At 55.5% G+C, this 70,500-nt stretch overlaps 1 long non-coding RNA gene across 1 annotated transcript; it reads right to left on the reverse strand.

The window, feature by feature from the left end:
- Positions 1-15,275: 15,275 nt before the first annotated feature.
- Positions 15,276-45,596, reverse strand: LOC135330653 (uncharacterized). Its single transcript, XR_010392626.1, has 2 exons — positions 45,188-45,596; positions 15,276-16,205 (listed from the first exon to the last, which is right to left on the reverse strand). It is a non-coding gene; the product is annotated as an uncharacterized LOC135330653 (long non-coding RNA).
- Between the last annotated feature and the right edge of the window lie 24,904 nt (positions 45,597-70,500).

The following is a 70,500-nucleotide window of genomic DNA, read 5'->3' on the forward strand; positions in this document are numbered from 1 at the left end:
GTGAGGGGGGGTCATGGGCTTGCAGTCCATCAGTTGTTTTCCTATCAGTCCCTAAGCTATATTAACTGTTGGTGTCTCCTTCGGCAAGACAACACATGCACTGTTCCTCCCCTACCTCTGATGGTAACTTCTTACCGTAACCTTTTCTCCAAACTACACACCACATAATCTGCCCTTGACCTGTCCTTGTACAGCATTTGAGCTCTTGCCTGGAGTTAGCCTTCTCTCTATGTCCTTCAAGGATTACATCCAACCCCACACAGATCTGCAGCATTTTACCCAATACATCTCGGAGAAAAGACCCTATATGCAGTACTGGGCTCTTAGCTAGCATCTCTATCAACAGTACGTACAAGAATGTTAGTTTCTACAAAATGAAGGTTTCATCTTATTCCTCCTTTGATGCCCATGACACTCGACAGACCTCAGGTTATATGTGATGCCCCATCTGCAGCCCCTGCCTCCCTACAGAAACACTGCCAGTTACCTGCAGGGTCAGGACTCACAGCTCTCCCCTCCACCACTGACAGCACAAACTCTTGCCCTGTTCCTCCTCAGCCTGCAAGTCATGTCTCACCAAAGTCTGCCAGTCCTGCCATGGCTGCCAGGAAAATCAGGGCCATGTCAAGCTCTCCTCTTCACGGGCTGACCAGGGGCCTTCCAGAATGAGCAAGCTGAAGCTTGCAGGTGCCTGCCTTCTCCTCCCTCTGCCACCTCAAAGCAGCCTCCAAACCTCAGCACAAGGGTGGAGCAAAGCTCCCACACTGCTGCTTCAGACAGACCTCCTGGAGACCCACACCTCTACTGCCAGAAGGCTCTCTAGACAGATGGTGGGCTAGTGCTGAGAGCACTCAGCAAAGCAGACAAACTGCAGGGATCCTTGCTGGGATCCAGGCTCCTGAAGTCCAGGGCCATGGGCTTTTTCAGCATGGGAAGTTTTGTACCTGCACAGTCAAGCCATGGGTGGGCGGCATTTGCTTCCTCTGAAGCCCAGGCTGCATTGCCCAAGGGGCTCTAGGAACCTAACGGACAGTTAAGGCAGGCTGTGGTCAGGTGAAAGGGACACAAAGGAGGCTACTGGCACCTTCCTTCTCTTTTGGCTCTCCTGAAGACTGCTACCTGCCCAACCATCCTACAGCAAGGGACAAGCAGCCCTGATGATCTCCTGCCATCCAGCACCCAGACAGACAGAAGGACCTCCAGCCAGGTCTAGAAAGGATGGAAAAGGAACCCCTGCATGCACCCCTGTCCACCCTGTCCCAGGGACAGTCTGGATGGAGATAGAACCATGCACAGACAAAAGCACCTGGACCAGGTGTGTGACACTCTTTCCCCCACCACAGCGTTTTTCTCTTCCTTCTCCCTCGGCCACAGAGGGGGGTCCTCAAGAAGACATCTTTGAAAAGAGTACCTGCTGCAATAATCACCCATGCAGAGACAGGCACACTACCTGAGTCTGGTAGGACACACTCCCGGAATCCAGTAGGGGGAGGACACCCCACTATAACCCTCTCCTTTACAAGTGGTGCCTCTCTACCCTGCAGCCAAACCTTCCCAGGGCACCGCCAGCACAGGGGCAATGTCTGTCCACATCGTGGTTTGGAGAAGCGGGGATCGCAGCGGGGGGTAAGGGGTGGGAGGAGCTGCTTGCCTGCTCGGCAGCTAGGAGCCATTTCGGGGGGTCCTCCGCCACCGAGGCCCCGGCCCAGCAGGACTGGCAAACGGGCAGGCCCGGCACGGTGCTCCGCGGAACGGCACAGTGCGGCGCGGCGCAAGATGGCCCCGGTGCGTGGAGCGGCAGCGCCCCCCAGCGGGCCCGGGCGAAGTGCTCCCAGCCCCCGTCCCCACCCCACCCCGCCCCACCCTGCCTGCGGTGGTTCATGCCCGGCCGCAGCCCCGAACTGTGCCGCCGGGTCTTCCACAGCGCAGTAATACACCGCCGCGTCCCGCCAGAGGGGCCGGGCGAGATGCAGGGCACTGGAGCGGCGGTCTTCAGCCACCAGCAGGGTCCCTGGTGGATCCCACACCTCTCTGGACCCTTTAAGAGCATTTGTGATGAATGCAAGACCTCGTCCCGGGAGCTGCCGATACCAGTAGATGTACTCGTAGGACCGTATGTTGGGATGCGAGCAGGTGATGTTAATGCCAGTGCCCTCGGTGGTCTCTGCCGACGGCTCCTGCTGCACCTGAGCCCTGCCCACAGCCACTGCCGAGAAAGAAGACAAACATGCCGAAAATCACTTGGTGCCCGTGATGTGCTGTCTCCGATAGCCGGTTCGGCGGAAGAATCCTGGAGAAAGGGTCGGGCAGAAGGAAAGTCGCAGCGAGACAGAGGCGGTCGGGACGGATGGGGAATGCGGCGAGTGCCTGACACAGAGAATGATCTCTGCATCGGTGTGTGGAGAGACTGGAGGAGGCTTAGAGGTTTGGTGTGGATGCATGAAGGGATGGGTTGAAAGTCAGACCGGTGGATGGACGGATGAAGGCAGGAAAAGTAGACAGGGGAGCCGAGGTGTGACGGTGAAGGAAGGACGGCTGATTTCAGGGCAAGAACAAATGCTGAAGGCACAGGGGAATGAATGGATGAATGGAGAGATGGAGCAGCACAGGAAAGTCAACTGGTACTTATGAGAAGGATGAAGAAGACTGAGAAAAGGAGGTGAGGGGGGAGCCAGAGAGCTGCAAGAGGAGAAAGGGAGATGGGAGATGAGGGGGGGAGGCAGAAAGAGCGACTTAAAAGCCGAGAAACAAGTGAGGGCGCTGGCCCCCCACCCCGCCGCCGCCGCCAGCCCCGCGCACCCAGGAGCACCGTGGCCAGCGCCGCCAGTCCTGCGCCCCGGCACCGCCGCATCGCACCGCACCGCGCCGCTCGGCCGCCCGCGCCTCGCTGCCCCCCGCCAGCGGCGACTCTCTGCTGCGGCGCCGGCGCCTCCTCTCCGACGCCCCTCGCGCGGTCGCTAGCTCCGCCCCGGGGCTGCGCCCTGTCCCGGCGCCGGCCCCGCTCTCCGCCTCGCCCGCGCCCGCGCCCGCGCCGGGGCGGCGGCGTCGGGGAGGCGATAGCGGCGAAAGCGGGGCGCTCGGCGGGGCTGCGGCACACGCAGGCGGCCGCTCCGCGCCGTGCACGGCGCTCCCGAGCCCGCGACTGCAGCAGCGGCCGGGCAGCGCGGCGGGGACGAGCCTTCCTGCCGCCGCCACAAAGCGGAGCGCGACGAGCCGCGGTGGCGGCGGGAGCCGGCGGTGCCGGAGCTCCTCAAGCCCGGCCGCAGGAAGGGCTCCTGAGCTGCTGCGCGGGAATAGCGCACCCCGAAAGGACACCACACCCCCCCTCCAAGGTGCCGCAGGCTGCTGCTGCCCGCGCAGCTGCTGCCGCCGGTCGGTTGTTCGGTGAAAGCCCGGCAACAGCGGCCCCGGGAAAGGCGGCTGCGAGCGGGAGCGAGACGGCGCCGCCGCTCAGCCGCGGGGTCTCAGCGCGGAGACGCCCGCAGCGACCCTCGGTGTGCGGGAGTGCGGGCAGGGGCTGCTGCCAGCACGGGCACCTTGGCCACGGGCACCCTGGCTGCGCTGAAAGTAGCGATGCGGGGTGTGGCAGAGCAAAGCTGAGTGGCTGGAACCTTTGAACGTTAAATGCATTATATATTATGTACATGTTTACATTTTCTACTTTTCTTTTTGGAAATGCAGTAAATATGAGGTGCTTCCTGGGAGATACAGAGTCTCTGGATTCTCCTTCTCACTTACATTTCCATATAATGCAGAGAGTCAGCTGTTAGAGGCAGGCTGCAGCCGATGCAGAGGAAACGGCAGTTGTCCTGGAAAAATGCAGGAAGGAGCTGATGCTGAAGAGCTAGTACTGGGAGAAGGTAAAAACAAGAAAAGGCTGTAAATTACAGGAATTAAAAGTAATTTTAATTTTACAATGTGGTAGAAACTGCAGGAATGGGAGATGTGGCTCAGCAGATTGTGAAGCTGTCAGTACAGAAGAAGCAGTTCAGGTGAGAGAGAGAAAAGTAAGACCCCCCCCCTCCCCCCCCAAGCAAATCAAGGAAGTCTGGCAGTGTTTTGCAGAGAAGCCTGTCGTTTCTCTGATCACACAGCATGGGGTGCAGCTTTGCCCCGTGGGGCAGGTGAAGGCGGCATGTGCAGGCAGGGTGCTGTGGGGATATTTGAGAGCAGCTCTGCAGGCACTGAGGGTGCGGGGCTGGGTAGGACAGAGCTGCCAAGCAAAGCTGGGCTCCCTCGAGGTTGAGGCCCACAAACGCTCCTCAGCGCACTCCCCTGCTGGGGTTTTCTGCCCCTGCTCAGAGCCCTGAGCCTGGTGCTGCGCTGTGCACCTAGTGGTGATCACGATATGGAGCTGCCTCCCTGCTGTGTGCCAAACTCACCTGCTGCCCGGAGAGGCCTTGCTTGTCATGGGAGCCTGGAGTGCACCTCTGCCCTGACAGCACTACGGCAAGGGCTGCCTGGGCTTTTCTTGCCCTGACACTGCCCCGAGCACAGGCAGGGCACTAACCCCCCTCCCCTGGAAATGGTGAGTCCTGGACAATATCCCTTTCTGCACCCAGAGCTCTCCATGTGAGGGCATTTGTAGCCCCTCTGCTGCTGGCTGCATCATCCTGCCCGCACCTGGGACAGGTTTACCCAGGTTGGATCAGGATGCAGGTGCCCGGGAACAGGACAAGGAGTACCCAGGGTCAGGGCAAGGAGCACCAGCCGCTGCTCCCAGCAACATCATTTATGTTGCTCTGGGCACATGACACAAGAGAGCGCAAAGCAGCCCAGCACAGAGATTTCCAGGCTTCTCAGTGCGGCTCCTCAGGAGGAGGAGGTGGGGCAGGTGCCTGTCTGGGCTTGCTCCTTGCACTTCACAAGAGCTGCCTGGAGAATTTCAGGGCTCTGCATGGGCAGCTGCTAGCTCAAATCCTGTGATGGAAGGCACATTGCATTGTTGTGGGTTGAGCTGTGCTAGCCAGCCTAGGCTCCCTGCCCCGGTTAAGCCAGCCTCCGTCCAAGGGGAACAGGCAGGGAAAGGGGAGAAGTTTGCACAACAGGTATCACAGCACTGAACACACCCCAGCAGCTCTCTGCAGCACTGATGGCCTCCAGACTATTGAAATACTGCCGAGTTTTCAAGGCAATGAATCAGAGAAGGCCTCACCCAAAAGACATGCAGCAGGCTGATTTGCCGAGCAAGGGGGAGCAGCATTACCAGAGCCTGCTTTGAGGCAGCCTGAACAGATACAGCCCCCACACGGGAGGAGGAGAAGCACTGTCTATCTGTGCGCCTCTCTCAGGACCTGATACAGAAGAAGTTCCTCTCCTAGCCAGCAGGAGCATCTCCCACATTCCCTGAGCTCTGAGCACTACAGAAGGGGCTCTGTTCTCCAGTCTCCCCTTTTCCCAAGGGGTGGCTGGAGTGCAGCTCCTCCTGCAGCCACAGAAGCCAAGGGGCCACAACCACAGGTCCTGAGAACAGCCAGCATGTGCTCAGCAGGAGTCAGTGGGACAGAGCCCACCTCTCTCCTGTCTTGCTTTGAGCTCCATCTCAAGCCTTGTAGAGATCCGTTCATCCCAGAATTTTTTAAGCTTCTTTTTTCCCACACACACCTTAGCTGGGCATTTCCTCCCCAAGCTCAGAGCACAGCTGGGCAGGCAACCTTGCCAGGGCACTCCAGTCCTAAGCCAGTCGCCTGGCACCCAAAAGTGGCAGTCAGATATGGCACTCCAGACGAGTGTAGCCTGTGCAATGCAGCACTCTGAACAGCAAGCCACAAACATTGATGGCAACATACACATCAGCTGCAGAGGGGCCAAGCTTGGTAACCTAGGATTTGTGGCAGCACCTGCAGAGCCTATGGGCCACTGATGGAAATGCCCGATCCACACCTGCTTTGCAAAACCAGGGTGCACATGTCCTGTGGCACCCCTGTAGCTAATGACCTTCAAACCTCTCCAACTTGGCAAATCTGGCAGTGCTGGCAGGATCTGAGTTGCCTTCTTGCAGCGCCTTGCCTAAGGCTGCCCAGAGGGGCTGAGGGCTGGCCCCACCGGTCCTGCCTCTCAGCAGTGCTTGTGTGTTGATGCTTCTGTGTGTTCCCATCTGGCAGCATCCATGTGCATAGTCACACCTGCATGACTGTATTTGTGTGTGTGTTTGTGCAGTAGCGCATGTGCAAGTGCGAGTGTGTGCAAATGTGAGTGTGTGTGGGCAAGTACATTTGTGTTTGTATGTATGTGCATGGTTGTGCACATGCGTGTATCTTTAAAGACATGTATGTGTGTGCATGCTTCTGAGTGCTCATAGCTCTCTGTGCATATTAGCATACATGTGTATGTAGTCTGGAGTATGGGGTCATGAATGGTCTTGCACATGTCTTTGGGGGTGTGTGTAATCCCCTGCACGCCCTCAGCGGGTCAATGAGTGAGATGAGCATGAGCTGAAGGGGCCAACAGGGAACTACAGTGAAACTCTAGTCGGACTGTGGCATGCTATTGAGGGCAAGTTGTGGTGACTGCCCAGGTTCCCCTCAACTGCTGCACTGTCCCTGCCAGATGTCATTTAGGGAGGGGAAAAAAAAAAGAACACAAGTTTTTTTTGCAGTCTTGTTTGCTACGAGAGTCTCTTTCTTGGCAGCAGTGTGACCCTTGGGAACTGGACACTCCCCTTCCTCTGGCGCAGCCCAGGGCACAGGAGGATAGAAAGGAGAGGTAGGAAAAGGCTGAGACCCCTCCTTCATCAGAGAAGTGAGAAGAAAGCATCAGCCCAGCTGGAGAGTGCCCAGCAAGCATGCACAGCGCCAGCCCCAGCCTGGGACAGCTGAGTGGCCTGAGCCAAGCAGCTCCCTGAAGTGTTTCAGATCTACCCTCCTGAAGTCCCGAGTCCAAATTCTGCTGTTCAGCTTGCTCCCTCCTCTGAGGATCTCAAGCTCCACAGGCTCAGGGTCCCGGCAGCCAAGGCTGCCCTTGACCTTTACATCATCCCCCAGTAGTAGGAGTACCAGGATCCAGTATCGTGAGGCTTTGCCTGCTGCCTAAAGAAAGCTTCCGCTGTCTCCTCTTCTTGATCAGGAGGTCTGCAGCAGACATTGACTTCAGTATCACCTCTGCTGGTTTGCCCTCTAATCTTCATCCACCAGCTCTCTTAACTGTTGCACCCGTGCCCCGAGGCCAACCCCCATGCATTTGAGCCACGCTTTCCCACAGATCACAACCCCTCCTCTACCCATGCCCACCCTATCTTTCCCAAAAGTGCCTCTTTCCCTCCACTGAAGCACTGCAGCCACAAGAGTTATCCCAGCAGGTCTCCAAAACCCCAGACAGGTCACAGCTCTGCACCTGTGCATGGACTTCTAAGGTCTCCTGCCTTTTCCCCATGCTATGTGCCTCCCATACGGGCCTTTGAGGTGGCCCCCAGCTGGTGCTGCTTTTACGGGGGAAGTGGCAGAGCCTCCCCTCTCATGCTGTCTGCCACACAATTCTGCTCTGCCCCTTGCGCCCTCACTTCTCTTCAGGTGAAGGTGAGTGTCCCCACCCCATCCCGACATCAAAGTCTCCTCGCCAGGTTAGCAAGCCTGTTTACAGAGGCAGCTGTCCTCCACTTTGTCAAGTATATCCCATCCCTGAGCAGTGGTGACAGAAGCCAAAGCCCTGCCTCCAACACCAGCCATGCAGCCTGGTGTTGGTATGTGGGAGGAATCCACTTCTACTCAAGCCTTTGAGGAGAACACCACCTGGGGCCCCACGGCCTTCACCTCACCCTCAGAATGCTGTTGTCACTCTTGATGTGCTTATGGTTAGCCATGACAGGATCACTGGCATCCACAAGGAAGAGCAGCATGAGGGAATAGTGCAAGGGCCACACAACCCTTAGGGGTTCCTGTGCGACATTCGAGCTCCTTGCCCTTGGCAAGCAAATGGCCCCCCAAGACAACAGGTCAGGTCAGCCGTTCAGTGCCTCTGGACCCTGCAGGAGGGAGTGTATTCAGACTATCACAAGCCTTTCCTCCACACAGACAAAAGCTTTGTGGTCAGCTCCTTCCAATGAAGCCCTGGTGGGTCTTGTTTGTCCTCACTGGTGCCCAGGCCACTACACCCCTTCTGAAGTTATAGGCCTGCAGGTAAAGCAGGAGGCTACGTCCTGTTTCCAGGAGTCACCATCTTTCAGCATTCCCCATCTTGACTGCCTCCCTCTACTGCCTCTTTGACCATGGTCTCCATCTCTCCTTGCTTTGTGTGGCTCAGGCTCTGGTCTCTGCGTGGCAAAGTCTGATGTCAATCCGGGCAGAGGAGTGAGCAAGACAGGGCCAGGATCAGGGCTGCTGGAGCTAATCAGGCTATGGCACAGCCCCGTGATTGCTGCGCAAGTCCATAGTGATGAGGCAGTCCGAGGGCAAGACGGGAAGTCCTCCACATGTCAGAATCTGACTCCAGATCAGCAGGCTCCATGGCCACTCACCAGGCATGGCTGTGAAGCAGCTGGAGCTGCAGCTCAGCTGGGGGCCCAGCACTAGAGCCTCAGCTTCAAGCTGCTGCCATGAGAAGGGTTGGTCAGCCCTGGCTGAGGCCTGCCAGCAGAGCTGCCTGGCAGTGATCTGTCTCTCCAAGGCCCTTCGAGGAAAGGCGGGCAGCCCTCAGCTGTGCCATGTGTAAGCTGGACCTGAGTCCAGTTAGCCCAGCCTCCATGAGGGCACATGCACTGAGTTAGCTTACACACTGCAAGCAGCCCTTGTTGGAAAGAGAGTCTTTCCTTGAGTCTCCTTGTGAGACAGCAGCAGGCTTTAGGGGTGTGCGGCATCCATTCCCTCTCAGGGCAGCTGCTGGTCACTTAGACTCAGATTTCAATGAGGGACAGGAAGGGCCTGATGGCTGAGCACCAAGGGGTCATAAGCTGTTTGTGCATCCCTGTGCATCGCAGGGGCTCTGTCCTTCCTTTCACAGCACAGTGACATGAGGACCCACATCCCTAAGCTTCAAAACCCTGTTCAGCCTCAGGTCTGCCTGACACAGCACCAGGTTGGTGAGCTGCAAGGGTGCCCTTGGCATTGGCCAGCCATGAGGAACCTGCGTCCGATCCCATACACCACCATTGGCAGCAGATCCACTCAGGGATGGCGAGCACAAGGCAGGCAGGATTTCTCAGCCTTTCTCAGCCTGTACGTAAAGCTAAGCTTATCCTTCTGAACTCTCTAGCACTGGGCAGAGGAGATGTGTCCTGGCCTGGAGAAGCAGAGGGTGGGGCCTAACAGCCATGCCAAGGCCCTCCAAGTATTGTTACCTGTAACAAAACCAAGGTTCCCAGCTGGCTCAAAAGTGTCCTTGCTGGGGCCTGAAAGAGGCAGTAGCAGATGTGTGAGCTTTAGAGAGACAAGGAAAGGAGGGCTCGGGAGACAGGGTCTGCATCCCTGTGCCTGTGCCCTGGGCAGCTCTCTGATGGGACTGTGCCATAACCATTCAGCTGCAGTCAAGCTCCTTCTGGCCCAGGGAGCCTGCTGCTCTGTGGTGTTTGTGGAAAGAGCAGTGGAAGGTGCCCCTGCCTGGAGCAGCACATTCCCTCATAGGGAGGGAGCAAGTATGTGCAAGTACAGAGAGACATGCACCTGCTCACACACACCTGTGTGGAATCATGCACAAATCTGTGCACCCACATGCACTCACCCAAATCCAGCATGCCCACAAGCACACACAAGAAAAGAAGATGTGTCTAAGCATGAGCACCTGGGGACTCAGCTGAGGAAATGCTGGTAGCCACCCTGGATGGGCAGGGCTGGAGCACCCTGGGGAAGGACTAGGCCCCAAACATGCTAATGGTGTTGTTTGGGGACTCTCTCAGAGACTCCACAGACAGGTTCTGTGACAAAACAGGCCAACCAAATGTCCTGGTCAGTGGTGGTATGCAGCATAGGGTCAAAAGCTTGCAGCACAGCCCACCCACAGAGGGAGGGGACAAGAAGTGACCAGTGGAGTGAGTTGGGAGGGAGGGAGAGAGAAGGATGTGGCACAGCCTCCTGCATGCGAGCCCTTGGGCATCCAGCTGAGGATTGCAGGAGCTGGGCTCCTTGTGGCAAATGGGGCCACAAGCAGCCCCACAGGAGTGACCCAGGTCTACATCACCTGCCTGCGCTGGACCCCTCTGGCACTTGAGCAGAGTCTCATGGCAGAAACGGAGAAATGAAAAGGCAGCAACACAGGAAAGGAAAGCACAGCCCATCTCATTAGCTGGGATGTTTTGCATTGGACAGGAGCTTGCCAGAAAATTGTCTCCTCTGCAAAGCATGCCCCTGGGCCGGGGCAGGGCAGGACCAGGATAAAAGCCAGACGGACTCCTCACTCTCTCACTCTCCCGCTTCTCCCCCATCCTCCTCCTTGGAAACCAGGTGAGTCAGAAGCCCTTATCTCTCCTCCTCCTCCTCCTCTAAAACAACGTCTCACCTCGGTGGATGTCTTAGCTGATATAGGGCCTGTTCCCTGTTGAGGCTCGGAGCTCCTTGTCATGGGAGAGGGAAGGGAAGAGAAGGTCTTGCTCAGAGAGAGGTTGGGGCTTGGCTGAGGTGGCTCCTGGGTCATGGGCAAGGCAGGAGCCTCCCTGGGCCTGGCTGCTCTTTGCAGGGCCCTGGCAAGACGAGACAAAGAAGCCTGTGTGCCTCCCTGCATGGCCTGCAAACTCAAGCCCAGCAGATGCCTTGGCTTTCACAGGGCAGGGTCATAGGTTGCTGCTCATGCACTTGTGTTCTCTGCTCCCTCCCTGCCCTCTCTCCCAGGTGCACCTCCAGCCCCTAGACATGTCCTGCTGCCACCAGTGCCTGCCATGCCAGCCCTGAGGCCCCACCCCACTGGCCAACAGCTGCAACAAGCCTTGTGTCAGGCAGTGTCAGGCCTCCACCGCTGTCACTGAGCCCCCTCCCGGGGTGGTTGTCCTGTCCAGATCCATCCTCATCTCCTTCCCACAGAATACCACAGTGGGATCCTCCACCTCTGCTGCCGTTGGCAGCATCCTCAGCTGTGAGGGAGTCCCCATCCCCTCTGGGTGCTGCGACCTCTCCAGCATTTCCAGCCGCTACTGTGGCACAAGGTGCCCCCCCCCACGAAAGCCACTGACCACACACCCAGAGAAGCACCCCCAGGAACTCAGAACACGGAACTGGACACGCAACGCTGTGTCAGGCCATCCTTTTCAGAACACGTGACTGTCCTTGCCTCCTCTGGAAATGGCTAGCTGGAAAGGGCTGCCTTGGCTCCCTAAAAACATGACCAAGACCTAACTTCCCCCTTCTTCCACTCACTCCTCTCTCTGCCTTTTCTTTGTTGCCTTCTGCTCCCCTGGGCCATGTGCCACTCCCAAAGCCACGCTGCGGGGATCTTCTGGCTGCTCTCCCACTGAGCGGCAGGCAATTGGCAACCTGTGGGATCTCTAGCGTGTTCACGGGGTGCAGACTCTCAGCTGCCCCTGGTGCTGCCTGCACAAGGGGACTCTGCTCAGAGCAACTACCTTCCCCTCTTCTGACTCAGTAAAGCAATGCTGCATCCCAGCCTGAGCCTCTGTGTGGTCTTTGCCTCTGTGCACCCTCTCCCAAACTGTCCGTGCAGAAAGGCATTGGTCAGGGCAGGGGATAAGGTGTGAGCACAAAGGGACCTTTCTTCACTCCCAGAGGAATGGGAGGGAGGGAATCCTTGCAGTGGATCCTCTTTTGGACACCGTCCCTTGCAGCTGAGGGAGATGTTCCTGACTACTCCAGAGCCAGGGGCCATCAGTCCTTGCCTTGCCGCTTCTCTGCCGAAAAAGTGCTCGCTTGGCCCTGCAAGGCCAGCAGCCGCAAGGGCTGTTGAGAAAGGGAGCTGTGCTGGGGGAGGAGACTTGGACAGAAGACATCTGTGAGGATGGACAGAAGTGGGGATAGCGGGAATAGCCTTTGTGAGACCTGTGGGCTCACCACCCTCATGTGCCTGGGCAGCCCCAGGAAAACAACTGGTTCCCAAATCACCACATCTGCTCCATGGGGCCTTGTCTCTTCCAAGCACAGAGCAGCTTGCCCGGTGCCCAGATCCTCTGAGACCCCACCAGTGACAGAATCCAGCTCTGCTCCAGAACAGCTCTGTGTGAGAACTGATCCCCCCACCTCCACTGTGAAGGGGCAGTGACAGTGGGACATGCCTCTGCCCTTAGCAGCATCTGTGAGCTGGCTCTGGTGAGTGCCTCTCAGTTCAGGAGGGCCACTCTGGCTCTGGCTGATGCTCTTGGGCATTGGCTGGACCAAAAGCCTCAGCAACCAGAGACCTTCTCACCTGCTCATGGTCTTCCCTGAGTTTGTTCTAGGGACACCTGGCTTCACAATTAATGCTCTTCCACTATTCTTTTCTGTGATACTTTACAATTTCTTGTTGGCCCTTCACCCTTAGCTTAAGGTAGTAGTTAAAAGGCTGGCACCCCTCAAGCATCCATGGTCCACTGGGTGCAAAGGAGGAACTCTTGAATGCAATGTTGTGCTCAAATTAGGACTCAGGCATCCAGGGCCTAGGGCAGCAGGCAAAGGTCCCTTCATGATCCTCCTTCCTGTGCTTCAGGGAATAGTCCCCATCTCTAGTCACATTGCTCCAAGCATCATTGCTCCAGGCACTGGGTATCTTCTTGCAGTTCCCAGAAGCCGAGGCCTCACCTTTTCTCCCACCAAGAGCCTGCAACCTCAGCATGGGGGTGAGTTGCCCATGCCCAGCCAGCTGCCCACGTCCCTCAGGATCTCCCTCTCTCCACTTGTCCCACAGAAGCCCCCAACCTAATCTAGAGCAAAGGGATTAACCTCTTGTTTGCTTAGTCTCTTCTTCTTCTTCTTCTTCTTCTTCTTCTTCTTCTTCTTCTGCTTCTTCTTTAAAGAGTTTGTAAAAATAAAGCTTGTTTCTCATAGTGAACACTGTTTCTCAAGGCAAAACACTGTGTGGTTTGGAATAGCTTTGCCATGTCCAAAAGGAATCAGCAGCCCGGACAAGAGTGGGGAATCAAAGGTGTGGTGGGTTACATGCTTTGTCTCTGTTGGTGTCAGAGGGACAAAATCAGCCTCTGTGTTCTCTTCCAGGTGAAAGTGGGCCCTGCCTGGGCTGAGGAGCAGGTGGTAGGTCACAGCAAAGAATACCAGGCAGAGCTTGGACAAGTACTTCTATTTCGTTAGAACTGACCGTTACCATGTGATGGCTGCCTCCCCTTGCCACTCTTTGCATGCCTGGTAATGCCTGGGTGCATTGGTTTCTCAGTCACCCCATCCTTAATCGCCCAGTTCAAATGCCCAAGGTGCCTGCTAGCTGTAATGGGAGCCCCTGGGTGGAGGGGGGTTGGTGGGAAAGGTGCTACTCCCCCCCTCACTTGCAGGGACCATCTCAATCTCCACAGGTAATGCTGGCCCAGGGGAGCATGAGTAAGTGAGGATGGTTATCAGGGTGAGGCCGTTCCGCAGCAAGATGAGCACAGAGATGAAAAGGGAGGGGAGGAAGATGAAGGAAAGAATCTCCACAGTGTCTGGGAGGGGACAAACAGAGTCTGCATCTGGCTGAAGTAAAGGGGATTTGGAGGGCAGAACTAGGCTTAGGAGTCAGCACAAGCTGAAAGGGTGACACGGCTTATGGGCTGAGGGTGGGTGTCTTAGGAAAAGCCTGGTAGTGGCATGGCTGCAGGATCCAAAAGTGCAGCTAGTACCAAGTGCTGCCAGGAAAGGAGGCAAGTCTAGGAACATACTTCCTGTTCTGGGAGTGTATTTTTGAAATAAGGTATCCTGCCTGCCTTAAGGAAAAGGAGCAGGCTCATATTGCAGAGTTGATGGGACACCCCCTTGTAGGACGGGTTGACCTGTCCCCTTTGGGCCTGCTGCTCTCTAAGCACTTGGCAAAGTGGTGCCCAGCACAGTAAAAGTCTTGCATCAGGAATCTCCATACCAGCATCCTGCTGTGGTTGTTTCCTTCTTCCACTTCTCTCCTGGGGGTGGACCTCCGCCACCCAGAACTGCCGCTTTCCCTGATGACACAGCTGAATCTGCATCAACTTGCAAGCCTCCTGAGGACAACCTGTGGGATGGGGCTGTGTGGATGAGTGGTCTAACCACACGCAGACGGAGCATACCAGAGCAGAGCCTGTGACAGACCTATCAAGGCCAGAGCTCTGGGACCTGGATCTCAAGATGTCTCCAGAGGGCAAGGAGATGCAGGAATCATGGGAGGCTGTGGCTCTGAGGCCAGGGGATGCCTTAAGCCCCCAAGCAGCAAAGCCTCCTTCAGGGAAGGCTGGGTCCTGCCACTGGGCATGAGGGGCACAGGGACATTGCATGCAGCTGTGGCAGCAAATGAAACAGCTCCACAAAGCCTATCTGAGGGAAAGGTTCTTCCGCATGCTGCAAACAGCCTTGCACAAGCCTGCAAGACTACTCACATCATCACACCATGCAACTGATGGGCCTCAGTCTTTTTCTGGGAGCCTCAAAAGTGAATGCAGGTGTTTGTGCACCCAGTCATACCACAGCCTGCTTTTTCCCTGCCCCCACCAACCATGTTCAGGGATGGGAAACAAGGGAAGCAGACCTGCGTCCCTGGGCCTGCTGCATGCTGGTCCCCATCCGGCTGTCCTAACTCCAGCCCCAATCATGCTCCAGAGCTCCACCACCATGCTTCTGCTGGGGCAGCACTAGGACCCAGGAGTCCTCCTCCACTAAAGACAATCACTGCTGGCATTTAGGCTTGTGTTGGCACCTGAGGGAGCATCAACAACTAAACCAGACATACTACATACAAAATAGTCAGGAATGGAAAAACAGGCACAGCAAATGGCAACTACCTTCCAGGGTGAGGTTATGGCTGTTAGGTGGGAAGGCCATTCTCGGAAAGACAATGTTCCTGATCACTCTGTGGGGCCTGGGGCATACCCAGAGGCTGCTTTGGGCATGCAGACACAGCCTTTGGCAGTGATGTTCTCCTGGCAGGGGATGCAGACCTGATGCCTCTCTTGGGGCTTCTCTCCACAGACTCCTGGTATCCCCATCTGGAGGCATGTGAACAGTGTCTTGGAAGCACTGGAGAGTACAGAAATGGCATACTCCTTTGACTTAGAGGTGTGGCATCTCTGAAATGGATTAGTAGGTAAAGAGCCCAACTAACTTCTACTTAGAATGTACATAGATGGTAGTTGTGCTCGGAAAGAACAGGCTAATTATGTTTGAGAGAAACAGTAGGCTGGTGGGAGGAGAGAAATTACCTGCCCAGGTCACATTGCCAAAGACTTAGTTAGGGATGGATGCAAGGACAATCTCTTCCCAGATGGGGTCTTTGTTCACGTTCACAGGAAAGCTTGCTTCAATAAAGGACCCCTCAGACTCTGGTGGTTGCTCCCCCCTCTAAGGGTCCCCTCTAACATCAACCATACTGTCAAAATTATACGAACCCGATCACCATGCCCAGCTGTGAGAAAACAAGGGACCTGCGCATGTGGGAATTCACTCCCCTTTTTTGAATGCAGAGTCGTGATTTCTCGGTCCTTCATTGGGAAAGGGGTCTATCGAGCTCCACTTAAAGGGGTTGGATTTCCCTGTGTCCAGCACCTGGAGAAGACACCTGGCCCAGTGGGCAGAGCTTGAAAGTGAAGGTGGCTCCCCAGCTGTCTCCCCCATGCTGGGGACAAGGAGCAGTGCCCTGCACTAGGAGCAAACACCAGCACATTTCCTCCCTCAGGGAGGAAACACCACCTAATGCTTCTCTGCAGCCACCATGGCTGATTTGCCAGCAGTAGTCACACCTGCTCTCCAGGGCCAGCTCTTTGTTCCACCAGTCAGACCTGGCATGCAAAAAGCACTACATGCAGAGGGACAAACTAGTTCCCAGAAATGGGGTGACCTCCCCAAAGCAGACCACAAGTCTTCCTGTGCAATGCTTCACAGTAGTGCATACATTGGCATGGGCTCAGAGCACAGACACAGCACTGTCCTGGAGCTCGGCATCCTGCACTTAGAGAAGCACCTGGGAGCTCTCAGCACACAGCACACAGCAGAACCTCCCTGAATCCACATGAGATCTGGATCTGTCCACAAGCAGCATCTCAGGGGACTGGGTCAGGCACTGCTGGTACCAGAAAATGCAGGCATAAGGGTCGCTGGTGGAGAAATTGCAGTGCAGTGTTGCACCGTGTCCTGCCTGGACAGTCGTTTCTGGTGGGAACTGGAGCACAGCATCCTTTTGTGCGTGACCTGTAAAGCCAGGAAGACATTTTAACTTTATTCGTCTATGTATCCATCTATTGATCACTTCATCAGCCTTCTTGCTATGCCCATTCTCCATCTAACTTCTCCTATGGTGCAAAATGCTGAGCTGTTTGTCCATGCATGCTTCAACTTACAGGTTCTTGTCACTCCTCACACCTCAGCTGTGAGGGGGGGTCATGGGCTTGGAGTCCATCAGTTGTCTTCCTATCAGTCCTTGAGCCATATTAACTGTTGGTCTCTCCTCTGGCAAGACAACACATGCACTGTTCCTCCCCTACCTCTGATGGTAACTTCTTACCGTAACCTTTTCTCCAAACTACACACCACATAATCTGCCCTTGACCTGTCCTTGTACAGCATTTGAGCTCTTGCCTGGAGTTAGCCTTCTCTCTATGTCCTTCAAGGATTACATCCAACCCCACACAGATCTGCAGCATTTTACCCAATACGTCTCGGAGAAAAGACCCTATATGCAGTACTCGGCTCTTATCTAGCATCTCTCTCTATCAGCAATGTATGCAAGAATGTTAGTTTCTACAAAATGAAGGTTTCATTTATTCCTCCTTTGATGCCCATGACACTCGACAGACCTCAGGTTATATGTGATGCCCCATCTGCAGCCCCTGCCTCCCTACAGAAACACTGCCAGTTACCTGCCGGGTCAGGACTCACAGCTCTCCCCTCCACCACTGACAAGCACAAACTCTTGCCCTGTTCCTCCTCAGCCTGCAAGTCATGTCTCACCAAAGTCTGCCAGTCCTGCCACGGCTGCCAGGAAAATCAGGGCCATGTCAAGCTCTCCTCTTCACGGGCTGACCAGGGGCCTTCCAGAATGAGCGAGCTGAAGCTTGCAGGTGCCTGCCTTCTCCTCCCTCTGCCACCTCAAAGCAGCCTCCAAACCTCAGCACAGAGGGTGGAGCCCTTCTCAGGGCAGCAGCGGCACTCAAGTCGCTGACCCACCACTGCGTGGGGAGTGTCTGTCCTCGTTGCGGTTTGGACGAGCGGGGGCAGCAGTGGCGCGGATGGGGGGGGCGAGGGGTGGGAGGAGCTGCTTGCCCACTCGGCAGCTTGGGAACCATTTCGGGGGGCCGCCCCGCCGCCGAGGCCCCCGCACAGCAGCACCCGCCGAAGCGGCACCAGTCGAGGGGCAGGTCCGGCGCAGCGCGGCGCGGGGAGAGGCGGCCCCGGTGGGCGGAGCAGCAAGGAACCCCAGCGGCCCAGTGCGGCAGCGCCCCCCAGCCCCCGCCACCGCCCCACCCCGCCCCGCCCCGCCCGCGGCAGTTCGTGCCCGGCCGCAGCCCCAGCCTGTGCCGCCGGGTCTCCCACAGTGCAGTAATACACCGCCGCGTCCCGCCAGCGGGGCCGGGCGAGATGCAGGACGCTGGAGCGGCGGTCTTCAGCCACAAACAGGGTTCCCGGCGGGTCCTGCACCTCTTTGGACCCTTTGATGGTGCTCGTGATGGACACAGGACCTCGTCCTGAGAGCTGCTGGTACCAGCGGATGAAGTCGCTGGTCTGTATGCTGGGGTGTGAGCAGGTGATGTTAATGCCAGTGCCCTCGGTGGCCTCTGCCGACGGCTCCTGCTGCACCTGGGCCCTGCCCACAGCCACTGCTGAGAAAGAAGACAAACATGCCGAAAATCACTGGATGCTGGTGATATGTCGTCTCCGACAGCCGGTTCCGAGGGAGAATCCTGGAGAAAGGGTCAGGCAGAGGGAAAGCGGCAGCGAGACGGAGGCGGTGGGGACGGATAGGGACATGCGGCCAGTGCCTGGCGTGGAGAATGACCTCTGCATCGGTGTGTGGAGAGACTGGAGGAGGCTTAGAGGTTTGGTGTGGATGCATGAAGGGATGGGTTGAAAGTCAGGCGGGTGGATGGACGGATGAAGGCAGGAAAAGTAGACAGGAGAGCCGAGAAAGGGAGATGGGAGATGAGGGAGGGAGGCAGAAAGAGCGACTTGAAAGCCGAGAAACAAGTGAGGTCGCTGGCCCCGTGTACAGTGCCCCCTGGTCCAGCCCCGGGCCCCCACCCCGCCGCCGCCGCCGCCACCAGCCCCGCGCACCCAGGAGCACCGCGGCCAGCGCCGCCAGCCCTGCGCCCCGGCACCGCCACATCGCGCCGCACCGCTCGGCCGCCCGCGCCTCGCTGCCCCCCGCCATCAGCGACTCTCTGCTGCGGCGCCGGTGCCTCCTCTCGGAAGCCACTGCTGTGCTGCGCCCTGCCCCGGCGCCGGCCCCGCTCTCCGCCTCGCCAGCGGCGGGAGCGGGGCGCTCGGCGGAGCTGCGGCAAGCGCAGGCGGCGGCTCCGCGCCGTGCACGGCGCTTCCGAGACCGCGGCTGCAGCAGGGGCCGGGCAGCGCGGCGGGGACGAGCCTTCCTGCCGCCGCGGTCGCCAACTCCGCCCCGGGGCTGTGCCCTGCCCCGGCGCCGGCCCCGCTCTCCGACTCGCCCGCGCCCGCGCCGGGGCGGCGGCGTTGGGGAGGCGATAGCGGCGGGAGCGGGGCGCTCGGCGGGGCTGCGGCACACGCAGGCGGGGACGAGCCTTCCTGCCGCCGCCACAAAGCGGAGCGCGACGAGCCGCGGTGGTGGCGGCGGGAGCCGGCGGTGCCGGAGCTCCTCAAGCCCGGCCGCAGGAAGGGCTCCTGAGCTGCTGCGCGGGAATAGCGCACCCCGAAAGGACACCAACCCCCCCAGGTGACACAGGCTGCTGCTGCCCGCGCAGCTGCTGCTGCCGGTCGGTTGTTCGGTGAGAGCCCGGCAACAGCGGCCCCGGGAAAGGCGGCTGCGAGCGGGAGCGAGACGGCGACGCCGCTCAGCCGCGGGGCCTCAAGGGGGACACGCGTGAGAGTCCCACGGGAGCGAAATCTGCTTGCAGCGCTCGTGGGTGTTCAGGAGAGCGGGCAGGGACTGTCCCTGGCACGGGCATCTTGCTCACAGGGATCTACAGCTCCCCTGGAAATATCAAAAGGGGAAAGGGTGAGAGTAGAGCAAAAGGAAATGGCAGGAGTTTTGTAAATGTGATTGTATTTGTATATCTACAGAAATGTCAATTTTTTAAATGTCTGTTTGGAAATACAGTAAATATTGCTGTTGATCAGGAGAGGGAGAGGCCCCTGATTCTCCCACTCACTAACGCTTAGGTGCATATAGTGTAGCAACTTAGCCATTAGTTTTATGCTGTAGCGGATACAATACCAGCTGCCAACACTCATGAATAAATTCAGGAAGAATCACACTCGAAGGAATGTTTACTGCAGAGGAAACAAAAAGGTTCTCGAATTTGAACTGGTGTCCCGATCCAATATCGGGAGGATTTCGTTATGATCCCAAGGACGAGATTAAGACGCTAAACCCGGTCAAATATCGTAAAACCTTTTAACTTTATTTTCCACGAAGTGGGGGGGGGGAGGGGGATGGTGGGGAAAGGCGAAGGGGAGGAGAGAGAAGGGGAGGGGAGAGAGAAGGAGCAGGGGGGGGGGAGGAGAGAGAGAAAGAGATATCACCACCCGTGGATCCAGCGGCGTCCCGTTGGTCCTCTTCACCCTGGGTGTAAATTTTAGCGATGCGCGTGCGGTAACTACAACTCGAGCAGGGTCCGACCCTAGGTTCCCACTGGAAAGTTCGGAGCTAAATCAAGGCAAATTAAATAAATAAATTGTAATGACACGCGTGCAGTAGTTACAGCTCGAGTTGGGTGCCTCCGAAGAGGGGCTCCGAACAAAGAAATCCCTGGGCAATTACAGCTTTTTCAAATTAAGTTTCACACCCCCCACGTGGTAGTTCAAACCAATAGTAATTTTGGGGTCTGGGGCCTCCTGCTCCTTATTGGGTCTCATCGTTGTTCCTAGGCAGGCTGGATTTTTTTCTCCCTTATCTTTACTGTTGCAGTTTCTGCCGACAGGTGTGTCTTCATTCCTCGGGTCCCGCCATCATCTCTCAAGGTCCAGACAAAGAGGTGGTAACTCCAGCAATTAGCACTGTTTCAGCAGTGCACAGGAATGCAAATTGCTGGTAACTCCCTTATCATTCCAGTCTGCACCAGCTCAGGGGCCCTTTCTCACCGAACTAGGGAGTGTGGCCTAAGGCTTCAGCAAATTTAGCTACTCATGCTAAGCAAGTTTTACAGAAGTTGTGCTAAAACGGCAATAATTTACAGTCCAGGTCCCAAAGTCTCTCCCCGATCGTGGTCTGGTTCAACGCAGGCTCGGTGTGTCCTGAGTGGTCGCAGGGAGACCATTTCGGGGGTCGCAGCAGCTTAGTCCTGTTTCCGCCAGGGACAGATGGCTTGTTCGGGGTTATGGTTTGCTTGCACCTTATGTACCAAGAAATGTTTAAGGCAAAAGTTCACTCATCTGTCCACCACAACTGGTGACAGGAGATCGGAGAGCATCTGGGAGCACAGTGATCACTGATCCCCACTGTCCTCTGTGGGGCGTAATTGCTAGAGTGGGAGAAATCGAGAGTGGCCCTGAAGGTAGACTTTCAAAAGGAAAAAAAATTTAAAATAACCTAAAATGTAGAGCAGAGAAAGTAAGAGCAGTTTCAATCCACAAAAGGAATGAAAGAGCCAAAGGAATGAAAGATGTGGTTCAACAGATGATGAAGCAACCCATACAGAAGGAACAGTTCAGGTGGCCCTGGGGCCAATAACACACCCAGCCTTGCTGCCTGCCCTCCCTGGCACTGCCCCCTGACTCTGCCTGGGGGTTTCTGCCGCGCACTTAGAGCTTTGGGCCTGATGCTGCCCCGTGCACCCAGCAGTGGCTGCAGTGCAGAGCCACCTCCCCACTGCAGAGCAAGCTCACCTACAGCTTAGAGCCATGGCAGGGCTGCTGTTTTTGCTGTCCACCCTTCCGGTAGAGACCAGGCCCAAGCAATGCTCTGACAGCCCTGGGAGTTGCCTGGTCTTCAGGTAGGATTTGGGGTCTATGCTGGGCCAGCTCTGACAGGCTGTGGCAGGAGCAGGGCACAGCAGGCTGCTTTCGTGGCAGGAGCAGGCCAGAGCAGCCAGGGCACCTGCACTACTGGGAGCCAATGCACACCTGGGCTCCAGCTCAAACGAAGATGTGTGATGCAAGCTTTGCAGAAAGCAGGTTGCCTTTCCTGCCCTGCAGTACCTCTGGAGATGCCTGGATCAGCTAAAGCTCTCTTCTTCGGCCCCAGGTTTTGTGGCCCAGCAGAGCAGCTGGTGCTTTGTGGCAAAGGCAAAGTGCATTTGCATGTCCTGGGCTGCCTTGCAATGCCAGAGACACTGGGTGCCCTGCCACCCTTGGGTGATCCTGCTTGTTTGCATGGCCCATTTCTCTTGCTTGCCTTTGTCCCCACAAATAAAAGACGTCCACACATGGTAGAGAAACAAAGCTGCTTCTCTGGGAATTGTGTATGAATGAGGTGAACTTGTAGGACAAGGCCAGGGAGGGGACGTGCTGTGTGGGGGACAGCTAATGTTTGGGTAGGGGAGGATTGCAGAAATGCCCCAGGCTGCCCGGCACACTCAGGTGTCCCCAGTGTGTAGAGTTTGGAGCATTTGGGAGCATGCTAAAAGTAGAGCCATGCCCTGCAGGAGGCTACCACCTCTCCCATGCTCTCCAGAACAGAGCAGAGCAGCGCAGAGCTCAGACCCACAGATCAAATGGATTACCTGGAAGCTGCTGGTCAGGTAGTCTCCAGGCACCTCTGAAATACCCTCCTGCCTTCCACACAGGGACACAGAGCCCACACCCTGCTCCTGCCTCTGCCCTGATCCCTGCCTTGCCCAGCTCCTGCCCCTGCCTTGCACCTCACCCTCACCCTCACCCTCACCCTACCGCTGCCCTGCTCTGCATTTCTGCCCTGCTCAGCAAGGTGGGGGCATGCAGGGACAGAGAGGACAGGCAGCTGCCAGGCAGGGACAGGCTGCATGTCTCTGCGCACAGGGATTGTGCACTGGGCAGTGCCCTGTTGGCTGTGGCACTAGTGTGTGGTGTCCGTGGCCCCCAGGAGAGGATGGTTTGGGGGCCATGACATTGTCATAGATGTACCTCACAACCCGGAACCCCTGGAGAGGACTTGGCTGACAGTGGGGTTGCCGTGGGATGGCAGCAGTCTCCCCAGCTGCCAAGGACACCTCTTTCCCTTCCCATCACTCTTTGCTGGCCTCAAATGGCATCAGAGTCCGGGGCTCCCCCAGAGCCCAAGGCACAGCAGCCACAGGCTGCTTTCATGCTGCAGCCAGGAGGCAGGTTCTCATGGCCAAGGCCAGCACTTGGGCAGCTGCAGGGGCATCATAGGCTCTGGTGTTTCTCATGCCTTTGACAGCCATGAGGATGGTGTCTGTCATTTCCCAGGTGAGCAGTATTTCCCCAAGATCTGTGGGAGGAAGGAGGGGAGGGAAGACACAGTGCCTTGAGTGCCCCAACAGTGGAGCTTGGCTGATCAGTGGGAGGGGGTCTGGAGATAGAAATGTGGAACAGAGCTGGAACCCCTGCAGCACATCACCCAGTGCATCAAGGGGCTGCAAGAAAGAGTGGGGGTTGTGGCATTCCTCCATCAGCCCCTCTGAGCTATAGGACACTGACTTGACCTCTTCCTGCTGCAGGAGCTGGGGATCTCCCCCCTGCCCTCCAGTGTCCAGGGAGAGGCCTCCAGTCAGGACAGCTGCAACAGATGGTCCAGCCTGTGGGCACTGCCTCAGGCCCAGACCATGAGCAGGGCAAGAAGGGCTGAGGGTGCAAAAACAAAGCAGGCATGCTGCCCTGCCTGGCATCTTATGGCCATGCCACAGCACACGGTAACCGGGGACAAGCATGCAGCGATCAGCAGCTCTCTGCATGGGACCCAGCATTTCCCTGGGAATAGAGGGAAACCTCCATGCTCTGCGTGTCCTCACCTGGAGGGAAGGAGAAGATGCCACAGATGCAGGCACCGAGAAGGCTCTTGTTCTGCGTGTCCTCCAGGACTGGCCTCCCTTTGCTGCCAGGAGGGAGAGGCCCTCATTGGACACTGTGCTGGAAGAGCTACTCCGCAACTTTTTAATGTGGATATGTCTGTTGGGGTGGTAGAGCCAGGGGTGGCCCTGCTGCTGGTAGGGACGCTCCTCGTCTGCCAGGCATATAGGTCCAGGACAGAGTGCAGAGTCAAGGCCCATGTGGCCTGATGCTTTCTTCTCCTGCCTCCACTCCTGAGGAAATACCTGAGAGACTAGGAAGCCCCACAGTCCAGTCAAGAGCAGAACAGGGCAGAGGCCCATCAGACAGCACTATCACACTCCTCTCAGGATGTGGGGTCCTTCAAGCCAGGACAAGTGCAGGTAGGACTGAGCTATGGGGAAGCCCTGGCCAAGGCAGGGCATGGAGAAGGCAGCTCATTGCAGTGATGACAAGCATACACAGATGTATAGGCACAAGTTACATGAGTGCACTCACACATACACATGCAAACACACGTGTGCACAGAAACATGATCTCATGCCTGTATACACAGGCACGCATCAGGTACATGCACACAGCTGTGTGTACACACATGCGTAAGAGCACATAGGCCTGCATGCATGTGAACAAGGGAAGTCGGAGGACCCCTTCACCTCCTCCTTCTCCCCTGCGTTGTCTCACACAGTGCCTGCTGCCTCAACCTAGGCTGGCTCTTGGGGCTGCTTGTCATGGGAGGGAGAAGGGGGAAGGAGGTCTGCCTCAGAATGATGCTGGGGCTTGCTGAGGTGGCTTGTGGCTTATGGGCAAGGCAGGAGCCTCCCTGGGCATGCACGCTCCCTGCAGGGCACTGGCAGGAAAAGGGGAAGGAGAAGAAGCCCCTGTGTCTCCCTGCACAGACTGCCAATCCCAGCCCAGCAGGTGCCTTGACTGCTGCAGGACAGGTGACGGGATGCTGCTCACATACCTCCCTGCTCTGCTTCCTCCCTGCCCTCTCTTCCCAGTGCATCTCCAGCCCCTAGACATGTCCTGCTGCCACCAGTGCTTGCCATGCCAGCCCTGCGGCCCCACCCCACTGGCCAACAGCTGCAAGGAGCCCTGTGTCAGGCAGTGCCAGGACTCCATAATTGCCATCGAGCCCCCTCCCATGGTTGTTGCATGCCCAGACCCATCCTCATCTCCTTCCCACAGAATACCACAGTGGGATCCTCCACCTCTGCTGCCTTTGACAGCATCCTCAGCTGTGAGGGAGTCCCCATCCCCTCTGGGTGCTGTAACCATTTCCAGCTGCTACTGTAGCAGAAGGTGTCTCCCCTCCTAAAGCCACTGACAACACACCCCGAGATGCACCCCCCCCACCAGGAACTCAGAACATGCAGCTGGACACACAGTGGTGCTTCGAGCCATTCTTTTCAGAACATGTGACCATCCTTGCCTCCTCTGGAAATGGCTAGCTGGAAAGGGCCAGCCTGGGCTCCCTAAGAACATCGAGCAAGACCTAACTTTCCCCTTCTTCCACTCACTCCTTTCTCTGCCTTCTCTTTGTTGCCTTCTGCTCCTCTGGGTCCTGAGGCACCCCCAAAGCCATGCTGCAGGCATCTTCTGGCTGCTATCCCACTGAGGGGTGGACAATGGGCACCCTGCTTCTGCCCTTAGCAGCATCTGTGAGCTGGCTCTAGTGGCTTCCTCTTATTTCAGAAGGGCCACTCTGGCTTTGCCTGATGCTCTTGGGCATTGGCTGCACCAAAAGCACTGGCAACCAGGGGCCTTTGCCAGGAGGAGTCCCCTACCAGCTGTGGAATTTGCCTTCCCTTAGACAAGGCAGCACAATCCAGGCAGAGGGTCTTTCCGTCTTCTGGATCACATTGTGACTTCCTTCATCTACTGTTTACTGTGCCTCCCTGCAAGAAGTCCCCACTTTTTGGCCATCACTCTACAGTATATACATGATCTGTCCCCTCTGTTTCTGATACCTTTCTGAGACTGTGCTGGCAGGCCTATACAGGCAGGCCAGAGAGTGCCACATTCCACACAACACTCTGATCCCTTTCTGGGGAAGCCAAAGAGGCTGGTGGGAAAGACACTACTTCTCCCCGCACTTGCAGGGACCACCTCAGTCTCCACAGGTAATGCTGACCCAGGGGAGCATGGATAAGTGAGGATGGTTGTCAGGGTGAGGCCATTCGCAGCCAGATGAGCACAGAGGTGAGAAGGGAGGGGAGGAAGGTAAAGGAAAGAAGCTCCGCAGTGTCTGGAAGTCCCTCAAGGATGAGCTCTGTCCCCTCTGCCAGGTTTCTCAGCTCTGTTAGCATACAGGCCTGTGCACAATGCTAACAACTTGAACAAAGCAATGGGAGCACAAATGTGTAGTGGTCTTTCTGGTGCCAGACACACCTCGTGGTGCCAGTCGTGCTAATGTGACATTCCCCACCCACGACGTCACACTCTGTGCCTTCCTACTCTGCTCAGACTCCTCAGTGCCTTACTCCTGACAGTCTCAGCCAGTGACACCTCTGGGTGCAGTACATCTCCATCCGGACAGCATGTGGAGGTACCCTTCGAGAGATCCAGATGTGACAGCTGATATCCCTCTAGTTGAGGTTCTGTCCCTACAGATGGTTAGGCTGGAGGGTGTCCTGGAAAGGGGCCTCTGCCCAACTACCCCTGCTGTGGCCCAAAGTGTGGCTATGCAGGGGCAGAAGAGAGAGTTTCCTTTGACCTCCTCTTGTCCTACTATTGGTAGTTTCACACCAAACAAGGAGTAAAATACACACAGCTCTTTCCTGGTGGCAGGCAGAGAAAAGAGAGAGTCAGTAGCTGTGGCTGATGCAGTATCTACCTGGTTCCCAGCCCTTTTCTTTGGCAACAGCCCCGCAAGGCCTACCTGAGGGCAAGATTCTTCTGCATGCTGCAAACAGCCTTGCAAAAGGATGTCACTGACTCTACACATCAATGTCTCCCCTCAAGCTCTACTTGTGCTGAGGCAACACTCACCTTTCGGCAGGGCCACAGGCAAGAGCCATGTGCTCTAACCTGAGAGCTTTCAGCTCTCACTGACAGCAGGAGGGAATCAGGGCATCCTGTTCTGGTCCTTGCAAGGCTGACAGTGGGGCAATGATCTGAGGACTCTGGTCCAGCTCCCATCCAGCAGCTTCTCTCCCTCCGCAAATCATCTGCTTTGCTTCACACCTCCTCACACCCCTATGTGTGTGCAGGCTGTCTCTGCCCCTTCTTACAACCTTGGGGCACTGCCTTTCCTTTCCTTTCCTCCACCCACCCCCTCTTCCCCCCTGGTTCTGTGTGCTTCTCCTCCCAGGGGAGCCTGAGGCTGGAGACAAGTAGACCCTGCTGACAGTTGTGTTTGGATGCTCACAGGGATTCTTCCCTGCTGTCAGACTCTGGTGAGGCATATCCAGAATGTTTGGGGCAGAGGTAGGAAAGTGAGGATTGACTTTATGGAGCTGGGAGGTTGCAACCAACTTGTGTAAGGCACTCTGCACCACCAGCTCTGCTCTTTGCTCCATTGAATGAAACAGCTATCCCAGGGCTGGCCAGAAAGGGCTGTCTGGACAATGCAGCCGTGGTCTCCTTCCCCCAGACACACCCAGCATGGGCTAGTCTCTTCCCAAAGGCTGTGCCGCATTGCAGAGAGAAAAGGGAGCATCTGCAAGGCTGCAGGTGCTCTCATGGGGTGAAGCACAGAACAGTCCTCTGAGGCAGTGCTGACAGGTGGGCCAAGGCATGGCAGGAGAGGTGGGACTCCAAGGGGCAAGAGGAGATGCTTTTCCCTTGAAGGCTCTGCTGCCCTGTGCCCAGCCCTGTCCCAGTGAGGCAGGGCACCAAATGTCATCATGAGAGAGCCCACAGCACCTGGTGAGGCAGAAGAGCTTTTAGTCTCTCCTTTTTACTCATTTGCAGTCTCCAGCTTTCAGTAACCTTGCACTTGCATAACCCTACGTCAGAGATGCCAGTCCCAGCTCCTGGGAACAACCTGCCCTTTAGATCAGTGTCTCTTGGTGAGCCCTCAGCAGCCAGGGAACTGCAGTGCTACTGGAGCTGGCTCCCCCCTGGGTGCAGCCCAGCCCAGCTCTCTGCTCTGCACTGCCCAGCGTCCCACTGGCCATGGCAAGAAGTGGGAAGCTGCAGCCCCAAGTCTGGCACAGCCCGGCAGTGTCCCCAGGTGATTCTGCTGATCCCTGCAGGGTGGGGAGCTGTGGTTGGGGGTGGCCCGGGCTCCTGGAGCATTGCCTGGGTGCTGGAGGGAGATTTTCTGTGGTGTAGCACAGCACAGGATGGCTCTGCCAGCAGCTGGGGCTGCCTACGTGGCCCCCCTGTACCCCGAGCCCAGGGCTGCACTGCCCATTTTATGTGTCCAGACAGAGAGGGCAGGTTACATTTCAAGAGGCATCCAGCGGCATTGCCTAGTGACGCTGGCTTCTGCTGGTGCCGAGGAAAAGCTGCTGTCCCCTACAAAGCCCTCCCTCCTCTGCCCACATCACAGCCTAGAAAGGAAAGAGATAGAAAGCTCGCCAAGGCAGCACAAAGCTGACCCTGAGAGCCAGGCTGCATTCCAAACTCCATGCAGTCCTCCTGTCTGCCCAGCGGATGCAGCTGGCCACCCAGCACTGGCTTCACAGGGCATCACCAGGCATCCCGCCAGAGAACAGGTCTCTGACCCCACCCCCACATGGCCCTGTCCTCCACAGAACAGGCAATGTGACCCCCAGACCAGCATGTGCAAAGGACCCTCCTGCTCTCAGGCTGGGGGTCTGCCCCCCAGGATGGAGCCTGGGATCCCGGCCCCTCCAGCCACTCCCTCTCCCAGGCACACACCTTCCCCGGAGCAACAAGTTCTTGTTAACCTCCTTGCAGAGCCCAACAAATAGAGGACAGAAGAGTCAGCCTCTGTCAACAGCCCTTCACACAGGCAGATAGAATAGATGTTCAACAGCAAAACTTGTTTGCTGCCAAAAGTCAGGCACACCTATTTCATCAAGACACTTCTGTTTACTCCACTAAAGATAATCCCGGCTGGCATTTAGGCTTGTGTTGGCACCTGAGGGAGCATCAACAACTAAACCAGACATACCACATACAAAATAGACAGCATGAAAAAATGGGCACAGCAAATGGGAACTGCCTTCCAGGGTGAGGTTATGGCTGTTAGGCGAGAAGGCTGTTCTTGAAAAGCCATTGTTCTTGATCACTTTGTAGGGCCTGGGGCATACCCAGTGGCTGCTTTGGGCATGCAGACACAGCCTTTGGCAGTGATGTTCTCCTGGCAGGGGATGCAGACCTGATGCCTCTCTTGGGGCTTCTCTTCACAGACTCCTGGTATCCTGATCCAGAGGCATGTGAATAGTGCTTTGGAAGCACTGCACAGTACAGAAATGGCATACTCCTTTGACTTAGAGGTGTGGCATCTCTGAAATGGATGAAAAGGTAAAAAGCCCCACTCACCTCTACCTAGAATGTGCATAGATGGTAGCTGTGCTTGGAAACAACACGCTCATTCTGTTTGAGAGAAACAGTATGCTGGTGGGAGGAGAGAAATTACCTGCCCAGGTCACATTGCCAAAGACTTAGTTAGGGATTGACACAAGGACAATCTCTTCCCAGATGGGGTCTTTGCATTTGCAGGAAAGCTTACTTCAGTAAAGGTCCCCTCAGACTCTGGTGGTTGCCAAGGAGTCAGTCCAGATCACAAGGGGATCCAGCATACTCTTTGTATGATAGATACTCTTTCTACTTCTAAAACCTCACATTTGAGTACAGTCTCTTATCTAGGAGTGATTGCTTGCTGTGAACCTGTATTTACTCCTGACATGGGTATCATTCCTTGAGTTGTGCCATAGATCCAGAAAGGTGCATACCTATGGCTAGCTCCTCATGCTCTTAGGCAGGCCAGCTGAGATGGGATTTCACAAGCACTGCATTCTTCAAGGACTGCCATGCACAGGACCAGAGCGGCACAGCTCTTTTCTGCTCCTCACCCTGGCACACTCTTCCCCAGGGATCTCCTGAGCCAGCAGCAAAAATCTCACCAGCTGCACACACCCTGCCTGGCTGACGCCTGTCCCCAAACACAGAGCAGCTCCACAAGCGGTGCGGTAAAACCTGGCGTGTGCACACACGTGCTCCTGTTCCCGCCAGGCTGGATACACCCATCTCTTCCCAGTATTTGTTGCTCACAGACCTACAAGGACTGCCCAAAGCAGGCTGTTTCCAGACACAGACAGAGGTGCTGCGGGCAAGCTCTGCTGCTCAGCCAGAGCCACTCACACACATGGAGGACCAGTCCAGGTTTCTCCAGGCCAGGTCAGCGCTTCCTTCACAAAGCCACATTTTTAGGCAAACAAAGAGAAGATTCCCTCTGCACCCCGTTTCCCACTAAGAGCTTCTCAGAGGGCTGGTGAGTGAGGTGGTGAGGTGAGTTTGCTTGTTTTCCTCTCCTGGGGAAATCCTCTTTCTCCGGATGACATGAAACATGGGGTCCTTGCTTTCCTGTCTTTTGCTCTGAATATAACTGCAATGCATGAAGCACAGTCAACATTTTCAAGCTGCAAACTGCCTGAACAGTTAACCCATCTGAGATCTCTTTGCTTTTGCTCCCAGCTCCACCCCCCAGCTCCTCTCCCCTCAGCTCTGCAGGGGGTGCCAGCAAACAGCCCTCTGTGGAACTGCTCAGGCCCCCAGGGCTTGAAACAGCCCTCATTCCAGCCCTCAGGGTGAAAAAATACTATCCACAAGAGCTGCTAGCATCCAGAACAAGAATCACCCTTCTCCACACACACACACACACACACACACACACACACACACACACACACACACACACACACACTGCGGGGAAAACGCAAGTTAATTATCCCTGGGGTTGGCAAATGCACCAGGAAACCGTGGCCCCTGTCCATTGTTCCTCCCCACCACAGGAGATTCCCACTCCTCACGGATCATGGCTCCAGTTCCTGCTGAAGCAGTGAGCCACCATCCCTTAGCTCCCTCAGAAACACCCAGTCTGGGAAGGGCCATCCTGTCAGTGATCTGGGCAAATGTGCCGTGCAGAGAATGAACAAGCAATTTGGAATGGGACTGCAAGACTTGGATGAGACCCAGAATGATTCCTTCCAGCCCTGGTGCTGTGCCAGGAGGTCAGATCAGAAGAGCCCATGTGCTCCCTGCACAGCCCATGGAAAGTGCAGTCCCATCCTGGAGTGTAGAGGGAAAACCCTTCCATGGCAGAGGTTGCCTCACCAGCTTCTCTTTCCTGTGAGACCATGGACACCAGCCCCTTTCAGAAAGAGGAGCTTGGCCTGCAGATCCCTGGGTGCTCAGGGGAAATCGTGATGCTAGCGGAGAGCTGAGGGCCACTTCACTGGAGCTCCGCCTTGCCCAGACGCACCCCCGCCCTCCTCCCCACCTCCAGTTTTTGCACAGTCAAAGGAGCTTCCTGCACCAGGGTGTCTTGCACAGCACAGAGGTACAAGGCAGCGTCAGAGACCTTGACTTCCTCCAGCCACAGGAGACTGTATTTCCCAGTGGTGTTCAGCAGTGTGGTGAATCGGCCACTCTGCTTCGGACCAGGTGCTGCCTGAGATGAGACCAGCTGTGGAGCTTGGCCTCTCCTCTGCTGGTACCAGAGCAAGGCATCAAAGTTAGGTGCCTTATAGGTGCAGGTGGTCTGGAAAGTGCCTCTCTCCTCCACTCTGACTAGACCATCTTTCTGAGTCACGGTGACCTGGCCCATGGCATCTGGAAGAAAGCAGGAGTCAGTGACTGTGCAGGGGAAAGGCTTCAGGATGCAAACTCCCAGGGAAGAAGGCTCCCTCTCCCTTGCTCTGCAGCAAGGTAGGGAGTGGTTTGGGGCAGGAGCTTGGTGTTCTTAGCTCAGTGCAGATCTCGAGGCCTGATAATCCCATCACCTCCTGCCAGGATGCTGCTGGAAGAGCGCTTTGCTGTGGCCCTGCTCCCAGCTCCCCACTCTCCCTCCTGCTGCCCAGGGGACAGATTGTCTTGCCTGGCCCTCGTGTGCTGGCACCAGAACACTTGCACAGTGGGGTGAGGGCTCTGGTGAGGGGCTGCAAAATCTTTCATCCCACTCTCCATCCCCTGTCATCTCGCACGTCTCCCCAGCCCTGGGAAACGAAGAAAAAGGAAGCCCTGGCTGTGCTGACCTGCAGGAAGAAATGGGTGGCCAGGGCATGCTGCCTTACATGTACCAGCCAGGAGAAAGACTAGGATACCCTAATAACGTCAGTGGGATCAGTGCTTTCCAGCACCTGCATCAGCTTTGAAAAGTCCTGTATATCTGGGCTGCAAGGCAGTAATTTGGGACTGCAGACAGCACAGGGCTTCTGCAGAAGAACAGAAGAGGCAGAGAAGAGAGGTGGAAGGCTGGGGAAAGAAAAGCTAGAAAAGGAGGTCTTGGATGATCAGGGCACAAGGCATTTCTTTGCTGTCTCATCTTTTCTTTTCCAGCAGTAACAGCCTCTTCAGAGCACAGGTGCAAAACACCTGTGTCATCTGGTATTGCCCAACACTTGCCCATTGTTCAAGAGCAGATCCCTGCAGAGACATGCTCAGGGTGGGAGGGTTTCCTGAGGAAAAAGAGGGACTATGCCAAGAGTAGAAGCCAGTGCTTACCCAGTGATTTCCCCAGGAGGGCAGCGAGGACAAGGTAGCTGAGGTACATGCTGAGACCAAGCCTTCCATCTGTGTGTGAGAGCCAGAAAACCACCTCCCTGCCCTGAAACAGCTGAGCTGACGGAAATGACACTGAGAGGGGAGCACAGGAGGACAGAGGGAAGAGAAAATGTTTGTTCTTATCATGCCTGACACATGCCGCCTGCAGGTCTCCCCCTTCTGGCAGTGACACATGTTGCTCCTCAGGCAAGAGCCCACTGAATGTCTTCACAATGAGGGGGGCCTGTGGGCTCTGGGTTCCCCATGGTAGGAAGTGGCTGTTCCTGGCCTGATGTCCCAGTGGAGTCCTCATCTCCCCAGCTACAAATGCATGCTCTTCTGCACACTGCTGCTTGGTGCTGTGGGGATTTCAGGGGTTTTCCCCACTTGGGGTTCCTCACCTTGCCCTGAGATGCAGCTGTTTCTGCTGGGAGCAGTAGTCACCATTATTTCTCCCACTCTACCCTTGCCTTCCCCTGCTGCCTGGGAACAACACCTCTCCCAGAAATCCCCACGGGTAGTTGGGACCCTGCACTTGTTGGGGGGAGGGGGAGAGGAGAGGTTTGGGAGGCGACTGAGAGCAAGCACGGAACTGCAGTGGGAGTGCCAGAATGGACCTGGTAAAGCAAATGTAGGCAAGCTAGAGAAGTTGACAGTGGGGACTTGTGTTTGCATGGACAGTGACTGCATGGCCTTGCTTAGTATGCAGTGGAGGGGTAGGGCTGAGATTTCTGTGGGAAGGTTGTCTAGAGAGATGATCGCCTCGTGTCTACAGCACGCCCACCATCCTTGGAGTGAGTGGACCATCGGTGCAATCACTGCTCTCTCCCAGGTTCCCTAGCAGCTGACCAAGAGCTGAACACTCACGGCCAGGGCCAGCAGTTGTGTAGGAGCCTAAGGGGCAGTGCAGGCTCTTCAAGGGACATGAAGGAGGCTGCTGCAGACATCCATCCCTCTGTCCCTCCTAGAAACAGCAACCAGACACACTATCCTCCAGGAAGTGAGATGGGTCCCCAGTGACTCCTGTCATCTAGCACCCAGCCAGACACAGGCGATCCTCCACCTCTGCTGCCATTGGCAACGTCCTCAGCTGTGAGGGAGTCCCCAACACCTCTGGGTGCTGTGACCTCTCCAGCATTTCCAGCCACAACTGTGGCATGAGGTGTCCCCCCTGCTAAAGCCAGTGGCAATGGCACCACAGAAGGAATTCAGAAGCTGATGCAGGCCACTGATTTCACAGAGGCTGAGAATCCAGGGCTCCCCTTGCAAAAGCAGGGCAGGAAAGGGGCTAGCCTGGCCTCCCTGAAAACACAGCCCATGTCTGACTTGCCTGTCTTCCACTCTCACCCCTTCCTTTGTTGTCTGCTGCTCCACTGGCCATGATGCTCCCCCAAGACAGCCAAGGGGGCACCTGCTGGCCCCTCTCCTTCTGTGGGGTCCGCAGACACACACCCAGAGAAAACTCTGCCATGCTCAAGGGACACACATTCTTGGCTGCTCCTGGTGCTGGCTGCACTGGGGACCTAAGCTCAGAGCAACCACCTTTCCCTCTTTAGACTCATTAAAGTTCTGCTGCATCCAAGCCTGGGTGTCCATGTGGTGTTCCCCTCTGCAGACAATATCTCAAGCTGCACAGGGAGAAGAGCATTGCTTGCACTGGGGAGGGGTGGGGGGTAGGTGAGGACGGAGGGCAGCTGAGGTAGGGGAACAAGATGACTTTTTCCCAGAATCATGGGAGAGAGGGACACACTGCAATGGATCCCTTTCAGGCATGGTCCCGTGGAGCTGAGGAAGACATCCCCAGCTACCACAGAGATGCAACACATGGACAAGCCTGTGGCCACTGCACAAGGCCCAGCCCACGAGCAGGGTGAGAAGGGCTGAGGGCAAGAGAACAAAGCCCGCGTCCTGCCCTGCCTGGCATCTTATGGCCATCACACAGCACAGGGTAACCTGACACAAGCACACAGCAATCAGTGATGCTTGATCTCTCCCTTCCCTGCCTTTGGTTACACCCCAAAACAGCCCTTAGGCAATCTTCATGTCTCATGCAATCCCCAAATGCTCTTGCCCTGCATCCCATAATGTGTCCCAAACACCTCAGCAGTAACACCCCCACACAAACACTTAATCCAAAAGCTGCTCTGCCAAGCTGCTCCCAATGATATATCTCAGTGGGTTTCACACCTTGACTGTGGAGCCCCTGGCTCTCCTGGGACATCCCTGGGAGGAGCCCAGACAGGGTATCTTTTCCTCTGAGTATGTAATTTGGCTTCCCCCACCTCCCATTGTGCTCCTTAATAAGCTTGTGGAGGTAAGTCCTTGATGGGCTGAGGGCTCTCTTGAGATGGACCTGCAAGTAGCTGGGGCAGGGTATTGTGCCATTGTTTCCCTGTGCTCTTTTGTATGTGTGCAGATGAGCTTTTTATCGCATAAACTAACACATTACAGGTGAGACCCAAACCCCTGCATTACCCCTTACCTTACTGCAGCAATTGGGGGCAGGCAGAGGGATAAGTACAATCCAGAGCAAAAACAAGGGAAGGTGAGACTAGGAAGGGAGGAGCACAGGTCTTCTATTGAGGCCGAAGTGGGGAAGAAGGAGAGCTGTGTGTGTAGGGGATTGTTTGAACCTGTGTGTCCTTTTCTTTGCTAGAGCCTGAAACAGTGACCAGAAGTTTGTGCTGAGCGGCAATAAACTGAAATGTTTACACTTGCCGTGCTGAGATTGCCACAGCCCTCCGCAGGGGTGAGAGGTACTTCCTGCCCTCCGCTCCCACTGGGGCCGCCGGCCCAGAGCTGCTCCCAGTCCAGTTGGCGGCCCCAGCCCCGGCCATGCTGCACTCGAGGGCTCGGTGCTGCGCGGCCCAACGCCGCACCCGGCAGGGCGAGAGACCACAGGCAGTGCCCGGTAAGCAGTTGGGCTGAGCGCTGCCTGCCCTTGGGCAGTGGTTCTGGGCCAAGCGTGGGGCAGCACCGGGTGCTGGCAGGGGCTGCCGGTGCTAGCGGGGACAGAGCAGCAGACCCAGCCCAGCCCTGCAGGGGCGACTGGGGAGGGGGTGGTGCAGCCCGGCATGGGCAGTGGGAGGCGAACTCGGCCCCGGAGCCCGCGGCACTTCCGCTGCCTTGGGACCTCCGAGCGGGCATCTGCGCACCCCAGCAGGGAGACGGCCTCGGGGCCTGGCTGTCTGTGGGTCCAAGGCAACTCCTGGAGTTTTTCTCTCGCTCCTCTCAAACCCTTAGAGCTTGTAGATTGAACCAGCTTTCCTTTCAAGATCAGTCCCAAGTCTCTTCCAGGACCTGAACAGCCTGTGGCCTGGGTGATGGGGTCAGCTGTGTGAGCAGAGGCTTATCACAGTGGGCTTTACAGAGCTGGGAGAAGTAAGGTATGCTTTCACAGAGTACAAAGAAGGGAGGAGTTTGTTTTTTTAAACCAAGGAGTGACGATGAGTCAACATGGTGGAGAGCAGCGTGTTAGAGCTGATGTGTGTGGATTTCAGCTCTGACAGCCAAGCCATACCTGGCCAATACATCCTGTGGTTCTTACTCTCCCTATTTTTTGCAGTTCCTCTTGATCTACATCTTGAGTCTCTCTCTCCCCCTCACCCCCCACCCACCACCTCCTAAAGCATTTCATCAGATCATCAGATAAATGCCCATAATGGTAGGGATGAGCTACCTACTTACACAGATTGGTAACTGCTGCTTAACTTTGCTTTTTCTCCCTCTTCCTTTGTTTTATTGCCATGCATGCCAATACAAGGAGGAAAAAGTGGGACAGGTTCTCTTTAGGTGGGCTCTCATGGCTGCAATTAAAGGAAAGGAGAAAGTAAGAGGCTGAAATGAATCTAATCACACACACACAGAGTTTATTTCCTTTGTCCTTGTAGTTAGAAAACAAGCCCCTGAATCTCTGTCAAAACACCTCATCTAATGGCAGCCAGGCAGGGCTGGCTGAGTGCCTGATTTCCCTTCTCAACAGCAGCCTTTCAGGAACTTGCAAACTGTGGCCCAGAGGGGCTGCAGGCCTGTCCATGAGCCTGTCCCCAACCACTTCACTGAAACCTGCTGTGCACACATGTTTTCTTGATGCTGCCAGGCTGAAAATGCCTGTCTCTTTCTAACCTTTGACCCTGACAAACCTACAAGGATTGCCAAAAGGACGCTGCTTTCCAGTCCCAACAAGAGACACCAGTGGCAAGTACAGCCAGAGCCTGGATCCTCTCTCACTCGTGGGTTTATCCTCCAGAACCAGCTGGGTGGAAAGATACCTGCTGCAAGAGGTGTTTTCAGCCAAGTGCCCTCCTGCACTGAGCAGGAGGAAATTGCATGCAGATTGTCACAGGGGAAACCTTGCTCTCTGCCCTTTGCTCCTCCTCACCTCAGCAGTATCACCCTCCTTGGGCTGAGGGATCCAGTTCTTGGCTGAAGCCATGTGAGGGCATCCCTTAGGTTTCCAGCAATGCCCAGTCTCAGGAGGTCCCTCCTCTCCGGGCTCCAGGCAAACGTCCTGTGCAGAAACAAGCAAACAAAGAGCAAACAAACAATCAGACAACCCCCCAGTATTTTCTATGAGACTTCAAGACTCACAGGAGTCCCTGCCTGGGTTTTTCCAGCCCTTGGTGCCATGCAGAGAGCAGAACAGCCCACCAGCTCCATGCAAAAAGGGTGTGGGCAGTGTGGTCCTGTCCTGGAGTGTGGGGAGAACATTTGCACAGCAGAGGCTTTTTCTCTGCTTCACAGTGAAAGCCACTGGCTCCAGCACCTTTCAGAAAGAGGATCTTTGACTGGAGATCCCTGGATATGGAGGAAAGCTGGCACTATCAAGGGAGAGCCCACTGGAGCTCAGCCTTGCACAGAGACACCCCCTTCCTTCCCCAGGTTCCTGCACAGCCAAGGAATGTGCGTGCACCAGGCTCTCTTGCATGTAACAGAGGTACAAGGTCGTATGGATGGCCTTGACTTCCTCCAGCTAGAAGAGGCATATCTACCCCTGGTGTTCAGCAATGTGGTGAATCAGCCCCTCTTCTTGAGGCCAGCAGCTGCCTGATAGGAGACCAGCTGAGACCTGGCCTCTGCTGTGCTGGTTACCAGAGTAAGGCGGTCTGGTAAATCTAGGTGATCTGGAAGGTGCCTGTCTCCTCCACTGGCACTAGTCCCTCTTAGGACGTGAGGAGGGTCTGGGCCATGGCACCTGGAGGAAAGCAAGGGTCAGTGACTGCACAGAGAAAGGCTTCAGGACACCAGCCAAGACAGGATGCAAAACCCTCAGGGAAGAAGGCTCCAGGCTGGGGACAGCAGGGTGACGAGGACGTTGGGGCAGGAGCTCGGAGTCCCTGGCTCAGTGTAGATTCCACAGCCCTATAACACCCATCCCAGCCTGCCAGGATGCCCCCGGAGGAGAGCTCTGCTGTGCCCCTGCTCCTTCTTCTCCTGCTGCCCAGGGAACACAGTCAATCCTGGCCCTCACATGCTTGGACCAGGACACCTCCAGCAGGGTGAGGGAACTAGGAAAGCTGCTAAGAAAAGATCCATCTTGATCCCCATTCCCTGTCATCTCAGATGACTCCTGGGTGCCCAAGTACACACAGAAAAGGAAACCCTGGCAGTGTTGACTTTCTGAAGGAGACTGCTGGCCACAGCATGCTGCCTTGCAGGTGCCAGTTGGCAGGGAGACTGGGACTCCCTAATGATGTTAACTGGAGGAGAGCTTGCAAGTCCATTCATCAGCTTTGATAAGATCAGTCTTTCATGTTGCAAAGACAGAAATGTGGGTTTGTAGAATAGCTGTGAAATAGCTGTAAAACACTGGTCCCAGGAAGGGTCAGGAGAGAGAGGCAGAGAAAGATGGGCAGCAGGGGAAAGAAAGGCAGGAGAGAATTGTCTGAAGAGAATGGGGAGGATGAGTCCCTTCCCTGTCTCCTCTTTTCTTTGCCAGCAGTAGCAGCACCTTGAGAAAGCTGGTGCAAAAACACCTCTGTGAGCTGAGATTTCCCAGCATTTTCCCATTATTCAAGAGCAGTGGCCTGCAGTGACCTGGTAAGGGTGGTGAGAGTTTCCTGGAGAAAAAAGGAATTGTGCCTCGAGGCAAAACCCGTACTTACCTAGCCATTGCCTCAGGGAGGCAGTGAGGACAACATACCTGAGGTGCATACTTAGAGGGACACTCCTGCTAGTTAGTGACAGTCAGAAAACCACTTCCCAGCCCAGAGAGAGCAGAGCTGTCAGAAATGAGTCCATGGGGCAGGCAGCAAAGGCAGAAGTGGGGAAGAGAAAGTGCTCTTGTTGTTATTATGCCTGAAATGCTTCCTCTGTTTTTCTCTCCTCTGGCAGCCACACGTCAGGCCACTGAATGTCCTGACAGTGGAAGGGACCTGGGAGCTCTGTGCTCCTCATGGCAGGAAGGGTCTGTTCTTGGTTTGATCTCCCAATGGAGTCCTCTCCTCACCACTTAGAAGTGCTTGCTTTCCTGCACACCCTCTGCTTGGCTGCTTGTAACTTCGGGGGGTTCTTCCCGCTGGGGTTTCACATCTTGAGCTTCCTCTGCTCTCTGTGGAAGGTGCTATTTCCTCTTGAAACACAAGTATCCTCCAGCTCTGTGGCTTCTCCCTTTTTCTTCCTCCGGTGCCTGGGAACACTACCTCCCACCAGAATGCCCAGAAGCAGGTGGGCAACCCTGCTCTGCACCACCCCAGGGAGTCTGGCTGTGTCCTGTTCTGGCAGGATAACCTGCAACCCCAGAGAGGCAGTTGGCTCCAATGGGGGCTGTGGACTCCCACAAACCCAGAGGTGACAAGCACATCCTACTGTATGGCTGAAGGGGGAAAAGCTGGGAATCAGTAAGTTGCTGCCTCCCCAGGGTGTACCTGAGGCACTCCTTGGGGTGCTAGTCTGTGAAGTCTGTGGATAGTGCAGCCGTGAACCCTGGAACAGGAATGGGATGGGAAGGGGTGGGATGATGAAGATGGGAACGCCCCCCCCCCCATCTCCACCTCCTTCTTGGATCAGCTCTAGATGGACCCCATGCACCAGCCACAGCAGAGATAACGAGCTCTGTTCTGTTCACTTTAAGGCTGATTTAGGCTTTGCCTCAAAAAACTCCACAGTGATAATGATAACAACAACAACAGCACTGTTACTACTACTACTACTACTACTATAAATAATAATAATAACAACAATTAAAATAACAGTAATAATTTTTAACCTTCTAAGACCTGGAGGAATAAGGCCAGCAGTCTCTACCATTACCCCTCCAACTCGTGACCGTGCTGCACCTCACATGCTGCAGAAGGGAATTCCTAGAGATGTGGGGGCTCTCAAGACTGACACAGCCTTTTCCCATGCGAAAGACTCTCCTTCCTTGACTCCTGTGTCTCCTCTCTCCATCCCCAAGGCCTTGCCTGCGTTGGATGCACCTGGTTCCCGTACAGTGTCTGCCTCCAAGCCCCTCTCTGGACACTCCAATGCTGCAGCTCTCAGACATCTGAAGGAACACCACTCCTGAGCCCTGCAGTCCCCCAAATGCTATGGTTGTGGTTTCTGCCTATGCTGACTTTAAGATTGAATCTTTTAGAGACACCTTTACTTTTTCAGACTTCAGTAAAACAATCTATAGTGTAAATGTGAATTAGATCAAGAGTATTTTTCCAATTGTAATACCAGTATCCAGATGATGGATTATATCAGTAAGGTTTTACTAATGTAACAGATATTATAGAGATAACATCAATACTATAAAACAGTTGCAGCTACCTGTCAAATCTTCATGCAAGTTTACTTAGTAGGCAGTGAGGAGTTATTAATTACCAGAAAAGTCAGATCAGAATTGGAACATCACAAAATGCTGAATGCAGTTATGCATATCCATAGTAGTAATAGCTATCTTCTGTATTTTCTGTTTTCTGTAGCTATTATAGCCTTCATAGTAAAAATGAACAAACACTTAACTGGACATCATACAAATCGCCAAACTGGAAAAAACATAAAAAATATGATTTTCTTTAACCCATTTAACATCAATTTCAGAAAATTTTTCATTCCAGCCTGCCATCTATGAAATACAGTCCTGCCAATCCCTTCAGGCAGGGTGAAATCTCTCTTCCTGTCTGCATGAAGGTGCCTCATAAGCCAGGCAATCCCCTTTCCTGTCATACCATCCCAGCCTCAGAGCAATCATAGACCACTTCAGAAACCATTCTTGTAGCAGCCATTTCCCCCTAAAGCAAACAAATACACACTTTCTCAGTCACTACTAGACTTGGTTTCTTCATAGCCAGTTACATCTCCATTTGCCCTGGTCTTCACCTTTAGCTGCAGAAAATCCTGCTTTCCCTCTTTGCATAGAATCATAGAATTGTTGAGTGATTTAGGCTGAAGGAGACCTCTGGAGGTCATCTAGTCCAAGCAGATGCCGTGAGATCCAGCTGCTCAGGGTCCTGCCCAGTTAAGTCCTGAATACCTCCAAGCATTGCTGTTTCACAGCTTGTCTGGAAAACTTGATCCACCCCCAGGGTAAATAACAACAACAATGATAAAAAGAATAACAAGTCCTGATTTGTAATCCATATTTCCCATGTTCCAACCTGTGTCCATTGCCTTTCACCCTATGGCTGAGCACCTTTGAGAAGACTCTGCTTCCGTCTGGTTTTTTAGTCTCCAATCAGGGACCTGTGGACAGCAAGTCTTCCTTCAGCTCTCTCCCTTTAAGGCTGAAGAAGCCCAGTTCACCAAGCCTCTGCTTCTGTGCCATGTGCTCCAGCCCCATGACCTGCTGGCTGGCCTCTGCCAATCTCATTCTGCATGTCAGTGCCTCAAGAAGCTGAAAGGAGCCTTTTGCCAGGGGAAATGTTGTCTCTTGAGGCAAGCCTTTGGAGGGGAAAATGCCCTGGTAAGCAGGGCCTCCCTCCTGTCTGACACCTGGGCACAGGGAACCAGCAGTTTAGTTTGCTGTTTTGGGATGAGTCATTGGGCCAAGATGAGCCACTCCTGGCAGGCGGGAGTGTTAGAAATACTGCAGACGGCCCCATGGAAGAATCATCCTCTGAGCTCTCGCCAGCCACACTGTGCATCCAGCTCTCCAACTCCAGCTGTGGCCAGGAAAACACAACAGATGTGAGATTAGTCCCATGGGCTAATCAGAATCAATGTAATGTGCTTAGAAAAAAGCATGCAGGTCATTTCAAATGTCATTTTGGAATGAGGTAGTAGTGCCCCCATATGCAAACCTGTCTATTATTTGGTCTCCCACATGCCCCACTTTTCTCACAAAATCCTGACTCTTCCATCACACATCTTTGGGTGCTTCAAGAGCAAGAGGACAGAACGGAAACCATCCTCCAGCTGCCATCCAAACTACTGCTTGCTTTCCCATCCAAGTGGGAGCATGGCTGCTCATCCACCTTCCTATCCCCCACAGGCACAGGCCATCTCTTTTCTCCAGGTGCCTCCTTCTCCTTCCCCCCTTCTCATTCTCTCTGTCCTGTTTCTCCTTCTCATGCATTCCCCACCTCCTCCTTGACACAAAGACTGAGCTCTGTGTGTCACCTCAGGAGGCCTCACTGCAAACACCTGCACATTTGCTCCCCCAGGCAGGAAAACCCAGCCAGTGTCTCCTTTCAGGCACCCTGGCTGTTTCTGTCTCCTCCCACCACAGCTGCTCTCCAGGGCCAGCTCTTTGCTCCACCAGACAGACTTAGCACCACAAGAGCACTGCACACAGAGCAACAAACTACTTCCTAGAAATAGAGGGGCCAGGTGATTGCTCAACCACACCGACTCAGGGACATGGGGACTCCCCCCAGCCAAGCACTGGTGATTCCCCAAAGCTGGAGGAGACACATGAAAAGCAGTGGGGCATCTTGAGGGGATGGACCAGAGAATCTTCTTCATTTTCTAAGGTGACTTGCTCAAATGCTGAGAGCTTGCCTCATCCCCAGATGCAGGGCTAGGAAGGGATTTTCCCTCCTTGGGCTACTTAGGCTAGGTGGTATAAAACCATAAGGACAGTCATGTCTCCCACCAAGGGTCCTCTGCCCCAATAGTGGTCATCAGTGGTGGCTGAGGAAAGAACAAGAGCTGGACAAGCAAGTAGGATACTTCTCCTGCATACTCGCCCCTGTGACCCAGTTAGGATCTGCAGCTCAGGGCTGTTCCTGAGTCTGCTCTGGCTTATGTGGTAATAGCTCTCCAATAGCTCTCCTCCAAGATCAGTCTCCCCTGGAGACCATGTCAGGTTTGCTATACCATTTTGATCATTTCCCACAACCCTGGATCTAGACACTTTTGTGAAAGCCTCACTGACATGTGCTTAATGACACTTCCTCCCACCACATGGGCAGGGAAGGCAACAGCCCAGCCTCACCACAGCCCCCAGGTGCCATTGCTGGGCAGGCTGAGCTCAAAGCTACATGCAAACAGAGGCAAGGAGAGAAACGCCCTTCAGAGCACTCTGCATGCCTTTCTGTGCAGTGCTGCGTACTGAGGGCACCAGTGTGGGCTCAGTGCACAGAGGTAGGCAGCGCTGTCTTGGAGCTCAGCTTTCTGCACATGGAGAAGCACGAGGGAGGTCTCCACAGACAGCGAAGAGGAGAACCTTCCCGACTCTGCCTGAGGTTTCCATTTTCCCACTTGCAGCAACAGCTTAGGGGGCTGCGCTGGGAGCTGCTGGTACCAGGAGATGTAGGGATTGGAATAGCTGGAGGAGAAATTACAGTGCAGTGTTATGCTGTGTCCTGCCTGGATGGTCGCTTCTGGTGGGAACTGCAGCACAAAGTCCTTTTGTGCATGACCTGTAAAGGCAGAAAGGCATTTCAGCACTGCTTGTCTGTGTATGCATCTATCTACCACTTCTTCAGCTCTCTCAATATCCCCCACCTCCATTTTTCTCTTTTCACAGCCTATGGAAAGCTAAGGTGTTTGTCTGTACACCCTTCTTTCTCCAAGTTCTTGTGACTCCTCAGAGGCCAGTCTGTGAGCTCATCCTGATTTTCATCAGTATCTCACTGGGCTGTGAGGCCATCCGCTGTTTCTGTACCTATCACTGGCTTTTTGCCCCTCCTGGAGATCAGAAGCAGCTCTATTAGCTATTGGTCTCTCCTTCTGCCTTGCCTAGCTCTGGTCATACTTCTCACTACAACATTCTCTCCCTAAGCCACACCACAGTGTCTGTCCATGCCCTGGCTTTATAAAGCTTTCCACCTCTCCTAGCATGGACTTAGCCTTCTCTGAACAGTCTTCAAGGATTTTTGACATTCCAGCATAGACTGACAACATGTTTTTCAAATCCACCAAGGAGAGAATTTCCCATGTCTAGCACAGGTTCCTCCCCTGGCAGATCGCACTCGCTTGCTCGCTCTCTCTAAATATGTATGGATAAACAGTGCACACAAAGGCACTTGTTGTCTGAGAAGCAGAGGTGCAGAGCCTCATTCCTCCTTTTATGCCCATTACTCCTGACATCCCTCAGAGTACTTGCAGTGCTCCACCGGCAGCCCCTGTTCTCCCCCGTGAAGTCAGAATTTGCATCTCCCCCTCCAGCACTGACAAGGCACTCTCTTGCTCTGATGCTCCCCAGCCTGAAAGTGTGTCTCACCAAAGGCTGCCAGTCCCAGCAGGGCTGCCAGAAAAATCAGGACCATGTCACGATCTCCACTCCACGAGGTGTCCAGGTATCTCCGCGAAAGAGGGTGCTGAAGATAGCAGCTTCTGTCTTCCCCTGCCTCTGCAGGCTCAAAGCACCCTCCAGACCTCAGCCCAGAGGGTGGAGCAACACTCTCTCACTGCTGCTCCAGACAGATCTCCTTAGGACCTTACACCTCTGGCCCAGGGAGGCTCTCTGGAGAAAGGAGCTGAAGCTGTTAAAATGCTCAGCCTAAGCAAAGCAATCAAGCTGCAGCCTTTCCTGTGCTCCATGTTCCCAAGGACCAACGGGAGGCTTTTCCAGCACTCAGAGGTCCCTATGTGCAGTCAGGCCACAGCTGAGCTCTTTCACAAGCCTCTAGGCCCAAAGGTGCTTGGATATCCTCTCAGTCAGACATACCCAGCTGCAGCACTGCTGCCTTTGAACTCTGCGCCACATTGCCAAAGGGGCCCTGGGCACCAAAAAATTCCTGTAGGAGCCTAACATCGTGCAGCCTGCTCTCAGGCACCAGGAGGCTGCTGGGTGTCTTCCTGCTTTTAGCCCCTCCTGACGATCACAAGCAGCCCAGCCATCCCCCAGCAAGGAAGAAGTGTCCGTGGTGAACTCTTCTTGCCATCCAGAGCCCAACCCAAGACAGAGGCTTGTGCCCACTCCAGCAGGGCATGAAGAAAGGCCACTTTACTCCCAGTCATGTCCCCCTTGTCCCTACGTACTGTCTGAACAGAGGTAGGTCCAGACACAGACAAAGGCACTGTGACCCAGGCTGTCTCTCCACACAAGGATTTCCCCTCTGTTCTCCCTCAGCCAGTCAAGAGGCTCCTCAAGGGAAAGGGCTCTGGGAAAAGCACCTGCTGCAGAAACCCTCCACCAGAGGCAGACACACTGTCCCCTCTGGCAGGGTGGCAGAAATGGCAGCACAGCCCTTTGCTTTGCTGAAAAGCCCTCTCCATCCCTTCCAGTATCCACGTGCACAGCCTCCAGCTGCCTGTGCTCACCTGGGCCCTGGGAGTCACATACAGGAGAGACAAGGGTGGGCTGAGGGCTGGCTACTGGAGGGACCAGGAGCTCCCAGCCAGCTCCTGGAGAGACCATGAGCTTTGAGACTCAGCTACAGGTAAGGCCACAGGTAAGGTGCTGGACCAACTGCTGGAGAGACCTGTTTGCCTCTGTTGTGTGTCTGTGTTTTGTGCATTAGGCAACTGGGAGACCAGGTCATGCCACACCATCTGTTGATGGGCCTAAGTGTCTAACGTTGGTTACTGGAGGAATCCACCCTGTCCACAGGGAGTGTGCATAGATCTGCGTACCATCAACTCTTGTGGGGCTGTGGGCACTGGGGGTTCGTGTGTCGAGGTGCCAGCAAATGGGGAGACCGGGAGATCCTGATCAGCTCAATCGCCCCACCTCCAGGCACTGAAGGCATCACCAGCATTCCAGTCACTGTTTCCTCACCCGCTGCTGCCGCCGCCTTGGTATGTCTCCGTCACAGCCAGTGTGGGAGCTACTTGTCCACTCGGAGGCTTGGGAGCCATTTCAGGGTCCCTCCTGCCACGGAGGCCCCGGCCCAGTGGGACCCGCGCAGGGACAGGCCCGCTGCGGCGCAGCGAGCGGCAAGGTGAGGCGAGGCGGCCCCGGTGGGTAGAGCAGCAGCACCCCCCAGCGGGCCCGGCCCCCGCCAAGCCCCACACCCCCAGTCCCGCCCCAACCACAGCAGTTCGTGCCCGGCCGCAGCCCCGACCTGTGCCGCCGGGTCTCCCACGGCGCAGTAATACACCGCCGCGTCCCGCCAGCGGGGCCGGGCGAGATGCAGGACGCTGGAGCGGCGGTCTTCGGACACCATGAGGGTCCCTGGCGGGTCCCGCACCTCTTTCGACCCTTTGAAAGCGCTCGTGATGAACGTTGGACCTCGTCCCGGGAGCTGCTGGTACCAGTAGATGTACTCGTTGTTCTTTATTTTGGGGTGTGAGCAGGTGATGTTAATGCCAGTGCCCTCGGTGGCCTCTGCCGACGGCTCCTGCTGCACCTGAGCCCTGCCCACAGCCACTGCCGAGAAAGAAGACAATCCCGGAGAAAGGGTCAGGCAGAAGGAAAGTGGCAGTGAGACGGAGGCAGTCGGGACGGATGGGGACATGCGGCGAGTGGCTGACGTGGAGAATGATCTCTGCATCAGTGTGTGGAGAGACTTGAGGAGGCTTAGAGGTTTGGTGCGGATGCATGAAGGGATGGGTTGAAAGTCAGATGGGTGGATGGACGGATGAAGGCAGGAAAAGTAGACAGGGGAGCCGAGGTGTGATGGTGAAGGATGGATGGCTGATTTCAGGGCAAGAACAAATGCTGAAGGCACAGGGGAATGAATGGATGTATGGAATGATGGAGCAGCACAGGAAAGCAAACTGGTACTGATAACAAGGATGAAGAATGAGAAAAGGAGGCGAGAGTGGAGCCAGAGAGCTGCAAGAAGAGAAAGGGAGATGGTAGATGAGGAAGGGAGGCAGAAAGAGCGACTTAAAAGCCGAGCAACAAGTGCGGGTGCTGGCCCCCCCACCCCGCCGCAGCGCAGGGCCCCGCGCACCCAGGACCATCACGGCCAGCGCCGCCAGCCCTGCGCCCCGGCACCGCCGCATCGCGCCGCACCGCTCGGCCGCCCGCGCCTCGCTGCCCCCCGCCAGCAGCGACTCTCTGCTGCGGCGCCGGCGTCTCCTCTCGGACGCCGCCGCCGCTCGCCCCGTCGTCAGCTCCGCCCCGGGGCTGCGCCCTGCCCGGGCGTCGGCGCCGGCCCCGCTCTCGTCTCGCGTCCGCGCCGGGGCGGCGGCGTCCGGGAGGCGACAGCGGCGGGAGCGGGGCTCTCGGCGGGGCTGCGGCACACGCAGGCGGAGGCTCCGCGCCGCGCACGGCGCTCCCGGGCGCGCGGCTGCAGCAGGGGCCGGGCGGGAGGGGAGCGGCAGGGGCCGGGCAGCGCGGCGGGGACGAGCCTTCCTGCCGCCGCCACAAAGCGGAGCGCGACGAGCCGCGGTGGTGGTGGCGGGAGCCGGCGGTGCCGGTGCTCCTCAAGCCCGGCCGCAGGAAGGGCTCCTGAGCTGCTGCGCGGGAATAGCGCACCCCGAAAGGACACCAACCACCCCCCCCCCCGCCCCCACAAGGTGCCGCAGGCTGCTGCCCAGCGCCCTCCCCTGCTGGGGTTTTCTGCCCCTGCTCAGAGACCTGAGCCTGGTGCTGCTCTGTGCACCTGATGGTGGCCACAGTGCGGAGCTGCCTCAGCTGCCACAGCTGCTGCCCACCCACCCTCCCAGTGGGGCCTGTGACCAGAATTCACCCCAAGGGAAATGTATGTCCCAGAGCCTGGCACCGAAGAGGCCTTGCTTGTCCTGGGAGCCTGGAGCACACCTCTGCCCTGGCAGCACTAACGCAAGGGCTGCCTGAGCTTTTCTTGCCCTGACACTGCCCCAAGCACAGGCAGGGCACTAACCCACCCTCCTCAGAAATGGCGAGTCCTGGCCAATATCCTTTTCTGCACTCAGAGCTCTCCCCACGGGGGCATTCACAGCCCTGCTGCTGCTGGCTGCATCGTCCTGCCAACACCTGGGACAGGTTTACCCAGGTTGGATCAGGATGCAGGTGCCCAGGAACAGGACAAGGAGCTCCAGCCGCTGCTCCCAGCAGCATCATTTACGTTGCTCGGGGCACATGGCACAAGAGAGGGCAAAGCTGCCCAGCACAGAGATTTCCAGGCTCCCCAGTGCAGCTCCTCAGGAGGAGGAGGTGGGGCAGGCACCTCTCTGGGCTTGCTCCTTACACTTCACAAGAGCTGCTTGGAGGATTTCAAGGCTCTGCATGGGCAGCTGCTAGCTCAAATCCTGTGATGGAAGGCACGTTGCATTGTTGTGGGTTGAGCTGTGCTAGCCAGCCTAGACTCCCTGCCCCGGTTAACCCAGCCTCTGTCCAGGGGAAACAGGCAGGGAAAGGGGAGAAGTTTGCACAACAGGTATCACAGCACTGAACACACCCCAGCATCTCTCTGCAGTGCTGATGGCCTCCAGACTATTGAAATACTGCCGAGTTTTCAAGGCAATGAATCAGAGAAGGCCTCACCCAAAAGACATGCAGCAGGCTGATTTGCCGAGCAAGGGGGAGCAGCATTACCAGAGCCTGCTTTGAGGCAGCCTGAACAGACACAGTCCCCACACAGGTGGAGGAGAAGCAGGTCATGTTTGGGGGCATCTGAAATAGGAGATTCGTAGGCCGGGTGAGAGCTCTCCCACTGGCAGGCTCTCAGGGCACAAGGCTTGTCCTTCTGGGGCCTGCACAGCACTGGGCACATCCCCCCACCACCACTCCTGTGGTTCTGGAGACCACTCCAGTGCCCAAAGCACAGGAGGAGACAGACTCCCCAGCAATGCAGCTCAGCCGGCTCTCATCAGCCGTGTGAACCAGCACATGCTGGGCTTGGCTCAGGTTGTTTGAAATCTCTCCTCGGTGCCACCTGCTCCTTCGTGTTTCTTTGTCCTTTGAAGAGAGCTGAGTTACCTTAAGGTGAGTCTGGAGGCAGCTTCATCAGCACTCTGCTTCTGGAGTCCTGGCCACAGCATTTGCATCCTGCAGGCATCCTAGCTTGTCCCCAGCACACACCCCTCGGCTGCATCAGCTGCCATGGTGAGAACTGAAGCACCACCCCCTGCACAGGAGCTACTGTGGCTGGTCCCAGGTGCCCAAGTCTCTCTTGAGGAGGTCACTAAGGAAAGGCAGGAATCTTCAAGGTTGTAGGATTCCTTTTTTTTTTTCTTTTTTTTTTTTTTTACGGTGGGGAACCGATAGGAGTATGGAGGTACGCATGGTTTTGCACATGTCTTTGGGGGTGTGTGTGTAATTCCCTCCACGCCCTCAGCAGGTCAATGAGTGGGATGAGCATGAGCTGAAGGGGCCAACAGGGAATTACAGTGAAACCCTAGTCAGACTAGGGCATGCCACTGAGGGCAAGTTGTCATGACTGCCCAGGTTCCCCTCGATTGATGCACTGTCCCTGCCAGATGTCATTTAGGGAGGGGGAAAAAACACAAAAACAAACCACAAGCTTCTGTTTGCAGTCATTTTGAGTACGAGTGTCTCTCGTACACAGTGTGGCCCTTGGGAACTGCATACTCCCCTTCCTCCAGCACAGCCCAGGGCACAGGAGAAAAGAAAGGAGAGGTGGGAAAAGGCTGAGACACCTCCTTCGTCAGAGAAGCGAGAAGAAAGCACCAGCCCAGCTGGAGAGTGCCCAGCAAGCATGCACAGCACCAGCCCCAGCCTGGGACAGCTGAGTGGCCTGAGCCAAGCAGCTCCCTGAGGTGTTTCAGATCTGCTCCTCTGAAGTCCCAAATTTGAATTCTGCCCAGTAGCCAGAGCTGCCCTTGACCTTTACATCATCCCCCAGTAGTAGGAGTACCAGGACTGTGAGGCTTTGCCTGCTGCCTAAAGAAAGCTTCCTCTGTCTCCTCTTCTTGATCAGGAGGTCTGCAGCAGACATCGACTTCAGTATCACCTCTGCTGGCCTGCCCTCTAATCTTCATCCACCAGCTCTCTTAACTGTTGCACCCCCTGCCCCGAGGCAAAGCTCCATGCATTTGAGCCACTCTTTCCCACAGATCACAAGCCCTCCTCTACCCATGCCCACCCTATCTTTCCCAAAAGTGCCTCTTTCCCTCCACTGAAGCACTGCAGCCACAAGAGTTATCCCAGCAGGTCTCCAAAACCCCAGACAGGTCACAGCTCTGCACCTGTGCATGGACTTCCAAGGTCTCCTGCCTTTTCCCCATGCTATGTGCCTCCTGCACAGGCCTTTGAGGTGGCCCCCAGCTGGTGCTGCTTTTACAGGGGAAGTGGCAGAGCCTCCCCTCTCATGCTGTCTGCCACACAAATCTGCGCTGCCCCTTGCACCCTTACATCTCTTCAGGTTAGGATGAACCTCCCCCACCCCATCCCGACATCAAAGTCTCCTCACCAGGTTAGCAAGCTTCTGTACAGAAGCAGTTGTCCTCCACTTTGTGACATATATCGCACCCCTGAGCAGTGGTGACAGAAGCCAAAGCCCTGCCTCCAACACCAGCCATGCAGCCCGGTGTTGATCTGTGGGAGGAATCCACTTCTACTCAAGCCTTTCCCCCTCCCAAAGGGGTTGAGGAGAACACCCCCTGGGGCCCCATGGCCTTCACCTCACCCCCAGAATGCTGTTGTCACTCTTGATATGCTTATGGTTAGCTGTGACAGGATCACTGGTACCCACAGGGCAGAGCAGCATGAGGGAATAGTGCAAGGGCCACACAAGGCTTGGCAGTTTCTTGGCAGGCCCTCTGCAACATCCAGGCTCCTCACCCTTGGCAAGCAAATGGCCCCCATAACACAACAGGTCAACTCAGCCATTTGGTGCCTCTGGACCCCACAGGAGGGAGTCTCTTCAGACTATCACAAGCCTTTCCTCCTTCACACAGACAAAAGCTTTGCGGTCAGCTCCTTCCAATGAAGCCCTCGTTTGTCCTCACTGGTGCCCAGGCCACTGCACCTCTTCTGAAGTTGCAGGCCTGCAGGTAAAGCAGGAGGCTATGTCCTGTTTCCAGGAGTCACCATCTTTTAGCATTCCGCATCTGGACTGCCTCCCTCTACTGCCTCTTTGACCATGGTCTCCATCTCTCCTTGCTTTGTGTGGCTCAGGCTCTGGTCTCTGCCAAAGTCTGAGGTCAAACCAGGGAGGTGAGTGAGCAAGACAGGGCCAGGATCAGGGCTGCTGGCAGTAATCAGGCTATGGCACAGTCCCGTGATTGCTGCATAAGTCCATAGTGATGAGGCAGTCCAAGGGCAAGACAGGAAGTCCTCCACATGTCAGAAACTGACTCCAGATCAGCAGGCTCCATGGCCACTCACCAGGCATGGCTGTGAAGCAGCTGGAGCTGCAGCTCAGCTGGGGGCCCAGCACTAGAGCCTCAGCTTCAAGCTGCTGCCACAAGAAGGATTGGTCAGCCCTGGCTGAGGCCTGCCAGCAGAGCTGCCTGGCAGTGATCTGTCTCTCCAAGGCCCTTTGAGGAAAGGTGGGCAGCCCTCAGCTGTGCCGTGTGCAAGCTGAACCTGAGTCCAGGCAGACCAGCCTCCCACTGAGGGAGCTTACACGCTGCACGCAGCCCTTGCTGGAAAGAGGGTCTTTTCTTGAGGCTCCTCGGCTTCAACACCTGTTCAGCCCCAGGTCTGCCTGACTCAGCACCAGGTTGGTGAGCTGCAAGGGTGCCCTTGGCATTGGCCAGCCATGAGGAGCCTGCGTCCGATCCCATACACCACCGACACTGCATTGGCAGCAGATCCACTCAGGGATGGCAAGCATGAGGCAGGCAGGATTTCTCAGCCTGTATGTAAAGCTAAGCTTATCCTTCTGAACTCTCTAGCACTGGGCAGAGGAGATGGGTCCTGGCCTGGAGAAGCAGAGAATGGGGCCTAACAGCCATGTCAACGCCCTCCGAGTATTCTTACCTGCAGGGAAACCAAGGTTCCCAGCTGGTGTAAAAGTGTCCTTGCTGGGGCCTGAGAGGCAGTAGCAGATGTGTGAGCTTTGGAGGGACAGGGAAAGCAGGGCTCGGGAGACAGGGTCTGCATCCCTGTGCCCGTGCCCTGGGCAGCTCCCTGATGGGACTGTGCCATAACCATTCAGCTGCAGTCGAGCTCCTTCTGGCCCAGGGAGCCTGCTGCTCTGTGGTGTTTGTGGATAGAGCAGTGGAAGGTGCCCCTGCCTGGAGCAGCACATTCCCTCATAGGGAGGGAGCAAGTATGTGCAAGTACAGACAGACATGCACCTGCTCACGCACACCTGTGTGGAATCATGCACAAATCTGTGCACCCACATGCACTCACACAAATCCAGCATGCCCACAAGCACACACAAGAAAAGAGCATGTGCCTAAGCATGAGCACCTGTGGACTCAGCTGAGGAAATGCTGGCAACCATCCTGGATGGGCAGGGCTGGAGCACCTTGGGGAAGGACTAGGCCCCAAACGTGCTAATGGTGTTGTTGGGGACTCTCTCAGAGACTCTGCAGACAGGTTCTATGACAAAACAGGCCAACAAAATCTCCTGGTCAGTGGTGGTATGCAGCATAGGGTCAAAAGCTCGCAGCACAGCCCACCCACAGAGGGAGGGGACAAGAAGTGACCAGTGGAGTGAGCTGGGAGGGAGGGAGGGAGAGAGAAGGATGTGGCACAGCCTCCTGCATGGGAGCCCTTGGGCATCCAGCTGAGGATTGCAGGAGCTGAGCCCCTTGTGGCAAAAAGGGCCGCAAGCAACCCCACAGGAGTGACCCAGGCTTACTTCATCTGCCTGCACTGGACCCCTCTGGCACTTGAGCTGAGTCTTCCAACCACACTGACATGTTCCTGCCCCGGAAGTCCTTGCGCCTTTCACCCGAGCCCTCAGAAGAAGCTTTCACAGGGGGAATGGTCATGGCAGAAACGGAGAAATGAAAAGGCAGCAACACAGGAAAGGAAAGTACAGCCCATCTCATTAGCTGGGATGTTTTGCATTGGACAGGAGCTTGCCAGAAAATTGTCCCCTCTGCAAAGCATGCCCCTGGGCCTGGGGCAGGGCAGGACCAGCATAAAAGCCAGCTGGACTCCTCACTCTCTCACTCTCCCGCTTCTCCCCCATCCTCCTCCTTGGAAACCAGGTGAGTCAGAAGCCCTTACCTCTCCTCCTCCTCCTCTAAAACAACGTCTCACCTCGGTGGATGTCTTAGCTGATATAGGGCCTGTGCCCTGTTGAGGCTCGGAGCTCCTTGCCATGGGAGAGGGAAGGGAAGAGAAGGTCTTGCTCAGAGAGAGGTTGGGGCTTGGCTGAGATGGCTCCTGGGTTACGGGCGAGGCAGAAGCCTCCCTGGGCCTGGCTGCTCTTTGCAGGGCCCTGGCAAGATGAGGCAAAGAAGCCCATGTGGTTCCCTGCACAGCCTGCAAATCCCAACCCAGCAGGTGCCTTGACTGCTGCAGGACAGGGTCATAGGTTGCTGCTCATGCACTCATGTTCTCTGCTTCCTCCCTGCCCTCTCTTGCAGATGCACCTCTGCACCTCCAGCCCCCAGACATGTCCTGCTGCCACCAGTGCCTGCCATGCCAGCCCTGTGGCCCCACCCTGCTGTCCAACAGCTGCAAGGAGCCCTGTGTCAGGCAGTGCCAGGACTCCACTGTTGTCCTTGAGCCCCCTCCCGGGGTGGTTGTCCTGTCCAGACCCATCCTCATCTCCTTCCCACAGAATACCACAGTGGGATCCTCCACCTCTGCTGCCTTTGGCAGCATCCTCAGCTGTGAGGGAGTCCCCATCCCCTCTGGGTGCTGCGACCTCTCCAGCATTTCCAGCAGCTACTCTGGCACAAGGTGTCCCCCCTCCTAAAGCCACTGAGAACACACCCAGAGAAGCACCCACCAAGGAACTCAGAACGTGGAACCGGACACACAACGGTGTTTCGAGCCATTCTTTTCAGCACACATGACCATCCTTGCCTCCTCTGGAAATGTCTGCCTGGAAAGGGCCAGCCTGGGCCTCCTAAAAACATGACCAAGACCTAATTTTCCCCTTCTTCCACTCACTCCTTTCTCTGCCTTTTCTTCATTGCCTTCTGCTCCTCTGGATCCTGAGGCACCCCCAAAGCCAGGCTGCGGGAATCTTCTGGCTGCTATCCCACTGACGGGCAGACAATTGGCACCCTGCTTCTGCCCTTAGCAGCATCTGTGAGCTAACTCTGGTGGGTGCCTCTCAGTCCAGGAGGGCTGCTCTGGCTTTGCCTGATGCTCTTGGGCACTGGCTGCACCAAAAGCCCCAGCAACCGGAGGCCTTTGCCAGGAGAAGTCCCAGAGGGAGAACGTGGCCTTCCACAGCTGGGGCTGTGGAAATCACCTTCCCCTAGACAAGGCAGTGCAATCCAGGTAGAGGGTCTTTCCCTCTTCTGGGTCATGTCATGACTTCCTTCATTTACTCTTTACTGTGCATCCCTGCAAGAAGTCCCCACTTTTCAGCCATCCCTCTGCAATTTATAGATGGTCAGTGTTGGGCTGATAGCAGCACACATGGTCCCCACAGAAAGTTGGGCTTGCCAGGGTCCCACAACTCACTGCCTCCCCATGGCTCATTTCTACTGGTGATCTTCCCTGACTTTGTTCTAGGGTCACCTGGCTTCACGATCAATGCTCTTTCACTATTCCTTTCTATGATACTTGACAATTTCTTGTTGGACCTCCACCCTTGGCTTAAGGTAGTGATTTAAAGGCTGGCACCCCTCAAGTGTCCATGGTCCACTGGGTGCAGAGGAGGAACTCTTGAGTGCAATGGTGTGCTCAGATTAGGACTCAGGAATCCAGGGCCTAGGGCAGCAGGCAAAGGTCTCTTCGTGATCCTCCTGCCCATGATTCAGGGAATAGCCCCCATCTCCAGACACATTGCTCCAAGTATCATTGCTCCAGGCACTGGGTATCTTCTTGCAGTTCCCAGAGACCGAGGCCTCACCGCTTCTCCCACCGAGACCAGCAGTCTCAGCATGGGGGTGAGTCGCCCATGCCCAAGCAGTTGCAGCTCCTCACACTGCCCATATCCCTCAGGATCTCCCTCTCTCTACCTGTCCCACAGGCAGTCCCCAGCCTAATCTAGAGCAAAGGGATTAACCCCTTCTTTGCATGTTAATTTCTTCTTCTTTTTTTTTTCCTTTCCAGAATGAGTTTGTAAAAATAAATTTTGCTTCATATGGTACACTGTCCTCTAATGTGAGAGATCACAACAAACCATGACACCTCCGTCCCCCACAGCAGGGTGTCATTGTACTATCACTCACCACTTCCTTCTGGTGCTGCTGCGTAGCTCATGATCCACTGGCTTGGATACTGCCCTTGTCCCAGCCTTGACACTGGCCCTTGTACTGTCCCCCATTGTGTCCTTGCTTACTTAGGTTTGTGTTTCTACAGAAGGGCAAAACACTGTGTGGTTTGGAATAGCTTTGCTGTGTCCAAAAGGAATCAGCAGCCCAGACAAGAGTGGGGAATCAAAGGTGTGGTGGGTTGCATTTTTGGTCTCTGTTGGTGTCAGAGGGACAAAATCAGCCCCTGTTATCTATCCCAGGTGAAGGTGGGCCCTGCCTGGGCTGAGGAGCAGGTGGTAGGTCAGAGCAAAGACAACTGGGCAGAGCCCTCCCCTTGCCACTCTTTGCATGCCTGGTAATGCCTGGGTGCATTGGTTTCTCAATTGCCCCACTCTTAATTGCCCAGTTCAAATGCCCAAGGTGCCTGCTAGCTATAATGGAAGCCCCTGGGTGGAGAACTCTGCACATGTGCTTGGCAAGAGGAGAGAACGCTGGGTGAGAGCTGCGCCAGTCTTTGCACAGGGCACGGGCAAGATGTGGTGAGACAGCTCTTAAGCTGAGCAGCACTCTGGAACACTTATGATCAGTTCATTCATGACACCGGGAAATCCATCTGCCATGTCCTCAAGGGAGGGACCCACAGCTGACAGTTTTCATTCAGGACAACCAGTCCGTCATGGGCTGGATGGGAGTCTGTCCCCTCTGCTTCTGATGCCTTTCTGAGACTGTGCTGGCAGGTCTATACAGGCAGGCCGGAGGGTGTCACGTTCCACACAACACTCTGATCCCTTTCTGGGGAAGCAGAAGAGGCTGGTGGGAAAGACAGTACTTCTCCCCTCACTTGCAGGGACCATCTCAGTCTCCACAGGTGATGCTGAATTACGGGAACATGGGTAAGTGAGGATGGCTGCCAAGATGAGGCCACTCTGCAGCAAGATGAGCACAGAGATGAGAAAAGAGGACAAACAGAGTCTCTGCATCTGGCTGAAGTAACGGGGATTTGGAAGGCAGAACTAGGCTTAGGATTCAGCACAAGCTGAAAGGTTGATATGGCTTATGGGCTCAGGGTGGGTGTCTTAGTAAAAGCCTGGCAGAGGCATGGCTATGGGATTCAGAAGTGCAGTAGTACCAAGTGCTGCCAGGAAAGGAGGCAAGAAAGAAGGCATCCTGCCCGCCTTAGGGAAAAGGAGCAGGCTCATTTTGGCAGAGTTCGTGGGACGCCCCCTTGTAGGAAGGGTTGACCTGTCCCCTTTGGGCCCACTGGTCTCCAAGCACTTGACAAAGTGGTGCCCAGCACAGTAAAAGCCTTGCATCAGGAGTCTCCATGCCAGCATCCTGCTGTGGTCATTTCCTTCTTCCACTTCTCTCCTGGGGGGATGGACCTCTGCCACCCAGAACTGCCGCTTTCCCTGATGATACAGCTGAGCCTGCACCAACTTACAGGCCTCCTGAGGACAACCTGTGGGATGGGGCTGTGTGGATGAGTGGTCTAACCACACACAGACGGAGCATACCAGAGCAGAGCCTGTGACAGACCTATCAAGGCCAGAGCTCTGGGACCTGGATCTCAAGATGTCTCCAGAGGGCAAGGAGATGCAGGAGTCATCGGAGGCTGTGGCTCTGAGCCCAGGGGATGCCTTAAGCCCCCCAAGCAGCAAAGCCTCCTTCAGGGAAGGCTGGGTCCTGCAGATTGGGTAGGAGGCACATGGGGACATTGCGTGCAGCTGAGGCAGTAAATGAAACAGCCCCACAAAGCCTACCTGAGGGAAAGGTTCTTCCACATGCTGCAAACAGCCTTGCACAAGCCTGTAAGGCTAGTCCCTTCATCACACCATGCAACTGAGGGGCCTTGGTCTCATTCTGGGAGCCTCAAAAGTGAATGCAGGTGTTTGTGCACCCAGTCATACCACAGCCTGCTTTTTCCCTGCCCCCGCCAATCACACTCAGGGAAGTGACACAAGAGAAGCAGACCTGTGTCCCCAGGCCTGCTGCATGCTGGTCCTCCATCCAGCTGTCCTAACGCCAGCCCCAAACACACTCCAGAGGTCCACCACTATGCTTCTGCTGGGACAACACCAGGACTCAGGAGTCCTGCAATGCACAGGTAGGATGCTTTGCTGCCTGCTGAAGGAAAGTTGTCTGTGTACCCTGGCGCAGCCCTTTACTTCTGCTGGACAGCCTGGTGAGGGCACCTCTCATCTCTTTGCTCCACAGCATGTGTCCCAGGGCATTTAGCAGAGCTGTCACCATGCAGTAGGAGGCAGCAACCATGCTGCCAAAGGGGTGCTGGCACCCTGGTCTCAGCTAGATGAAGACCAGCAGCATGGCACAGGTGGTCACCATAGTGAGGTCGGCAGTGCAGGTGCAGAAGGTACAGCATCTGCTTAGGGCAGAGCACATCTTCAGCATCACTGTGATGATGCCCAGGTGGGAGGTGATGGTGAGGCTGAAGCAGGTCATCAACAAGAACCCCCCCATCCAGGAAGGTCACCCTCTCATTAAGGCTGGTGCCCCCACAGCCCAGCCTCAGCATGGTGGGGCTGTCACAGCAGATGTATCCCACGCAGTCCCTTTGGCCACAGGGGAGGTGGAAAGTGACTTGGGGTTGGAGGGTGGAGTGCAGGCAGCCACCAGGCAGGGCCTTGCTACCAGGCACACACAGGCGCTGCAGTCCAGGAGTCCTCCATACCACAGTCACCGGCAGACATCTAGGACAAACTGAAAGGCCATCACTGTGTAGAGGAAGCACTCGGTGCAGCCCAGCAAATGGAAGAAGAAGACGACCTGAGACACACAGCCCTGGAAAGACATGAGACCCTGGTGTCCTGCCATGAGGCTGGCAATGGCGTTAGGCACCACCAAGGAGGAGAGGGCCACATGCAGCAAGGACAAGTGGCAGACGAACCAGTGCATGGGCTGGTGCAGTTTTGGTTTCCGGTACACAGCCAGCAGGATGAGGATATTCCCAGACAGCATCAGCACATAGATGAGGAGGAAGAAAAGGACCAAAGGCACTCACAGCTCTGGCAGCTGTGGGAGCCCACCCAAGGATGAAGTAGGTCACACTGGAATGCTTCCTGCACTCCATTTCTCTGCTGTTCCCAGACATTGAGTTGGGAGCATGGTGGGAGCAGAAGGGTGTCACTGACCCTGCACATCAATGTGTCCCCTTAAGCTCTGCTTGTGCTGGGGCAACACTCACCTTTAGGCAGGGCCACAGGCAAGAGCCCTGTGCTCTAACCTGAGAGCTTTCAGCTCTCACTGACAGCAGGAGGGAATCAGGGCATCCTGTTCTGGTCCTTGCAAGGCTGACAATGGGGCAATGATCTGAGGACTCTGGTGCAGCTCCCATCCAGCAGCTTCTCTCTTTCTGCATATCATCTGCTCTACTTCACACCCCTACCTGTGTGCAGGCGGTCTCTGCCCCTTCTTACAACCTTGGAGCACTGCCTTTCCTTTTCTCTACCCACCCTCTCTTCCCCCCTGGTTCTGTGTGCTTCTCCTCCCAGGGGAGCCTGAGGGCGGAGCAGAGCAGACCCTGCTGACAGTCATTGTGTTTGGATGCACACAGGGATTCTTCCCTGCTGTCAGACTCTGGTGAGGCATATCCAGAATGTTTGGGGCAGAGGTAGGAAAGTGAGGATTGACTTTATGGAGCTGGGAGGTTGCAACCAACTTGTGTAAGCCACTCTGCACCACCAGCTCTGCTCTTTGCTCCATTGAATGAAACAGCTATCCCAGGGCTGGCCAGAAAGGGCTGTCTGGACAATGCAGCCATGATCTCCTTCCCCCAGGCACACCCAGCATGGGCTAGTGTCTTCCCAAAGGCTGTGCCACATTGCAGAGAGAAAAGGGAGCATCTGCAAGGCTGCAGGTGCTCTCATGGGGTGAAGCACAGAACAGTCCTCTGAGGCAGTGCTGACAGGTGGGCCAAGGCATGGCAGGAGAGGTGGGAGTCCAAGGGGCAAGAGGAGATGTTTTCCCTTGAAGGCTCTGCTGACCTGTGCCCAGCTCCATCCCATTGAGGCATGGCACCAAATGTAGTCATGAGAGAGCCCACAGCACCTGGTGAGGCAGAAGAGCTTTTAGTCTCTGCTTTTTATCAATCATTTGCAGTCTCCAACTCTCAGTAACCCTGTATTTGCATAACTCTGCATCAGAGATTCCAGTCCCAGCTCCTAGGAACAACCGACCTGCCCTCTAAATCAATGTCTCTCGGTGAGCCCTCAGCAGCCAGGGAACTGCAGTGCCACCAGGCCCAGCTCCCCTCCTTGCAGCCCAGCCCAGCCTAGCTCAGCCCCAGCTCTCTACTCTGCACCGCCTGGCATCCCACTGGCCATGGCAAGAGGCAGAAAGAGGGAACCTCAAGTCTGACACAGCCCGGCAGTGTCCCCAGGCGATCCTGCTGCTCCCAGCAGGCTGGGGAGCTGTGGCTGGGGGCGGCCCGGGCTGCTGGAGCATTGCCTGGGTGTGCTGGAGGGGGATTTGTTGTGGTGCAGCACAGTGCAGGATGGTGCTGCCAGCGCCTGGGGCTGCCTGGCTGGCCACTGCATACCCTGAGCCCAGGGCTGCACTGCCCATTTTATGTGTCCAGACAGAGAGGGCAGGTGACTTCTCAAGAGGCATCCAGCAGCACTGCCTAGTGACACTGGCTCGTGCTGGTGCCAGGGGAAACGGCCATGTTCCCTAGAAAGCCCTGCTTCCCCTGCCCCTAGACAGGAAAGAGATGCAAAGCTCGCCAAGGCAGCACAAAGCTCACCCTGAGAGCCAGGCTGCATTCCAGACTCCATGCAGTCCTCCTGTGTGTGCAGCGGATGCAGCTGGCCACCCAGCACTGGCTTGGCAGGGCATCACCAGGCATCCCTGCAGAAAGCAGCTCTCTGACCCCACCCGCACGTGGCTCTGCCCTCCACAGAACAGGCAACATGCCCCCCAGACCAGCGTGTGCAGAGGGCCCTCCTGCTCCCAGGCAGACATCTTCCCTAGAGCAACAAGTTCTTGTTAACTTCCTTGCAGAGGCCACCAAAGAGAGGACAGAAGAGTCAGCCTCTGTCAACAGCCCTTCACACAGGCAGATAAAACAGACACTCAACAGCAAAGACTGTTTGCCATCAAAAGGCAGACATACTTGTTTCATCAAGACACTTCACTCCACTAAAGACAATCACCGCTGGCATTTAGGCTTGTGTCGTCACCTGAGGGAGCATCAACAGCTAAACCAGACATGCTACATACAAAATAGACAGCATGGAAAAACAGACACAGTGAATGGCAACTACCTTCCAGCGTGAGGTTATGGCTGTTAGGTGAGAAGGCCATTCTTGGAAAGACAATGTTCCTGATCACTTTGTGGGGCCTCGGGCATACCCAGAGGCTGCTTTGGGCATGCAGACACAGCCTTTGGCAGTGATGTTCTCCTGGCAAGGGATGCAGACCTGATGCCTCTCTTGGGGCTTCTCTCCACAGCCTCCTGGTATCCCAATCCGGAGGCATGTGAACAGTGCCTTGGAAGCACTGCACAGTACAGAAATGGCATACTCCTCTGACTTAGAGGTGTGGCATCTCTGAAATGTACAAAACGATAAAAAAATACCCACTAACCTCCACCTAGAATGTGCATAGATGGTAGCTGTGCTTGGAAACAACACGCTCATTCTGTTTGAGAGAAACAGTATGCTGGTGGGAGGGCAGAAATTACCCCTCCAGGTCGCATTGCCAAAAACTTAGTTAGGGATGGACACAAGGACAATCTCTTCCCAGATGGGATCTTTGTTCACGTTTGCAGGAAAGCTTTGCTTCAATAAAGGTCCCCTCAGACTGTGGTAGTTGCCAAGGAGTCAGTCTAGATCACGAGGGGATCCAGCATACTCTTTGTATGAGACTCTCTCTACTCCTAAAACCTCACATTTGAGCACAGTCTGGTACCTCCAGAGTTAGGGCAGAGAAAATGACGTGGATACTCCAAGCACCAGGACGTCACAACAGGGTCTCCGAACAGACTCTCCTGAGTCCCAGCCAGCTGAGATGTGATTTCACAAGCACTGCATTCCTCAAGGTCTACCATGCATGTTATGGAATATTAGGCTCGCCGGCCACTATAACAGGGTCCAACCCTAGCTTCCCGCTGAAACACGAGTTCAAAGACAAATCAGAGCAAAATAAATTTTGATGGCATACATGCAGTAAATTGCAGCTCGAGCTGGGTGCCTCCAAAGAGGGACCCCATTTGAACAAATCCCTGCGTAATTATACCCTTCCAGTCTAGTATCCCACCCACAGTTCTGAACCAATCATAGTATTAGCGTTTGGGGTCTTCCAGCTCGCGACTGGTCCTTTCCGTAGCTCTTTACTTGCAGTGTGGTGTGTTCTTTACTTCTTCTCTCACTTCTGCATAGTTGTCCATGGCTCTTTTACTCCCTTATCTTGTCCCTGGGAAGCAGCCTTTGTGGTTACTTATTTCTGCATAGTTGTCTGACTCTTCTACCTGCTTATCTTCACCTCCGGAATAAGTCTTGTGGTTCCTTTGTTTCCTTCCTCTGTGTCCTCGGTTAAAGTCCATCTCCCTGCTGGTGCTCATTAGTGCTAGACTGCTTATTTCTCTCTACAATGCACAGGACCAGAGTGGCACAGACCTTTTCTGCTCCTCACCCTGGCACACTCTTCCCCAGGGATCTCCTGAGCCAGTCTGGTTTCCCCAGGCCAGGTCAGCATTTCCTTCACAAAGCCACACTTATAGGCACACAAAGAAAACATTCCACCCCTCCCAACCTCTCCCTGTTTCCCAATAACAGCTTCTCAGAGGGCTGGTGAGTAAGGGGTTTGCTTCTTTTCTTCTCTTGGGGAAATCCTGTTTCTCCTGATGACATGAAACATGGGGGCTTTGCTTTCCTGTCTTTTGCTCTGAATGCAATTGCAATGGACAGTTCCCCAGTTGGAGATCTCCCTCTTTCCACTCCCAGCTCCGCCCCCAGCTCATCTCCCCTCAGCTCTGCAGGAGGTGCCAGCAAACTGCCCTCCGTGAAACTACTCAGGCCCCCACGGCTTGAAATATGCTTCATTCCTGGCTCTGGCTTCCAGAACCGTCAGGGTGAAAAAATACTATCCGCAAGAGCTGTTGCCATCCAGTACAAGAATTAGCCTCCCCCTGCCCGCCCCTCCCACACACACGCACACTGCGGTCAGCATGTACACAAGTGGGGGAAAAATGCAAGCTGATTGTCACTGGGATTGGCAAACGCACCAGGAAACCTACGACCTTGTCCATTGCTCCCCATCCCAGGAGATTCCCACTCCACATGGGTCATGGCACCACTTCCTGCTGAAGCACTGTGCCACCATCCCTTAGCTCCTTCAGAAACACTAAGTCTAGGGAGGGCCATCCTGTCGGTGATCTGGGCAAATGTGCTATGCAGAGAATAAGCAAGGCTTTTGGAATGGGACTGCAAGACTTGGATGAGACCCAGAACAATTCCTCCCAGCCCTGGTGCTCTGCCAGGAGATCAGATCAGAAGAGCCCATGTGCTCCCTGCACAGTCCACGGCAAGCGCAGTCCCATCCTGGAGTGTAGAGGGAAAACCCTTCCATGGCTGAGGCTCCTTCACCAACATCTCCTTCCTGCGAGGCCACAGACACCAGCCCCTTTCAGAAAGAGAAGCTTGGCCTGCAGATCCCTGGGTGCACAGGGGAAATAGTGCTGCTAGCGGAGAGCTGAGGGCCCCTTCCCAGAGCTCCACCTTGCCCAGACGCACCCCTGCCCTCCTCCCCGCCTCCGGTTTTTGCACAGCCAAGGAAGCTTCCTGCACCAGGGTGTCTTGCACAGCACAGAGGTACAAGGCAGCATCAGAGACCTTGACTTCCTCCAGCCGCAGGAGACTGTATTTCCCAGTGGTGTTCAGCAATGTGGTGAATCGGCCACTCTCCTTGCGACCAGATGCTACCTGATACAAGACCAGCTGTGGGGCTTGGCCTCTCCTCTGCTGATACCAGAACAAGCCATAAAAGTTAGGTGCCTTATAGGTGCAGGTGGTCTGGAAAGTGCCTCTCTCCTCCACTCTGACTAGACCATCTTTCTGAGTCACGGTGACCTGGCCCATGGCATCTGGAAGAAAGCAGGAGTCAGTGACTGTGCGGGGAAAGGCTTCAAGATGCAACCCCCTCAGGGAAGAGGGCTCCCTCTCCCTTGCTCTGCAGCAAGGTAGGGAGTGGTTTGGGGCAGGAGCTTGGTGTTCTTGGCTCAGTGCAGATCTCACAGTGTGATAATCCCATCACCTCTTGCCAGGATGCTGCTGGAAGAGCGCTTTGCTGTGGCCCTGCTCCCAGCTCCCCACTCTCCCTCCAGATCCCCAGGGGACAGATTGTCTTGCCTGGCCCTCGTGTGCTGGCACCAGAACACTTGCACAGTGGGGTGAGGGCTCTGGTGAGGGGCTGCAAAATCTTTCATCCCACTCTCCATCACCTGTCATCTCGCACGTCTCCCCAGCCCTGGGAAACGAAGAAAAAGGAAGCCCTGGCTGTGCTGACCTGCAGGAAGAAATGGGTGGCCAGGGCATGCTGCATTACATGTGCCAGCCAGGAGAGAGATTGGGCTCCCCTAGCAACATCAGTGGGATCAGCGCTTTCCAGTGCCTTCATCAGCTTTGAAAAGTCCTGTATATCTGGGCTGCAAGGCAGTAATTTCGGACTGCAGACAGCACAGGGCTTCTGCAGAAGGACAGAAGAGGCAGAGAAGAGAGGTGGAAGGCTGGGGAAAGAAAAGCTAGAAAAGGAGGTGTTGGATGATCAGGGGACAAGGCATTTCTTTGCTGTCGCTTCTTTTCTTTTCCAGCAGTAACAGCCTCTTCAGAACACAGGTGCAAAACACCCGTGTCATCTGATATTTCCCAACACTTGTCCACTGTTCAAGAGCAGATCCCTTCAGAGACCTGGTGAGGGTGGGAGGGTTTCCTGAGGAAAAAGAGGGACTATGCTGGGAAGAAAAGCCAGTGCTTACCCAGTGATTTCCCCAGGAGGGCAGCGAGGACAAGGTAGCTGAGGTACATGCTGAGACCGAGCCTCCCGTCTCTGTGTGAGAGAGTCAGAAAACCAGCTGGCAGCCCTGAAAGAGCTGAGCTGACGGAAATGACGCTGAGAGGGGAGCACAGGAGGACAGAGGGAAGAGAAAATGTTTGTTCTTATCATGCCTGACACATGCTGCCTGCAGGTCTCCTCCTTCTGGCAGAGACACGTGTTGCTCCTCAGGCAACAGCCTGCTGAATGTCTTCACAATGAGGGGGGCCTGTGGGCATTGGGTTCCCCATGGTAGGAAGCGGCTGTTCCTGGCCCGATGTCGCAGTGGCATCCTCAGCTCCGCAGCTAGAAATGCATGCTCTTCTGCACACTGCTGCTTGGTGCTGTGGGGATTTCAGGGGTTTTCCCCACTGGAGGTTCCTCACCTCCCCCACTCTACCCTTTCCGTCCTCTGCTGCCTGGGAACAACACCTCTGCTGGAAATCCCCACAGGCAGTTGGGACCCTGCACTTCTGGGAGGGATGAGGTTTGGGAGGTGACTGAGAGGAAGCACAGAGCTGCAGTGGGAGTGCCAGAATGGACCTGGGAAGGCAAATGTAGGCAAGCTAGAGAACCTGGCAGTGGGGACTTGTGTTTGCATGGACAGTGACTGCATGGCCTTGCTTAGTATGCCGTGGAGAGCAGAGCTCAGCAGTAGGGCTGAGATTTCTGTGGCAAGGATGTCTAGAGAGATGATGGCCTCGTGTCTACAGCATACCCACCATCCTTGGAGTGGACCATCGGTGCAATCACTGCTCTCTCCCAGGCTCCCTAGTGGCTGACCAAGAGCTGAACACTCAAGGCCAGCACCAGCATTTGTGTAGGAGCCTAACAGGCAGTTCAGGCAGGCTGTGTCCAGTCCAAAGGACAGGAAGGAGGCTGCTGCAGACATCCATCTCTTTGTCCCTCCTAGAAGTCGCAACCAGACAAACCATCTCCCAGCAAGGGAGAAGCGTCTCTGCTGTCTCCTGTCATCCAGCACCCAGCCAGACACAAGCATCTGCACCAGCTCCACAGGAGATCAAGAAGGAATCCTTGCACCTACCCATGCCAACCTGGGCCCTGCAGATTATCTGGACATAGGTAGCACTAGGCACAGACAGAGGTGCCTGGACACAGCTGTCCAGCTCTGTATCCCCACAGCAGTTTTTCTTTCCCTCCTCTCCCACACAGATGAGGCTCCTCAAGGGAAACGTCTCCGAGTACGGCACCCACTGCAGCAGCTCCTCGCACAGACACAGAAACACTCCCTCTCTCTGCCGGGGGAAAGAGAGCCCATCAGAGCCCTGTTTCTTACAGCGGGTCCCTCTCTTCACTCGTCCCCATACACAGCCTCTGACTGCTTGTGCCACCCTGTGTCTCAGGACCTCACTACCTAGGCAAGCACAAAGGCTACCCACTCTTTATCCCTTCCCATGAATGCTTCCAACAGGGATCCTTCATCAGCTCTCATGCGGGGCCTTTTGCTAACATGCTCAGCAGGAGTTGCAGCAGGCAGGCTTTCTGCACAGCCACTCTCATTCACAGCCCTCCACTTCCACGGACTTCAGGGTCTCACGGTTGAGCTGAGGCCATGGCAGGAGAAATGGTGAGCTGCACTCTGCTCTCCCAAGCCTGAAAGCTGCCAGTAGTCCCCTGCCACGAAGTTACAAAGGCCAGCTGACACAGCCCTGTGGCCCCACCCTGCTGTCCAACAGCTGCAACAAGCCCTGTGTCAGGCAGTGCAGGAACTCCACCGTGGTCATTGACCATGACATTCCCATGGTGGTTGTCCTGCCCAGACCCATCCTCAGCTCCTTCCCACAGAATACCACAGTGGGATCCTCCACCTCTGCTGCCGTTGGCAGTCCCCATCCCCTCTGGGTGCTGTGACCTCTCCAGCATTTCCAGCCACAACTGTGGCATGAGGTGTCCCCCCTGCTAAAGCCAGTGGCAATGGCACCACAGAAGGAATTCAGAAGCTGATGCAGGCCACTGATTTCACAGAGGCTGAGAATCCAGAGAAAAATCTGCCATGGTCAAAGGACACACATTCTTGGCTGCTCCTGGTGCTGCCTGAACTGGGGACCTAAGCTCAGAGCAACCACCTTTCCCTCTTTAGACTCATTAAAGTTCTGCTGCATCCAAGCCTGGGTGCCCATGTGGTGCTTCCCGCTGTGGACAGTATCTCAAGCTGCACAGGGAGAAGAGCATTGCTTGCACTGGGGAGGGGTGGGGGGTAGGTGAGGACGGAGGGCAGTTAAGGTAGTGGAACAAGTTGACTCTTTCCCAGAATAATGGGAAAGAGAGACACACTGCAATGGCTCCCTTTCAGGCATGGTCCCGCGGAGCTGAGGAAGACATCCCCAGCTACCACAGAGATGCAACACATGGACAAGCCTGTGGCCACTGCACAAGGCCCACGAGCAGGGTGAGAAGGGCTGAGGGCAAGAGAACAAAGCCCACATCCTGCCCTGCCTGGCATCTTATGGCCATCTCACAGCACAGGGTAACCTGACACAAGCACACAGCAATCAGTGATGCTTGATCTCTCCCTTCCCTGCCTTTGGTTCCACCCCAAAACAGCCCTTAGGCAATCTTCATGTCTCATGCAATCCCCAAATGCTCTTGCCCTGCATCCCATAATGTGTCCCAAACACCTCAGCAGTAACACCTCCCCCACACACTTAGTCCAAAAGCTGCTCTGCCAAGCTGCTCCCAAGGATGCATCTGGATGGGATTCACACCTTGACTGTGGAGCCCCTGGCTTCTCTGGGACATCCCTGGGAGGAGCTCAGACAGGGTATCTTTTCCTCTGAGTATGTAATTTGGCTTCCCCCACCTGTCATTGTGCTCCTTAATGCCTGTAGAGGTAAGTCCTTGATGGGCTGAGGGGTCTCTTGAGATGGGCCTGCAAGTAGCTGGGGCAGGGTATTGTGCCATTGTTTCCCTGTGCTCTTTTGTATGTGTGCAGATGAGCTTTTTATCGCATAAACTAACACATTACAGGTGAGACCCAAACCCCTGCATTACCCCTCACTCCATTGCAGCAACTGGGGGCAGGCAGAGGGATAAGTACAATCCAGAGCAAAAACAGGGGAAGGTGAGGCTAGGAAGGGAGGAGCACAGGTCTTCTACTGAGGCCGAAGTGGGGAAGAAGGAGAGCTGTGTGTGTAGAGGACTGTTTGAACCTGCGTGTCCTTTTCTTTGCTAGAGCCTGAAACAGTGACCAGAAGTCTGTGCTGAGCGGCAATAAACTGAAATGAATACAGTTGCCGCCCTGAAATTGCACAGCCTTCCACGGGGGTGAGAGGCGCTTCCCCGCCACTCGCCGCTCCTGCTGGGGCCGCAGTGCCGGCGGCCCGGAGCCGCTCCCGGCTCGGTCGGCGGCCCCAGCCCCGGCCACGCTGCGCTCGGGGGCTCGGTGCTGCGCGGCCCAACGCCGCGCCTAGCGGGGCGAGAGGCCGCAGGCAGCGCCAGGCGAGCAGTGGGGCTGAGCGTCGCCTGTTCTTGGGCAGCGGTGCCAGGCCGAGCGCGGAGCAGCGCCGGGAGCAGAGGCAGCGCCAGCACCGTCACCGGCAGGGGCTGCCAGTGCTGGCGGAGACGGAGCAGCAGTCCCGGCCTGTCCCGGCCCGGCCCGGCCCAGCGGGGGTGGCTGGGGAGGAAGCGCCGGGGAGTGGCGCAGGCAGTGGGAGGGGGACTCGGCCCCGGGGCCCGCGGCACCTCCGCTGCCTTGGGACCTCTGAGCGGGCATCCGCGCACCCCAGTGGGGAGATGGCCTCGGGGCCTGGCTGTCTGTGGGTCCAAGGCGACTCCTGGAGTCTTTCTCTTGCTCCTCTCAAACCCTTAGAGCTTGTAGATTGAACCAGCTTTCCTTTCAAGATCAGTCCCAAGTCTCTTCCAGGACCTGAACAGCCTGTGGCCTGGGTGATGGGGTCAGCTGTGTGAGCAGAGGCTTATCACAGTGGGCTTTACAGAGCTGGGAGAAGTAAGGTATGCTTTCACAGAGTACAAAGAAGGGAGGAGTTTGTTTTTTTAAACCAAGGAGTGACGATGAGTCAACATGGTGGAGAGCAGCGTGTTAGAGCTGATGTGTGTGGATTTCAGCTCTGACAGCCAAGCCATACCTGGCCAATACATCCTGTGGTTCTTACTCTCCCTATTTTTTGCAGTTCCTCTTGATCTACATCTTGAGTCTCTCTCTCCCCCTCACCCCCCACCCACCACCTCCTAAAGCATTTCATCAGATCATCAGATAAATGCCCATAATGGTAGGGATGAGCTACCTACTTACACAGATTGGTAACTGCTGCTTAACTTTGCTTTTTCTCCCTCTTCCTTTGTTTTATTGCCATGCATGCCAATACAAGGAGGAAAAAGTGGGACAGGTTCTCTTTAGGTGGGCTCTCATGGCTGCAATTAAAGGAAGGGAGAAAGTAAGACCTTGAAATGAATCTAATCACACACACACACAGAGTTTATTTCCTTTGTCCTTGTAGTTAGAAAAGAAGCCCCTGAATCTCTGTCAAAACACCTCATCTAATGGCAGCCAGGCAGGGCTGGCTGAGTGCCTGATTTCCCTTCTCAACAGCAGCCTTTCAGGAACTTGCAAACTGTGGCCCAGAGGGGCTGCAGGCCTGTCCATGAGCCTGTCCCCAACCACTTCACTGAAACCTGCTGTGCACACATGTTTTCTTGATGCTGCCAGGCTGAAAATGCCTGTCTCTTTCTAACCTTTGACCCTGACAAACCTACAAGGATTGCCAAAAGGACACTGCTTTCCAGTCCCAACAAGAGACACCAGTGGCAAGTACAGCCAGAGCCTGGATCCTCTCTCACTCGTGGGTTTATCCTCCAGAACCGGCTGGGTGGAAAGATACCTGCTGCAAGAGGTGTTTTCAGCCAAGTGCCCTCCTGCACTGAGCAGGAGGAAATTGCATGCAGATTGTCACAGGGGAAACCTTGCTCTCTGCCCTTTGCTCCTCCTCACCTCAGCAGTATCACCCTCCTTGGGCTGAGGGATCCAGTTCTTGGCTGAAGCCATGTGAGGGCATCCCTTAGGTTTCCAGCAATGCCCAGTCTCAGGAGGTCCCTCCTCTCCGGGCTCCAGGCAAACGTCCTGTGCAGAAACAAGCAAACAAAGAGCAAACAAACAATCAGACAACCCCCCAGTATTTTCTATGAGACTTCAAGACTCACAGGAGTCCCTGCCTGGGTTTTTCCAGCCCTTGGTGCCATGCAGAGAGCAGAACAGCCCACCAGCTCCATGCAAAAAGGGTGTGGGCAGTGTGGTCCTGTCCTGGAGTGTGGGGAGAACATTTGCACAGCAGAGGCTTTTTCTCTGCTTCACAGTGAAAGCCACTGGCTCCAGCACCTTTCAGAAAGAGGATCTTTGACTGGAGATCCCTGGATATGGAGGAAAGCTGGCACTATCAAGGGAGAGCCCACTGGAGCTCAGCCTTGCACAGAGACACCCCCTTCCTTCCCCAGGTTCCTGCACAGCCAAGGAATGTGCGTGCACCAGGCGCTCTTGCATGTAACAGAGGTACAAGGTCATATGGACGACCTTGACTTCCTCCAGCTAGAAGAGGCATATCTACCCCTGGTGTTCAGCAATGTGGTGAATCAGCCCCTCTTCTTGAGGCCAGCAGCTGCCTGATAGGAGACCAGCTGAGACCTGGCCTCTGCTGTGCTGGTTACCAGAGTAAGGCGGTCTGGTAAATCTAGGTGATCTGGAAGGTGCCTGTCTCCTCCACTGGCACTAGTCCCGCTTAGGACGTGAGGAGGGTCTGGGCCATGGCACCTGGAGGAATGCAAGGGTCAGTGACTGCACAGAGAAAGGCTTCAGGACACCAGCCAAGACAGGATGCAAAACCCTCAGGGAAGAAGGCTCCCTCTCCCTTGCTCTGCAACAGGATCCAGGCTGGGGACAGCAGGGTGACGAGGACGTTGGGGCAGGGGCTCAAAGTCCTTGGCTCAGTGTAGATTCCACAGCCCTATAACACCCATCCATTCCTGCCAGGATGCCCCTGGAGGAGAGCTCTGCTGTGCCCCTGCTCCTTCTTCTCCTGCTGCCCAGGGAACACACTGTCAATCCTGGCCCTCACATGCTTGGACCAGCACACCTCCAGCAGGGTGAGGGAACTAGAGAGGCTTCTAAGAAAAGATCCATCTTGATCCCCATTCCCTGTCATCTCAGATGACTCCTGGGTGCCCAAGTACACACAGAAAAGGAAACCCTGGCAGTGTTGACTTTCTGAAGGAGACTGCTGGCCACAGCATGCTGCCTTGCAGGTGCCAGTTGGCAGGGAGACTGGGACTCCCTAATGATGTTAACTGGAGGAGAGCTTGCAAGTCCATTCATCAGCTTTGATAAGATCAGTCTTTCATGTTGCAAAGACAGAAATGTGGGTTTGTAGAACAGCTGTGAAAAAGCTGTAAAACACTGGTCCCAGGAAGAGTCAGAGGAGAGAGGCAGAGAAAGATGGGCAGCAGGGGAAAGAAAGGCAGGAGACAATTGTCTGAAGAGAATGGGGAGGATGAGTCCCTGCCCTGTCTCCTCTTTTCTTTGCCAGCAGTAGCAGCACCTTGAGAAAGCTGGTGCAAAAACACCTCTGTGAGCTGAGATTTCCCAGCGTTTTCCCATTATTCAAGAGCAGTGGCCTGCAGTGACCTGGTAAGGGTGGTGAGAGTTTCCTGGAGAAAAAAGGAATTGTGCCTCAAGGCAAAACCCATACTTACCTAGCCATTGCCTCAGGGAGGCAGTGAGGACAACATACCTGAGGTGCATACTGAGACAGACACTCCTGTTAGTGAGTGACAGTCAGAAAACCACTTCCCAGCCCAGAGAGAGCAGAGCTGTCAGAAATGAGTCCATGGGGCAGGCAGCAAAGGTAGAAGTGGGGAAGAGAAAGTGCTCTTGTTGTTATTATGCCTGAAATGCTTCCTCTGTTTTTCTCTCCTCTGGCTTTGACACACGTTAGGCCACTGAATGTCCTGACAGCAGAGGGGACCTGGGAGCTCTGTGCTCCTCATGGCAGGAAGGGTCTGTTCTTGGTTTGATCTCCCAATGGAGTCCTCTCCTCACCACTTAGAAGTGCTTGCTTTCCTGCACACCCTCTGCTTGGCTGCTTGTAACTTCGGGGGGTTCTTCCCGCTGGGGTTTCACATCTTGAGC

Source organism: Dromaius novaehollandiae, chromosome 22, assembly GCF_036370855.1.
Source record: "Dromaius novaehollandiae isolate bDroNov1 chromosome 22, bDroNov1.hap1, whole genome shotgun sequence".
Lineage (NCBI taxonomy): Eukaryota > Metazoa > Chordata > Aves > Casuariiformes > Dromaiidae > Dromaius > Dromaius novaehollandiae.